The sequence below is a fragment of the Anastrepha ludens genome, chromosome 3, assembly GCF_028408465.1.
Source record: "Anastrepha ludens isolate Willacy chromosome 3, idAnaLude1.1, whole genome shotgun sequence".
In the NCBI taxonomy this organism is placed as follows: domain Eukaryota; kingdom Metazoa; phylum Arthropoda; class Insecta; order Diptera; family Tephritidae; genus Anastrepha; species Anastrepha ludens.
Window position 1 is genome coordinate 3,730,234 of NC_071499.1, and position 72,089 is coordinate 3,802,322.

Genomic DNA, 72,089 nt, shown 5'->3' on the forward strand with positions numbered 1-72,089 from the left:
ATCATTGCTATTAAAAGAAATACTTCGTTGAGTTAGTACGCTCTTTACATGGTCTTTAGCTTGATGACACATGCGTTCATGCCAAAGTTGCAGCGACTCAGATTTCGCACTAAAATTCGCCTGAGCTTCCACGCCGCTAACCTTCAATAAGAGCTTAAACAGTTTCGAATTTTCTCGTAGACCTTGTAAGCACACTTTGCCTTGTTTTTTAAAATAATTAAAATGCCAGCAATCGTTGCCCTCCGCTATCAACGAGTAACCTTTGTCTAAACATGCGTTGGATGAAAATAAGTTCATTTTAATACCAGGTACATATAACACATCAGCCAAGTACTTTCCGTTCCAGACGTTGCCATTATAAGCTTCAACGTGAATATCCCCCCTACCATATGCTTGCACTATGGAACCATCCGCAATGAGAACATCTTTTGGCGTATTAAACTTGACATAATCATGGAACCACTCTTTGCGATAAGACATGTGATCGCTAGCACCAGAGTCCATGTACCAACTGCTCTCACGTGATATGTTCGATTGCACAAACATAACCTCACTTACAAAAGCATTACCATGTGCTAATTTTTTAACACTTTCTCTATTTGGACAGTCTCGTTTCCAATGACCAAACTTTTTGCAAATGAAACATTTTCCTTTCTTCTTATTGTCGCCTTTACCTTTAACTTGATTAGCTACGAACGCTCCTTGTGTATTTGGCTGCACACCCAATCTAGATTCTTCCATACACAAGCGTGCCGTTAGCATTTTCAATGTACGGTCCTTTTTCTCTGTTGCTTCCCACGCCGCAAAGAAATGATTATATTGCTCCGGCAATGTCATTAGAATTTTCGTTACCACCATATTCTCGGAGATTTTTTCACCCAGATCTTCTAATTGCCTTGCAATCTTCTGCAACTTCGCTATATGCATTGCAATGCTGTCTTCGGCGCTTTTTACGTATTGAAAAAATTGTTGTTGTAGCAAATGAATCGATGTATCCGACTTTTGCTCGTAAACGCTCTCCAGCGTAGCAAACATAGCAGCAGCAGTATCACAATCTTTTATCCATTGCTTTCTAGGTTCACCGTCAGCTTCAGGTTTCGTTACAGCTCCACTTACAAGTTCCCATAGGCCACCAGCTCTAAGCATCACCTTTATCTGGAACTTCCATAAGGTCCAACCGTCCTCAACTTCAAGCTTGTTGATTTTAATTTCTTCCATCTTAAATGCCGCAATATTCCAGGAAAATTTCAATTTTATTTCTCACGCGTTAGACAGGCGCTGGGCCCATAACCTGTAGTCTTATTCTTGGAAATAAAAAGTCGTGTGTTTATGCTTACAGATGAGAAAAGAGAATGAACGAGTTTATTTTACGCATGTACATATGAGTATAAGAATAAGATGATGCAATGAACTGCTGTTTGTTTGCTTTAACCTTTGTGTTTTTGTGTAACAATAAGAATATTTCTCATATGAATTTTCTTAAACTACGTTTTTCAAACTGAATAAAAATAGATATATTTCATATAAAATATTATAAAGTGTAATTAATTTACGAAAACTAAAAATGGTTTGTTGAGGCTTAGATATTCATTCTTTGTAACCAAATATACCTCAATTTAAAGTAACGAAGTATAACTAAAAATAATCAAAATTAATAACCAGTAAATTTTTTATAGCCTACCATCAAATGTGAGTTGCAAGTTTATTGCTTTAATTTTTTGTTTATGTAGTTGGAATTGAAGTATCTGGACGTTCGTTCTCACAATCTTACGAGATGAAAGAAATCCATGGGTTGTTACCCAGGCCTGATGCTCATAGTGTCAAGTTCAGCCACTTATGCTTGCAGATCTTTTTTTATCTGCCATTTTACCACTGCACAGCAGTGTGGGCTCAGTGAGCTCTGAAATCGCTTAACGGCGACGCTCTACAATTTGGGCAGCGTATTGGCTTATCTCACGTCTTCCTGGAATTGGCCTTCATACCCATGTGCCGACCGTTTGACTTGTGGTCGGCGGTAATTGTCCCTCCCTAAGCGCATCTACACGCCTGCACACACAGTCAAGGCAAGCCGCCCACCGCCTACTGATGGCTCAACTGAGGGTCGTGCATTCTATTTGCGGCATCGATTGTTACTGAACTGAACAGCACAACGGGTGAGAAATCGTGCACAGCCTTCGCTGCATATGCGCGTTATGTGCACGAAATGACCGACAATAACAGGGAACAAAAAGAAAAACAACAACTGCCAATGCTGCGTAATACTCGAACAATGCGATCCATTTCTGCCTTTAAAAGCCATAATTAAGCGCACTAATTGGCAACCGAGATACAATAAAAGCATAATAAATGTTTTCGCTAGCTGTATGCCCAGGCAAATACATGCATACATACATACTGGTACATACTCGCACATACATACATAAACACACACAAATATGAGTACTTTCAAGCATACAAACTTTATTGCCTGTCTATTTGCTGCGCTATTTTGTTAGTTTGCCGCCTCGTAGCTAAGATATGGGCTCGAGAGTTATTTGTGCCCATAAAATGGTAATGCGCACCTACATACAAACTTTCACTTTTACATGCAGCAGTCAAACAAAGGCGCATAAAGGTTATCAACTCATGGTTTTCTTGTATTCTGCGGACGATTTGTAGGTTTCGAGTGCCTTCAGTGTGGCCCACATTTAACTTCATTTCCTTTGGTGTATTTTAATATGCTTTGCCTATTTGTTTTTGTATTTATAAATGCGCCTCCCAATGCTGCCACAGCATTGGCACCAGTAGCAGCATCAATAATTGCATTAATTGCCTGTGGCGTAGCCGTGGCACACTTCTGCCGCTTCGTTTGCTCCACTTGTTCCGATTATTCCGCTGGACGGTTGCCATTGACGGCTGACAGCGGCCAGCGTTGCCAGTGCGCTCGCAGCAAAGGACGAATATTTGCATTTTTTGCTCACTCTTTCATACTGCTTCCAGAATTTTCATGTCAAGGGTAGAATAATTTAAAATTGTCAGCGCTTTATTAATTTTGCGTCGCCGTACAGTGAGCGGGTTTTGCGTTCTTGGGATGTTAAGAAAAATATATAAATAAAGTTTAACTATTTCACCTTCTGCTTTCACGCACATTCAAACTCATGGATAGCTCACAAAAGGCTGCATAAAAATTTTTTTGTAAAGCAGTTCCGTAATTTACCAAACTATTTTAAAATCATGCATTAGAATAACAAATTAACGAATGCTAAATCAAATTTATCGTTACACTCCTAAAATGAGCTTGACTACCGTTCAGTAGCGCCAGGGCTCGACACCCACTGTGGACATGAAATATCAAATGATAGAACATGTTTTTTCTATTAGTGGTCGCTTAGCAGCAGGCAGTGGCAGGCAATCGAGTGTTTTTCTGCCATGAAAAAGTTCCTCATGAAAGTTCATCTGCCGCTCGGAGGCTTTATCAAACTGTAGGTGCCTCCTTGGAGAGGAGCTCCTCTGAAAAATAATATGCAATGGAGACTTTTGCCTCAAACTACCTAGAGCATCCCAAATTAAAGGGTTTGCTGATGAAATCGCAATTGTGGTCGTTGCTAAATTCCTTTACCAAGCTGAAGAAATCTGCAATCAACCGGTTGAAACCCAAAAGATTGGCTGCGCAATAGTGGTTCATATCAGTAGCAGTAAAATAGTTGAGACGACAAATCTTTCAGTAGGTGACCACGCCATGGAGTCTAAGTTGTACATCAAATATCTTGGAGTAATTATTGACCACGGGCTGAGTATCAAACAGTACCTCATATACGTCAGTGAAAAAGCTGCGAGGGCTATAACAGCATTCACCCAGATTATGATGAATACGAGAGATCCTAAGCAGGTTTCTAGGAAGCTACTTAGTAGTGTGGTATTATCTATGTTGCTATATGCTGTACCGTCCTGGGTCGAAGCAATAAACTGCAGGTCATACATGAAAGGCATTAAACTGGTATACCGGTTATTGTGCCCGAGGATATGTTGCGCATTCCGCATAGTATCGGAGGATGATATATTAGTTCTCGTGCGTATGATACCGGTAAAATTTACCACTTTCAATTGACCTGAAATAAAAAAAAACGGGGGTATGCAGCACAGCTGACCAACCGAAAGACGGAGGGGGCGAAGCATCTGTACGTGGCAGGAGGAATGAAAGAACTAAATGAACGGACCAAGAACATATCTCCAAATGGATTAATCGAAATCATGGACAGATATACTTCTACCTGACCTAAGTACTTAGTGGATGTAACCATGAAGACGATCCGTACTGCACTTTTTCTGACAACCTAGTTGAAGATGCTCAGCATGTTTTCTTCGTTTGCCCACGTTTTGAGTTCGAAAGGGAAGAATTGAGTGTTAGGGTTGGGAAGTCAATAATGGTTAGTAACCTAGTAGATATTATGTTTGACTCAGAAGAACATTCCTCCGTTGTTAGCAATATGGCAAGAATAGTAATGTCGCTTGTCCCGCGGGAGGGAAATGGGTCTGGGGTGGGTTTTTAGGGTGAGTCGAATGACAAGTCTCACACTTTTCGGGGTGAGCCTCTTATCAAAAGACATTATTTTCGTAATAAATCAAACAAAACAACTGTTGAGCGGACACGAACTCCCTTATATACAAGATGTGAGGGAGCAGTTACTTACTAAGTGGAAAACAGGGACTTCCGGAAAAAGTGTGATGTTTTTCATTCACAAATTTACATTCAGTTTTATTTGCGAGTTGCTTTTATTTTATTGCTAGGAAAACAACTTGTCTGTCTGGGCATTAGCCAGTAGGTAAGTTTTACTAATCAAATCTTGCAAGCATAGTAAAAGTAAAAAATAAAGCAAACATAAAAAATAATTCATTCAGTTCATTTGGTGGATGAAATTTTTCTTTTAAAATAAGTCCGCTTTTCTTTACTAAGTTCAAAATTGGAAAAACACAGGCTGCACTCATCGCAAAAATAAAGGGATTAGAGACTGTTCGGTCAAAATGGAGGTGTGGGGCATTGACTTTACTGCTTTCGAATTTCCAAAAATATTGGAATATTCTATGCGAAATAGTTTCCTGTTGAAAACAAAGAAAAAATAAAAAAATTACTTCAATCGGTAGTTTCCCAGTTTTCCATATAATGAAAAGGGCCTATCCAGGAAAATGGGTTAATCAGCTTTATTCCTTAACGTACTCAATACCACTTTTCTATAACGATTTATCTTTTGCCTCAAAAAATAAAATAAAATAAGCCTCAGTTTCAGATATAACCCCTTCATTCGAGCGAAATTTCTTACCGGCGAGCATTGTTTTTAGGTCTGCGGACAGCCAGTAGTCGCTGGGAGCCAAATCTGGGGAACGGTGGATGCGGAAGCAATTCACAGTTCAGTTCTTGTAGTTTCGCCATTGTTTTGATTGACTTGTTGTTGACGTCCACGACGTGTTTTATTGTTCACAATTTTAATTTACAATTTTTCTTAAATATAAATTAATTTAATATTTCTTTCTAATCGTCTGCTTTTTTTACCACCTTTTAGCTGCTTGCTTGATAAACACAGTTCAGTTCAGCCTTTAGAGTTGTTTTCTGGCTATATAATACTATTGTAAAGCCTATCTTGTTATATGGAGTCATAGTCTGGTGGAACTCACTAGAGAAGGCGACAATGGTGAAGCAGCTGGAGAGAGTTCAGAGGTCGGCACTCATTGGAATCAGTGGGGCGCTTCGAACGACTCCTACTCTGGTGCTCACCGCAATGTTAAATGTGGTACCCGTAGACATCGCTGGCAGAAATGCCGCTACACGTACCGCAATCAGACTGAGGGGCTGGAGCTATAAGCTCAACCTCACTTATGGGCACTCAAGCATCCTTAGAAACTTCGAGTTCATCCCTCTGTCAACAGACCAGTGTATACCCTCGTTTAGTCCAACCGGAACATTCTCCACTCACATCCCGTCAAGGGAAGAGTGGACGGAGACTACACTTGGGGGCAGGGCCTGGTGAACTTGTTCACGGATGGATCGAAGTTGGAAGGAAAGGTTGGCGGAGTCTTTTGCGAGGGGTTCCCCATCAGACTCAAATTCAGGTTACCGGATCACTGCAGTGTGTTCCAGGCAGAGGTAGCCGCAATCAAGGAGGCAGCTGATGGGCTGCTCAAATGCGTACTAACAGTCAAGAAAGTATTGTAAATATTTACTCCGACAGCCAAGCGGCAATAAGGGCCCTCGAGTCTATGTCGGTGCATTCGGAATTGGTCAAGGAATGCTTGACTTCGCTTTCGACTGCGTCCGAATTCTTTGACATCAGCCTCATCTGGGTTCCCGGTCACAGCGACATTGTGGGAAATTGTGAGGCGGATGAGCTGGCCAGACAAGGGACATGTGAGGTGATTTACCCGCGAAGGAAGAGAATTGGGATCCCCCTGACTACCAGCGGTCTGCTCCTGGAAAGATGGGCATCGCGCCAACTCAGCGAACGCTGGGCAAATACACAAACGTGTAAGGTCGTCATCGTCATAGTCATCGTTCGTAATCAGCACGCTCCTAACCATCCCATCACCACCTCTCCCCGCCCTCTCCCTGCATCCCATCGGTCTTTCCCTTTCACCTCACCTCCTTCACAATGGTATCACAAAGGACGAATCTTTCTTCGTCCAAGTGTGCTCACTCCGTGGGCATCCATACCAACCTTACCAAACCCTTGTTAGTTTTGCTGTTCGTAGCCTCTTAGTTTTCTGACTGGTAACGATCAGCGCGCAAGGAGAGTCCCGTTGCCCTTTTGGCTGCCAGGTAGGGTTGTATTTAGAGTGGTGAGTAGAGAATATTTAATTGATTGATTCCTCGACAGGAGTTTTATGTAGTTTGTAGACTGACGTGTAACGAAATGACTGAAATACAATACATAAATGAAGTATGCACTTTGGAAAAAATACTTCATATTTTTTTTTAATGATATATCCATTTCTTTTATTTAAATAGGAAATAATATTCAATTAATTCAAAAATTAAAAGGTTCTAAAACTCTGTAGCTACCCTCCACTTGAGCGTACACCTCTCTTCGGCGGACAAAAGTTAACTGGCGATGAGTGTCCGCACAAGAGAGGTTTCACTGTGTAGAGTAAAAATATAAAGAGTAATATTCAACTTTTATACAAAGCCGATTTAGAACCTCATCGACTCGTTCAAAAGTTTCGTAACTTCATAAGAATATTTAAAATTAGCAGCGAGCTGCCTTCGCTGCGCTCGCAAACCCAATCGCAAATAACAATAGCTCACGCTAATCGATTTTCATAGGAAAATACAAACACACACACAAATTACCCGTGGAAGATTAGGAAGCCCAAACGGATTTTAATGGTTTTTGCTTGTAATCACGTCTTAATTATTCGTCGAATCCTGTCTGTGTTGAAATTAAGCTGAAAAGCTTCCACGTCAGCAGAAAACAGAGTAAGGTCGTTGGCAGAATACTAAGCTGGTATTTAATCAAATGTCAGCATGACTTAAGACAACGGATCGAGAGCGTAAGGGGTGGGGAAACGAGAATTTGGTATCATACTTTCAAAAAGCAGCGCAAAAAGTCCTTTTCCAGGGAAAATTGATGACACTTCAAAACTAAATTCTTACGCAATCGATCTTCTACAACAATATGCGTATTACAAAAGCACTAAGTTGCCTGTAATAGCGTTAACATTTTTATTAATGTCAAGGCAAATTTTTTTAATAGCTCGCATGAGTTGCACAAACCGTTTTCGAGATTTTGATTAGCTGATATTAGTTGATATCAAAAGGCACAACGGCAAGACGCTTAACTCGCTCAATATTTTTACACCGAAAAGCCAAGAAAATATTAACATTACCGTTTTAAAGGCTGAAAATAAATACAAGAGCAAATGTTATGTAAATATTGATGACAAAGTGTTTATAGACCATTTTCGGATGCCTCTTGCACAAACAGCCACTGACGCCCTGACCCGAGAAATGAAGTGTGCGCTAACCAGTTGAACGGCTTTAATGCAATTTAGCCGAAACAATTTCAAAAATATTTGTGAGCAGTTTGAGTGGATGAAGAATAAACAAATTTCTCCTGGCAACTATGAAAGTCAAAGCGGGACACGCGCCAGACGGTGAGTGAGGCCTGGCATACAAAGCCATGTAATCGCGGGGCTACCGGGAGCAGCTGGCTGGCTTGTTTGCTCATTATGGCTGCCGAAATGTGCGCAATTAGGCAATATTCAAATTTGTTACCATATTACGGTGAAAATAGGCAAAATTAAATATTTACACACCTTTTTCGGCACACAAAAGCAAATACACAAGCAAATGCGCACAAACGTACACATACGCATCCATTGCCGGCGACAAACATTAATATTCGCTCGCATTTGCGTAACCTGCCTACAACCCAAAGCCTGTTTCGGTCCGTCCCTGTTGACAATGCCTTGCTCGGAGTGTTTGGGTTAGGTGGCTTTGCCACACTTGAGCTGCCAGTTTCGAGTCGCACACCTCTCAAGTGAAAATGAAAATCAATAATAATAAAATATATAGCAAAATTCAAAATTTTCTATCAATTAATTATATTTTTACTAGATTATCAAATTTACTACGTACGAGGGAGGGGAGGACGACTTCAATTCCAACGCGCGCCATATTCTTTTAACTACTTACCGAAGGCTGCAAGGATAACAGCAAAACAAACAACTTCTGCATTCATAAAGTCCAAACCCATGAAAATGGGAAACTTATACAGCACAGTGTGGCCGAGCAAGAAGGAGTCCAAGTTGTATGTGACAGCCACAGCGAAGAAGCACACAGTGCTGACGGCGGTGGACGATATTCAAAAGCTGTAAGTGCATGCGTTTCTCATTTAAGCGCCTTAATTTTAATTCTATTCTTCGCTTCTCCTCCACAGTACACCCGAGCAAATGGTGGAGCAGTTTGAAAACGTTTGCCGCGCCTCACAAAGGGTGCTGCGCAGCTTGACGCACAATCCGTGCGGCCAATTATCGTTGTGCATCAAGCAATGCCTAGATGAAAACTTCCAACAAATGTCCAAATGTTTCGCTGTCATGGACGACTATAGGGCCTGTGTGAACAAAATGATGTCAGAAAAGTTGGCGGATGTGGTGATTGATTTCGAGAAATATGCAGAAGATGAAAGAAATGGCAGCAGTTACGATATACTGCCAGAAGATGGTTTGCTAAATGAGGAAGACTGTTTAAGAGGCAGCCTGGAAAAGGAGTTGAAGCGGCGAGTGGAAGAGTTGAATCCCAAAACTGATACGGAGTTGCGAACTGAACAAGAAGAGTGCAAGCAGAAACAGGAACGGTTGGATGAAAATGAAAATGAAGACATAAACACATGCGCATAAAGAGAGGGGATACGCTCGTTCATATATGTATGTACGTATGCACGTAAAGATATATTTTTTGTAAATTTTGCTTTGTCAATTAAAATCAATAAAAATCTGTAAGTGAAAACTATGCACGTCTGTTGCTAGAATCCTTCAGCTCGCAGTTCCGGATTTAGTGCAAACGATCTTTCAGCCTCACTATTTAAAGCCGTATGTGCTTCATTGAAGTATGCACTCTGAAGAAGCTTGGCGTCGAGAAGGGAGCATTATGTGGCGATATATTTCCTGTAAGCCAAGTTGTCTCACCTGCCAGGCAGAAAATCGGGAAAGCTGCCGCGGAAAATAAAAGTTTTCTGTGCAATTTGAAAGTGTGGCATGAACACATATTAAACTTGATATGCACTCCAACGCTTTCATTCAGAAGGCTTCTTCAGCAGAGCAATCACAGATCTTGTCGATGAATTTATTTTACTTATTTAATTATTTTTAATTATACAAGGTGGCGCAAAATTAGTCACCCCCTCGGAAGGTTTGTCATTTTTGCAAATGACGTCGTACGTGGATCATATTTGACGCTTGTGAACTAGACAGCTTCGGTATACAAACAAGCTCGGGGCGCGTAGTCAAAATAAAAATTGCCATCACAAATCATCAAAATCAGTAAAATATTTGTTTTTACTTAGTCAAAAAGTTATTCAAAAACAAAATTTATGATTAACTTTGCGCCACCTTGATCACTTACTTAGTCATGCCATGAGTTCTGTTACAAGTAAAGTCCGTTATAGTTATGAAATTATAATTCGAGTACTTGTTTTTAATGAAGTTAGTTTCATTTAATCCTGTAAATATTAAAATTCTTTTTTTTTTTTAATTTTCATTCGGATTTGCTTTCACACAAGCCTTCAAACGATTAGGCCATTCAGCTATTGCAGCACACACGCTGCATTGATATCACGTCGCTGCTCGAAGCAAAGATTATTTGAGAATTTCTGCAAGGCCTTCAACAGGGCATGCCCAATTCTGACCACAAACTGTAGTACAATGAATTCATATCTAGACTTCCAAACGACCATTCTTTTGCGGCTATGAACCCAGGAATGGATGGTGTTTGCCCTATTGGCTGGAGCGGTATCTTGCTGGAAGATCCAACGCTCTCCATTGAAGAGAGTACTGCTCAACTGCTTCACCTTCTAAGACATCCTCCAGGTACACTTTTGCCCTGGTCTTAACCCCTTTTTCGCAGAAATGAGGAGGTGTAACGCCTTTACAAGGCACTCCCCACCAAACCATTACGGAGGCTAGATGGTGGCCACGCTGAAACCTTGGAACAATATTTTTGCGTCCTTAGAAGTTTTAGCATAGGTTTTGTTGTTTTTCTTATTAAATATCCTCTTCAGTATTGAACATTTTTATCAAACAAACGAATGCAAAATAACGAGACTTTTTTCTGCACATTTGTTCTCGCCGTACGCATGGCAAGACTAAGTATATATGTACTTACAAGTATCTGTTGGTGGTCGATCAATCAATCAAATCAGCGGTAAAGGGAATTCCAATAATTAGATCAAGAGTTCTTTTGCAGCCTTATGACCGCTAGCTGATTTGTTCTGTTTTGCTAGAAAGGTCCTCTCTGGCATTTTCTTCCAAAATAATCCGGATTCACCAGCATTAAATATCTGGTCTGGGCTGTGTGACTTTGCGCCAATAATTTCAGCAAACTTCTGTGGATATTGTTGTGCTTCTTCTAAATTAGCAGATGCTTGTTCACCTTTTAATTTTAGACTGTGCAAAGAATGTCTTTCCAATCGTAAAGCAATTTTTGACAGTTGCTTCATTAGTTTTCTTCTTTTGTGAGAGAAAGTTCTGAGCCATGATTCAATTATTCAAGGTTTGCTCACTTGTGACATTAGAATTCTGACACTCCCTTACAAAAGGTCGCATTTAAGAAGGGCGAAGAAAAAGGAAAAATTAAATACCTTTTTGGTAAAAATTATTTTAATTTTAAATAAATATAGTCCCAGAATTACATTTTATGAATTAATTTTTTAGTCAAAACTAACCGCGAAGTTTCGCCAATATGGCGCTATTGTGTTACTTAAGCATTATGACCCTAAGTAATACTTTCATAGAGGAAATGGATTTATCATAAATTTAGTAGACTAAAAACAAACTTTGAAGATACTCATGTCTTATTTTACTATGCTCTGCCCACGTAAGTTTGGTGTCTTGACCGCCAAGTCATGATTATTCTTATATTTTAAGTATCTACTCTTATATTCCTAATCGTTCTTACTCAAATGAATTATTACATCGGCGGTGGTCGCAGTAGCCGAATGGGTTGGTGCGTGACTACCATTCGGAAGTGCACGGACTCGAAACCCCGGGCACGAAATGCCAAATGATAGAAAACATTGTTAGCGATCGTCCCTCGACAAACAATGGTAAGCCTCCGAGTGTATTTCTGCCATGAAAAAGCTCTTCATAATAAACCATATGCCGTTCAGAGGCTGCGAGTAATTATATATTACAAAATGAATTCTTGTTAATAAGTTATATATTTTTAAAACAATCTAGTGAGTACTTCCGCAACCTATATTTGAAAGGCATCGGGCTCAGATTGTGAAAATGACCATCTTTCACGTTCATTGCCCCATCTATGATATCCTGATATGTCCGGATGTACTCCATATCATGGTCCATATTGGTCCTGGACGTACCGAGCAAGTTCTTGCTCATAAGCACATTCTTCTGAAAGCGAAATTTTTTTCCTACATATTTTACTTTTCCTCCACTTTTACTCTAAATTTCTAGAGTTAGCAACCCAGTGTCTTGCTAAGGGAGCCGATTTGTCAAGAGGAAAGGAGAAAGCTGCTTACTGAGCAAACCTTTTATTATTGAATCATGGTTCTGAGCTATGTGTTGGGTTTCAATCAAACGGAAGATAACAAGTATGACAAACATCCGAACGCTGCTTGGGAAATTCACGATTGTTTTTGCTAGTAAAGTAGGTCTAATTTAAAATAGTAATGGGTCATGTGTATGTTGAATTCTAATTTTTCCCCGCATTTCTAGATACTCAAGTTAATTTTAAGTTAATTATTTATATATGAAGTATTTTTAATTTAATTTTTTTTATTCAAGTGCACCAATTTATAAATATATTTAAATAAAAAAAAACTAATTATTTATTATTTAACCAGTTTACATTTTTCATTGATATTATGGAAATTGTTGAAGAACGTTTTCCGCTTTAAATGTTAGCGGGTTTTAAAATATACTCATACTCGTATGCATTCCAGCTGCTACACTTTTTCTAATTTAGTCTTCGTTTTTCTTTATTGATCTTATTGTTGCTTCGTTCAGTGAACAAAATTAAGCAATATCCACTCTTCTTTCTTTATTTCTTTAGCGGCCCAAAATTTCAATTTTAATTTCTAAAGAAATAATTTTTCTCTTCATGCCGGTTTCGTTAATTTTTGGTTTTCCCATAGTAAAACTTTTTTTGCTTTTGCATTTACAGGTAAATTCCTTCTTTGTTTTTGTTTTGATTAAAGTAATATACATTATCAAAGTATTATGACAGAATAGCATGTACTATTGCCAGATTTAAAATAATGTTAAAATAAATTAAATACAAATAGGTAACAAAAATTTGTTTTGATTTTGAGTAGGTATATTTCATCTCGCAACTAAAAACCAACATACATACATATGTGTGCATTTAAAAAATATCATTTCAGTTTAATATAAATAAATAGAATTTTAAATTACTCAAATTGGTTCTGCCTGTAAATCTAGTGCTAAGATGATTTGTTTTTGTTAGATAAGTTACTAATAGACTTACAACACTTAGTTGCTAATCACTAATTTCAGAAGGTACGCAATTAATTCATCTGTAATGCGAATAAGTTTTCCATGACCAAGCATATTTGACCCTCTCATGACTACCGAACATACCGTTTCCCATTGTCCTGTTGATATCATAGTTTTGTCATGGCATTGTTTTTCATGCAGGACCCCATTATTCACACTCATTATTCATAACTCACTAGCAATGCCTTATTACATTTAATGAATTCTTTATTTCCTCAGTCATGCGAGCAACACATACATACATACACACACTCGTACAGTTGAGCTAAGTGTAGTTTTCTGGGGAGCACTTAATCCACGCCCTCCACTCTTGCACTCGTACACACTTTACTCATTACCTATTCATCTCTCAGGTTTACGCTACAGAAGAAATCATCAAAAATTCTTGCTTGTGCGAGTAGTTTTTCCTACGGTTTTTCTGGTTTTTGCTTGTTTTTTTGCTTGTTTTTTGCTTTTTTTCCCTCGTTTTTTTGCTTGTTGTTTTTGCTTCCTCGGCCCTTAACATTGTGAACAGCTGCGCATGAGTTGCATGCATGTGTGTGTATGAGTGCGCTCGCATTTCGTACGTATGCATACAAATGCTTGTTGTTGTTGGTGGTTGAGCTCGTATGTAAATATTTGCATACATATGCGTATTTTATGGAAATTAATTATGTCGCCTTTATTTGGCAACATTTCTAAACATGAAAATGTAGGGACTTGTAGTGCGGGGAGCTCGTTTCTTTTTGCTGGCGTGACATTGCAGACATTAGACATTACTGCAAAAATAGAGTTGCTGCTGTTGCTGCTATTGTTTTTGTAACTATTCGCATAAGCTGGCCCTGACAGCCAAGCTAGCACCATGAAATTATAATAGTGAGTGTGTGTAAATATGCTGTTATTTCATACTCGTACTTTTCGGGCGCTTATTTTCCGGCCATTCAGCGCCAATAGCCCAGCAGGAAAGCATTGAACCAGTAAACGAGTTTTTTCAAAGTTGCGACCTATTGATTTTACCTTATAGATTATAATTTATTAATATTACAGAACATAACGAACCCTTGGTTTTGGAAAACCTAAATATAAAAATTCGTGTCGCCAATTTTACGAAGAAGTGCCAACTAGAGTTAAAGGTGTAGCAATATAAGACGGGCCATTGCCATTACACATCCGCGTCCAGAGGCGTAAGCAAGTATTGGACAAATAAAAAAAAAAGGTGAGACGATAGATAAAGAATTCCATATGGGTGTAATGCAGAGTTTAATTTTTAATAATTTGTCTCAGAAGGCTATCATTGTGAACAAATACACCCAAATTCTACAAATACCTTCGGAGAACCAACATATTCACATTGTTAGGCATTATGATGACTTGTTTCTCTGTCAAAAACCCTAACTATCCCTTTATGTGCGGTATTTGTTTGTGAGAACGCATAACACTAATTTTTAATACCACAAACAACACGACATTCCCATTGAGATCATTCTACTTCGGAGATGGCGAGCCGTATTAGCTGTGATTCACATATTACAGCCTGTGTATGCACACACATACATATACTATTTATACAATAGTATAATTTTCTCTAAATCTACCCGATCTCCGAAGAAATCTGAGTAGATCTTGTGGTGCCAAGGAGCCAAGGTGGTCGCTTCTTAACACAACAGTGCCAAAGACCTCAAACCTGATTCGTGCGAAGGTGGGGCAAACGCACAGAAAATGGTCCGCCGTCTGAGATGCCCACCTTTTCCATGTGCCTTGCCCATGGAAAGTCGCCCATCAACAGTCCAACCAGCCTCTTGCAGTCCCCTCTGCTTAGTGGCAGGAGGAACTGCGACAGTCGGTCGGACATGACAGGTAACATCAGTTTTGTACATCTGCAGCCTCTCGCAGTCTGCCAAGGTCGCTTAGCTTAGCACAATAAGCTTAGTCGAACATCTAACAGATTCCATATATCCTTTATACTATAATTTTTCGTAACAAAATGGATAACTACCAGGCTTATTGCAATTTATCTTTCATGTTTGAAGAAGGAAACTGTACATTTAAATAATACATCTGCCTGCTTAACCAGTGAATATCACTACAGGGATATTTATATGTTTTTTATATGTATATATGCATTTAATTTGTACGGGCACTCACTCTGCCTCTCTAATTCTCTATTTTTTGCCCTCAAGCTTTGGTTCTTTCTTGTTCGTGCGAATGTTGCGTATACGCCCAGCAAGCCCAGTTGTCAACTGAAATTAATTGCTTTGAGCAAAATACATGTACATGTACTTCTACATATACATACATATGCACTGACAGTAGGTGCTTACAAGCCAACAACTTGATAACTCGAGCTGTTTAGCATTTGGCCATGCAGATTTTATAAAGGATACTTTATTTTCTTTGTTTATTAATTGCCTTGACCGTTCCAATGAATTGACATAAAATTATCAAAGCACTTATCGTCATAAAAAAGTAGAATACACACAACACTATAACTACTAACAACAAATAAGACCTCGTGCGAGGCTCCGCGCGCTCTTAGCAAGAAAAGATGGATGAGCTGACAGCTGTGGCGTCGCTGCCACTCAGCTGTATGCGTGATATTACAATAATTTCAGCAAATATTTAGAGTATACTTTTTTGCGCCACATCTTTACTTACGATAACGACGATGGTGACGAGGACGACAGTAAGTAAGCAAGAGAATGAAATAAAGAAGCAATTCAAACAGCGAAAAGATACATTAATGCAAAAAAAAATACATTCTGATGCTTTATTACTTTCAGCTGATATTCTATAGTGCTGGAAAGAGGCATCCATCTCGCTTTGGTTATTCTTCATTATTGACACTGTGCACACTGCCACTTCCACAGACTCTGCGCTTCATTCTTCATTCACTTCTGCCACTTTTAATGGCGCCGCCCAGATTTATCTATTAACTTCGCTGTCAATGGACACGCTGTTTTGCCATATCGTCCGGTATAAGTCAGCGCGATGGCAGCGGTTGAGTAGTTTCCGCTCTGCGCATTAGGAACGCCAATCACATAAACGCAATAAACTCCTGTCTCTATCGAGCGAATATTGATAGTCTGCCAAATTTCGTAAGCAATTTCAAACACTCCATACAATGGCGCCATCTTTTTGCGCCGTTATTCAATCGATACACGACTATTGTATCAATGTTTGGCAGTTAAGGTATTGTTGTTATTATTGCTCAAGGTTCATGGTTGGGGCAAAGGGTGGGGGCAGTAGCGGAAGCTGATTAAAATCCTTCCCTTTGATAATGACGGGGAGACTTTGGCAATACTATGCTGATGGTACATTTATAACGAGGTGACTGCATGCGCCGCACAGTGGGCCAGTCTATGAAATTTTATTCTTTGCTTTTATAAACGTCCTATTCATGCTTTTTAAAGCTTCTATATTCTATTTCTTTTGAATAATTCCTAGACAGCATCTTTTTCTCTGTCATCTTTGAAATTTGTCAACTAGACAGACGTGCATTTTTACACGATAGAGCAACGCGCTAAAATTATTCAAACTTTTTATGAAAACAGTCGATCTTTAAGAAAAGCATATCGCAAATTCGCAATTTTTTGTTGGAAATTATCGCCCGAATCAGTTAAAAATTCAGACGTTGGTGAAAAAATTTCAAGAGGTATAACTCCAAACTTCACCTGATGTTCACCGGTTTTGAAAAAACGGCCGATATCGTAAATAGGGAGAGAATCTGGGCTGCTTTGCGGAGCGGAGGAGTACCAGCTAAACTTGGAGCTCCTTTCAATGAAAGCTACAGAAGACGCTTGTTTTCACGTCCTCCATAAAGGAAAATTATCGGAGCTCTTTCTCCAGCTGTCTGGCATCCGTTTGGTTTGCATTATGTCCCCAATCCTTTTTCTGTTGGTAACTGAAGACGTTCGTAACGCTTCTTTTGTTACGAAAACCATAAAAGAGGTATTCAGTGGCAGATCAACAACACATACTTAGACTATTAAGCATTTGTTGACGACATTTGTCTGCTTTCGTATATGATGTCCGATCTAAACTCGATGACTCAGTCAATGCTGGAATGGTTGCAAACAAAGTGGAGCTTCAAATCAACGTAGGAAAGACAAAAGCATTTAACCTAATCAAATTATTGAGAAGTGTGTGCGCAGGTTTTTGAAAACGTGGATGGTTTTTGCTACTTGCGATGCCTGATCGCCGCAGATGGAGAAAGGTAGACTGACGTCGAAAGCAGAACTATCACTGTTCGGCACTCTTTTCCTCGCTGGAAAAATAATGTCCAACGCCGTCTCAAGTCCCTCCTGCTATATAGCTGTACAACGTTGAAGGTCACCGCAATGATCGCGCGGCGTCTCCAAACGTTCATTAATCACTGCTCGCGACGCATAACGCGAATTTTTTGACCTCGAACTGTATATAACAGCGAATTACTGAGGTACGGTAATCACTCCGATGTGGCGACTGAAATCCGCAGAAAGAAATGGCAATGGATCGGACACACCCTGAGTAAAAGTGACGACAATATCGTCAAAGAGGCGCTGTCAATGGACATCACTATAGAAAAATGATTGAGGTTTCTTTGTGGCCTGAGGTTGAAGGAATTCACATAGACGATTTTTATTTTGAACAAGGGTGGATCCAGGAGTCACACCGATTAATTCTTACTAAACTGGGGATCATGCGATCTAACTCAACTAGACTACTTGTGGAGGTCTTCTTTCAAAGGAAAGCCTATATGAATAAGCCGACAACGATTACAGAGCTGAAACATAACACTCAGAACGAGATTGTTGAACTCAATGCGAAAATGTGAGAGTGAGTCCTTGAAAATTTAATTCTCGAAGAGTCGGATTTTGAATCAAAATAAAATAGTGAAACTTAAAAGAATCTAAATTCTTACATATTTCATTTTAAACCAATATCCAGGCGCATCTTTTGCATGACCCTTTATTTGTATTTTGAAATCGAAGTAAAAATATTTGACATTTACATAGTGCAGCATCATTTTTGGGGGCAAAATGATTCCAACTCAGGACGAAAGTCCTAGATCCATATAGTAAAACCTCCTAATCTTTTTACATTCTTAAGCAAATTTTTTTGGCCATATAAAGCTTGCAATTTATTGCCCGAATGCTTTTAGGATAATTGGAAACATGTAGTTTCGGTTTGGAAAGAATAATTTGGAGAACACTTTAACTCAGCTCTCTCACGAAAGTTTGTGCTATCCCTTTTTCGAAAAGTCTACATAAAATGGCATTTCGGTGGTTTCCAGAAATTAATTATCCAGAAAATTCAGTTAAGGGTGTTCTGAGATAAAATCTTTATACAAAGAATGTAAAGGTAATCTTGATGGTTTCTAACCCCTAATTTTGGTAACGAGAGGCGAACTTCATGTGTTATCTTTATTTTTAATTAGGAAATGTAGGAAATTCTGTCTCTGTGCACCTTAAATCGTGTTTTCAATGCTGCTCTCTCTGAAAGCCATTTGAAAGTTGCTTCTATTGCACGCTTCCTTTATTTGGGTAATGCTTACAATAAGTAAGGAAATAAGTATTCGATAAATTTCTAAACACTTTTCCTGTCAAACGATGGTCAAAAGACAAGTGTACTGCTTGATTTATCACTAAACGTTTCCTCTTCGCATCGTAAATTTAATATTTATGTATATGAATAGCTCTCTCAAATTTTATTACCTGTGTCAAATGTTGCTATAATATTTTGAGTAAAGCTCATGGTAACTTGTCGCACTGTGCATTTCGTCTCATTGTATATTGAGGAGTTTTATGTTGGTCGGTTAAACGGTCGCACTAATGCATAGAATGGACATAATGGATGGGAACGAGAGTAATTATGCTCAGCGGTCCATTTGCAAAATGAGACAATATCGAACTCATTGTTATGTTTTTTAGTACAATGTGGCTGCTGGATATTTTTTTCTTTTTCTTTTGTCCATTTTCTTTGTGATTCTAATGGCCGTTTTGCTCTTTGGTGTGACTTGTGGTCAGCTTTTCAATGTGCGATGGTCTTTCACAATCACGTCCACTCAAACCGGATGGCAACGTGTCCTTAAGCGCGCCCATATCTCAGCAGTTAAAAACACTCTTTGACAGCTAACAAGCTGTTCCCCTCCCAAGCAGCATCCCTTGATGAGGGACATTGACATAAAACACATGCATATATTTACATAGTATATCACTTATGCATATCCGCATGCGAAATAGTGGCTCCGGGAAAGTGGAAGTGAAACTTATTACGAGTTATTTGCTGTTTATGTTTGTCGGCATTAATGAGCAATTGCCGCGCCCAAGTAGCAGAAGTACAAACAACTACGAGTAGGTATCTGGCGTGCATTGTCTGTTGTTATGATTGATGTGGTTCTTGAGGCTGGGAACGCCTTAGCTTTGATGGTGTCGGTTTGTAGGCAACGGACTAGAGCGGACTGTAAATTGCGGATTGTGGATTATGCTAATATCTCATTTGTGCTCAAGTGTTGCTTCATTATGCCGCTGAAGTGCTTGTTGTCAGGAGTGAAGGCATACGCCTGGGCACGGCGAAGAACAATGACTGTTTGGTCATGCCACCAAAACGGAATATTTCATGAAGCGTAGAGTCTATGCGACCGAAGAGATAAGATATTTAATGAAAATGGAAAAGTTTTGCTGAACTCAAATATTAATGTAAAATATTATTGAGATTAACCATAAATTGCTGCTCAAACCATTTGATTTATAAAAGTTTACTTGTAAAAGTGCTATTACTAAGAAACTTATGCATGAAGGAACCTTTAGAAGCATTAATTGCAATAAACAATCATTGGTAGAAAATCTTTGTGAAACATTATCTGAGAAATAGGAAGTATATGAGAATTGTGGGGTTTCTCTTCGAATTTAAGTGCGGAATCAAAGAAAATAATCTTGTTTTATGAACTAAGAAATAAAAAAAAGTTTCTTTTTCAAGCTGTGAAAATGAGAAAGATTAGAAAAACAGAAGGGCTTTGCAGTATTTGATAAAGAGTGGGATGTGGTATGTGTGTTTGTGTTACTTCTATAGACTGAGCTGATTGAACTTACATTCGTAGATACAGTAATTTTACTTTGGATGAAAAATATCTTCGGGAAGTGGCATTGAAATCAAGATATTTCTATAATACATTTTTGTTTTTTTTTTTTTATTTTATTTTGACTCAAAGTTTTTATTCGTAAGTCATATTAATTGTACCATTGCCAAATCTTGTGCTATGCTAGCTTTCATTTGCCATTTTAGCTCGATATTAGGGATCCGTTTACCCTGAAGTCTTTATATACATCCCTACCTCGATCCAAACTTGAAAAAAAAAAATAATTGACTCGTACACTTCTCTTAGCTGTTTGGGCGAGCTCCTTGTGACGTGCGTCCTCCACAAATGGAGGGACCTACAGTTTTAAGCCGACTCCGAACGGCAGATATTTTTTTATGAGGAGCTGTTTTAGCTGGCAGAAATGCACTTGAAGGCTTGCGATTGCTTGCCGGGGGGCGATCGCTATTAAAAAAACAAATGTCTATCATTTTGCTGTTTCTTGAATATGCGATCTCCATTTAGAGACCTTATTTTGACTGCCGCATTAAAATCTTGAGTGTGTCCAAGAGGTATTTGTTCGCTCTGTGCAGCCTTTAGTTTTGTGAACCCAATCCCATCGTATAGTGCCAGATGTAAGCTAATCAACTTAAGAGGGGCGCCTGCTTTAGAGGCTTCAAAAAATCGATTTTTTCGTGGATTTTTTTGGGAAGGAATATTTATTCGATTGAAACGAAACTTTCAGGTGTTATTGTATTGAGTTTCAGCAGTCTTCTTAAATTTTTTCATTAAAAGATATGTCATATTATGCCTGGTGAAAGCATTTTGCCGAGGCGCCTCGAGTGTGCATGTGCCGTGCGGCGGGAAAGATGCAGGTCGCAATTTTCATCTGAAACCAAAAACCCAAAAAAATTTTTATTTAAGTATAGTATAGCTTCTAGTTAAACCGAAAAAAGTAAACAAAAAGTGAGAAATTCAACAACTAAATTAAAAAAAAAAATCATTTTTTTTCGAAACACAAATTCACTTTAGACTGTTTAAAAAGTAGGTTAATCTTAATTTTCTTAAAGCTTTTTTGGGTTCAACTACAATGAGAATTTAATTTCGAATACAATAAATGTTATCTAGTTTAACTTTTTCCCTATCTTTCCCGCCAATTAGGAAAAATCGTAAAAAAACGGAGAAATCGCGCGTCAAAGTTTTTGTATATAAAAAATCCGCTCGTGCTCACAATTTCTTCTGTAACTGCGCAAGTATTTTGAATTTGCTTCTGAAATTTTGAGGACACATTCTTGGATAGTTTGGGAAGACATTTATGCAAAAAAAAAAAAATCGATTTTTTGAAGCCTCTGAAGCCTGTAAGCAAACTATTATCTCCCTCTCATTTGTCTTTGGTATTGACTTTGGTTTTGTTAATTGGGTACTTGTTTGCCACTTTCTTTTAGATTGCATTAATTTTCACATCTCTCAACGCTGGCTCTGCAATATGAACTCTTTTTCTTCAAGTTGGAAGTATCATAGCTATGCTAGGAAGGCTCCAATTTATAAGAACACCGAACTTAGTCTTTGATTTATTTTTGCCTAAGTCATATTTTATAATATTTTTACATGAATTTTATAATTAATAAAATCAGATGCGTTCGAACTGTAAAAATGCATTTAAAATGTGGAAGCATAATTTTGGTGTTACATTAATTTTCGTAGCTTAAGCACTGAATTGTCAATGTTTGCAAGTGAACAGTTGTTGCATAAGACTTAAGTAAATAAATAATGAAATAAAGAAGTTAATAAATAATTCGCGAATCCTGTGAAATTATTTGCTACCATGTTGAAGTATTGTTTCCCACATTTCTGTGCTTTTTGGTGAACTTGGTCTCTATTAAATGTTGCTCAATGCAACAGATAATACTCTTTATTTACCGTCTCACTCGTTTTATGAAATTTCGTAAAGCCTTTAAACTGAATAGAAGTATTTTTTCAAAAATGTTAATACTTTGCTTCTTCTTAAGTCGCTTTTTTATGAATTTTAAATGAAATTAGTTTCAGAAAAAATCATCATGCTGTTTTTGGGAATAGAAGTTGGGTCGTGCTTTAAAAAGCAATACAACTACTAAAATATTTTTGACGCATCAGTCGTTCGAGGGTTAAGCCTCAAATAAACAGAAGATTTCCATTGCTGCTCTTTGTATAAGGAAAGACAAAATTTCTTAAATAAACGATAGCTGAATTTAAAGGCCAGGCGAGCACAGAGGAGGAGCGGGAAGTTAACTGGAAAAACTTCGAAGATCAAGACAAACTGGTCTACCAGCTTTCTGCCGCTTAGTAATCTATAAACAAAAAAAAAAAAAAAACGGTGAAAAGCGTTAAAGTTTAAGATTTTGTTGTTGAAGTGCTTCAGATCTTGTTTATAGTAAATATGCATACAAACTTTTGTGAAATATTTTTAACTTCATGCAAATTAAGCCGTCTGGATTTGTACTACAAACAATTACCAAAAAAAAAATTAAATGATTTTTACTTTTCGAGAAAGGATAATAACCTTGTACGCATACACTTGCAGAAAGGAATATTTGTTAGTATCATATGCTGTTAATATTTAGCACTCACATGAAAGCGCTGGGCAGTTAATGGCTTCTCATTGCTCGCATACAATTTTCAAATTTCGTACAAATGCAGACACACACGAATTGAGGTCATAGAGACCATTTGAATGGCTTGAGTATAGGCAGCTTTTGGTGGTACAGTTTTCCTTTTGTCGAAATTCTCCAAAAGAAGAGTTTAATATATTACATTTGCTTAGCTGTAAGTTGTTGAAAGTGGTGCTTCAACATTTAGAAAAAAAGTTTGTTTTGCTATAATAGTGTTTATATGGGTTATCTAATAAGAGATATTATTTTGATATTCAAAGAAAAATGCTATTTTTTAATATAAATGATCGGATGTTTGTTTTTTTATAAAAAGGAAGGTATGGCGTTAATAGTGGAAAATATATTAACAACAGGCAAATGATCACCACGACCACGCTTAAAGGACAATATCCTTTTCATGAATTGCAAAGGGGCTGGTGGCGTACACCTTCTCTTTCACGGGGTCCCAAGATTTCTTTGGCCAATTGTGATCACCTCTTCGACAAATAACACGGTCCGGAAACTTTTCCCGTAAAATACCAATGGTTTCGTTGCTTTTGTGGCACGTAGCGCCGTCTTGTTGACAATAAACGTTGTCGAGATCAATACCATCCAATTCCGGCCATAAAAAATCATTAATCATCTCTCCTGTTTAACACCTAACACCTGTTATTGAAAAACCTTTTATAGCCATATAAAGGGTGCTTTTTTAATATAAATCTTAAATTTGTATCAATCTCCTTTTAGGGATGGTAGTAAAGTTCGGTGAGTTAAATAAAGTAGCTTAAGGGCCCTCCTCAAAAGCCAAGACACATTATACATTCATAGCCCGCTCTAAAACTATGTATAAAAGGTCTTTTGCAAAAGGTTAAAAAAATCAGATCAATATGAGTTTTGAGGCTGAGTTCTGTGCGTCTGATTTTGATTTCTTATAACTAACAATTGAAAGAAAAAAAAATATTTGTATCGAGAATAGTTTACTCTTTTAACTACCAGAACGAAACTTCAAATTTTACGGAAAATCTCTATTTATAAAACTCAATTGCATATACAAGGGAAACACATTTGGAACTACACATTTATTATTATTAACTTTCCATAAATCCATAAATAACTATGGATTTTGCAATTGCCATTACTTGTCTATTTATATGTATACTACAACTGTCAAGTTCTTCTTCTTCTTGATTGGCACTATAACCGTTTACGCGATTTTGGCCGAGTTTAACAAAGCGCGCCAGTCTTTTCTTTCTCGTGTTCTCGCCAGTTGGATACACTAAAACTCTAAGTGAAGTCAAGCCCTTCTCCATCTAATTTTTCCAACGCAGAGGAGACCTTTCTCTTCCTCTGCTACCATCAGCTGGTACCGCATCGAATACTTTCAGAGCCAGAGCATTAGTGTCCATTCGAACGACATGACCCAGCCAACGTAGCCGTTGGATCTTTATTCTCTCCGCTATGTCAATGCCGTCGTAAAGCTCATACAGCTAATTTTTTTTCGCCTACTATACTCGCAGTCACCAACGCGGAAAGATCCAAAGAATATTTCTCTCAAACACTTCAAGTGATGCCTTATCGGATATTGTCCTCGTCTAAGCTTCTACGCCATACAATAGGACGAGCTCTCATCATGAGCCTTATAAGTGTTAGATTTGTTCGTCGAGAGAGGACTTCACTTCTCAGTTGCCTACTTAGTCCAAGCAGCACTTGTTGGCAAGAAATATTCTTCGTTGGATTTCAAGGCTGAGATTGTTATCGATGTCAATGCTGGTTCCTAAATAAATGAAGTCTCTTACAGCCTCGAAGTCATAGCTGTCAAGAGTGCCGTGGGTGCCGATACGGGAGTGCGTCGACTATGTGCCTGATGTCTTTATTCAGTTTGGGAAAGGCAGAACTAAAAGTTGTCTAGTTCACAAGTGTCAGATATGATTGACGTAAGGTGTTATGTGCAAAAGTTATAAGTCTTCCATTAGGATGAACAATTTTTCCTCACCTTATGGAAACATCAAAAGAAACTCAGTGAATATTTCAAAATAAAGATGTAAAATTTTATTTTGGGTATAGTTTTTCCATTTCCTAAGCAATGCCTTTATTTTTATAAAAATTATTCAACCAAAGAAAAGGCTATTAAGCTAACCTGTTCGGCATTTATTGAAACCCCTCTGTATACCTGCAGCCCATTTACTAAAATTTGTAACGCATTTTGCCTTTCGTAAAGTCATTTGTTTTATTTAAGAAAACTCAATCAACTTATTTTTTTACTGAATTTTTTCACTTTGGATGGGAGTGTCAGTTTTTTCCCAGCAAAGGTACACAAATCAAAAAAAAAACAGTCAATATTTTGGTCTTTTTGGCTTTCAAATTTTAAGACATTAAGTGTTAATATTACACGTAATTTCGAGTACATCCACGTTCGGATTATCCAATTTTGTGCTGCTTTTCCCTGCACAGACTACAATATTATCTTTCTAATACGTAATGCGCAAAATAATCGAGGAGGATTTATCAATAACGGCCTAATAGGGCTATGCACCCAATTATTACCAGAGGGATATTCGGTTACCAAAGTTTTGTCTTATTATCGCAATTATTGCATTGAACCATTCAAAGCTTAGGCGATTAATGCAGGAAGTAACAACATAAAATATTTATCTGTAGAGTTCCCATTGTCGTTAAGCATCGATGGTCGATGGGTCCTTTGCGGATTAATACCACTTCGCAACTACTTGTCTCTTTTTTTAATGAAAACTGAATTGTAGGACTCTGCACCTACTGAATACCAGTCGAAACTTCTATATATTCAAAAACACAGCCTTTGCAAGTGAGTACGAAGGGTAACCAGAGTCTTACACTTCAAGATTTGCCCAACAAAACATCAGAAAATCGAGAAGAAAATTGTAGATGCAGATTCTTACTGATGGAAGTTTCAAAAACAAAAAATCGGCCGGTTATTCAAAAGCTGTGTGTAATCTTTTCGCAAGCGCTTGCGAAAAAGGCAGAACACCAGAAACTTACATTGAATCTTAAATTTACATCTCTTACACTCATACACACACATACGCGAAGATGTGTGCAAAAAATGGCACTGTGATGTGGGGTGCGTACCCTTTTGTCCCGATGGACCCTTCCGTGAATGCAAGTAAGTAAGCCGGAAAGTGAAAAGCTTCAACTAATGCCTGTTGATGAAAGCCCAATGAGCAATGCGATAGCAATAGCTCAATATCACACAGTCATACACTCACAAAAGTACAAGCGAAAGCGCACAAATTTGAGTAGGAAGAATAAACCGGATGGGAAACAAAGTAAAGTGGAGCATTGAAGGGTCTGGCTTTGAACGTCGAGGCATCGTGGCAACGTTGCATGGCCGAATGAAAGAATGACAGGAAACCTCTTCTATTTGACTTTTATCCTCCGGCGCCGGAAGCCAACTTAAACATTTGCACTGGCCCGTGCGCTTGCAAAACTCAATGCGAAAGTTGCGCCTACCAACTAGCCAAGGGTGGGGTAGTCCGCCAAGGAGAGGTGTGTGCGGGCGAGCAGTCAGTCATTTGTTTCTGTATGCAAGTCTTCTGTTAAGTGGCGGCATGAGCTATGTGCGAGGGAGTAGAGCAGAAAAAAGGGGCAGCGTCAGTAAAATTGTTGAAAAGCATAAATGTCAGACAAACAGAGAGATGCGGGTGTGGCAAAGCGAAGAAACGGGCACTGAAGCAGCAACAAAGTTGTAAGCTACGGGCGCGGCTATGTCAGTAAGTCAGTCAAAGTAAAAAGTAGACGGCTGTAGTCAAACCTCAAAAGTGTGGGAAAATGTTTGCTCTGCACTCAATGAACCGAACTCAAAGCGTCTGCATGCCTCCTCCAGATTGAAGTGTGTTATCTTTGATTTTCACTGTTTTGTGTGGTTCTTTCATTCTGTGTTGTTTGCTGCTAACTACTTTCTTCTTTGTGTAACTATAGCTGCGCCTTGTACGCGCTCAAAAGCAACAGCTGCGGAAATTCCCAAGATGTTAGCAGTAAGGGGTTCCTTCCTAGGTGTTAGACTAAGTGACACGGGCTTTTAAGTTGGAATGTTGCTGAAATATTGACAAAATTTTGCAGAGGGCAGTGATAGTAGATATGCATTTTTATTTTTTGCGTAGAAATTCTCTACTTGAGGATGGACTGAGTAGCTTTTGTGCAATTTTATTAAATTCCTTTTTAATGGGTGTGCGAGTGCGTTCATAGTGATGTCCTTGGTGTTATTACCGTCGTTGACTCTTTTACAATATTAAATATAGAGATTTGGTTATATCTTTTTGAAGGAATTACTTTAGGAGGATAATTCTAGGTATGGGCGAAAAACTTAAGTTTTGGTGTACTGATTGGCAAAGATTTTGTATCTAAATTGGCTATGAGTCAAAAGCCACATGATGTGACAGCGTCCATCTTTGTAGAAAAGTAAAATGTATGAAAATGAATATTTATCATGTGGATTCGTCAGAGAGCGTTACAAATTTATTGTTTGGCTCATAGAGCAGCTTTTGGCAGCGAAAAAGTCGGGGAAGGATTTGATACAGTGTATACATACTGTCAAATCTAATGCTATAGGGACCGACGGCATTTGCCTTAAATTTCTTAAAATTATTCTACCATTTGTAATACCATCACTTACGCACATAATTAACTTTTCAATCACCTCATCTACATTTCCATATCTTTGGAAGACAGCAAATATAATACCTGTGCCAAAAACAAAATGCTCTACCGCTCCTCAGCACTTCAGACCAATAAGCATTTTACCTGCCCTATCGAAAGTATTTGAAAAATTTTTGGCGCGACAAATTACCTGCTACTTGGACAAGAATAATCTGCTGAGTAATTTCCAGTCGGGTTTCAGAAGTCTGCATAGTTGCACCACAGCTATGCTTAAAATTTTTGAAGATGTTCGCTCTGCTTATGATAAAAACTACCTAACAGTGCTAGTATTACTCGATTTTTCAAAAGCATTTGATACTATTGATCACAACATTTTACTGAGAAAATTGTGCTATCACTATAAGTTTGGAGCATTTTCTCTGCAACTAATAAAAAGTTACCTCTCGAATCGGCTACAACAAGTTAAGTGTGGCGATAACTACTCAAGTCTAAAACCAATTACGTCAGGTGTGCCGCAGGGCTCTATTTTAGGTCCAATTTTATTTTGCATTTTCATTAATGATATTGTTGAGTGTTGCCAAAATTCGTCGATTCACCTCTATGCTGATGACACCCAGATCTACCTGTCAAGGCCAATAGGTCTTATTGAAGATTTGATAGCAAGGCTTAATGAAGACCTCACACGTATTTCTAACTGGTCCAAATCTAACAACTTAAAATTAAATGAGTCAAAGACGAAGGCGATTGCTATTTCTCATTCAAAGTATGAACTTAGCTCTTTGCCGCGAATATTACTTAATGAAGTAAATATTAACTTTGATGACATAGTAACCTGGGTTTCAGAATAAATTCAAGACTATCATGCGTTGACCATGTAAACTTTGTTGTAAACAAGGTATATAATATTCTTAGAAAGCTATATTGTACTGCCTACTTACTGCCACGGCAAACTAAATTAAAACTTGTTAGATCACTCATTGTTCCTCATTGTATCATACGCTGAATTAGTATATTGCAGGCTTGATAATAATTCGAAACAAAAATTGCAAATCGCTTTAAATAATGCAGCGCGTTTCGTGTTTGAAAAAAGGAAATATGACCATATATCTGTCTACTCAAAACAGATTCTCGATCATAACCTCGACTCGTATCTCAAAATACGCTCTGTTTTGTTCCTGCATAAACTAATATACACACAAAAACCATTGTACCTGTATAAAAACATTAAACAATGCCAGTGCACCCGAACATTGAATCTAATTGTTCCGACTTACACTTACTTGGAATCAGAACGCATGTTCTTTGTCAGTGCCATTAAACTATGGAATTCAATACCAACTACAATAAAGCTTATAAAACAAGCAAGGTGTTTTAAAACTGCAGTTTCTAATTACTTCTAACCTTTAATACCCCTTTCCTTCTCCCATTCCCACCATCTTTCTCTTCTTCTCACTTACTACTCTAAGTTTTAGTCTATAAGTTTAATAGTTAAAATATTTTTAAATCTAAGTAGAATTTCTATGTATACCATCCTCGTATTCTAGAATTATAAGAAGATGTACTACCACAAGACTCTGTCTTACTATGTACAAAACAAATCAAATAAATTGAATTGAATTGAATTGAATAACTGCAAAAAAAAAAGGATCGTGTGGGTATACAGAGATTAAGCTGCAAATTTGCGTAATCGCTGCCGTCGTTAAGTGAGTTTCGCTGGCTACTATTTTTTCCCATCTTTCTGGTAGGTCTCGTATACCGTCGCGGTAAAACTGTTCATATTTTGAGGCTATCTACGGATCAAGCCATGTTTTGATGTCTTCATATGAATGGAACTGCTGGTCAGCTAGACCATGTGTCATCGATCGAAACAGGTGATAATCGGACGGCGCAATATCTGGAAAATATGGCGAGTGGGGTAGGATTCCCCATTTCAGTGTTTGCAGGTAGGTTTTAACGGGTTTGGCAACGTGAGGCCGAGCGTTGTTATGCTCTTTTCTTTGGATTGCTGTAATGAATCCATTTTTCATCACCCGTCCCGTTGCGATGAAGAAAACCCTTTCTTTTTTGCCGAGGGAGCAGTTGTTCACAGGCGAAAAAAGACGTTCAACATCCCTTGGTTTTAACTCATAGCGAACCCAAGTCCCCTGTTTTTTAATCATTATCAAATCGTGCAATCGCTTGGAAATGGGTTGGTGGGTAACTCCTAATACTGAAGCGGGCTCTGCTTGCGTTTGACACGGATCCTCATTAAGCAATGCCTCCAATTCAGCTTCTTCGAAGGTTTTTGGCCTTCTTTCACGCGGACGGTCGTCACCTTTAAAATCACCGACTTTGAAGGGACGGAACCAATCTCGGCACGTTGTGTCACTTAAAGCAGCATCTCCACAAACTTTTTGTAGCTTTCGATGCGCTTCAGCCGCCGTTTTTTTCGAGTGAAAGAGGAAAATCAAAATTTCCCGCAAATGACGATTATTCGGCACAAAATCACACATTTTCACAAAACCAAAAGTATATGATACTCGTACCAAAACAAAATCACTAATGTGTCGAAGCAGTTTGTTTATGACGTTTAGGTTATGTTAGAATCGACTAGCACACACTGCTGGCGGCATCTATTGACAAACAGCGGGAACTTAGTTGCGCACCTAATACGAGAACTACAAATTTGTGCCAAACCTATATGTGAGGCAAAAACAGTCATTCAGTTATTGTAACTGTATTACTCATTTGGCCAGGCCAAGTCGATTTTTACGTGCCTTCTTTTCTGGTGGCCTTTCAGCTGATGTTTGTATGAATTCAGCGCATTTTTTCCCAAATGAAATCAGTATGAATGTATGAAAATGTGGTGGACTAGCGAGCTTATATGATTTTCAGCTGCCTTCAGCAAACTTCATTTGAAATACGACGTGTCGCTATTCTTTTTTTTTTGGCGGTGAGGTAGGGTTAAGAATCCTTTCGGGCCATATAGTAACCGTCGCGACCACGTGTATGATGACTCCAGTTAAAATATTCCTTCTCTTCTCTTGGATTTTTTCCTCTACCCCGGGTCTCCTTCCACATTGCTTCGAAGTAGATTGGACCTCTAAGGCCTGTTTTGAAAAACATATACTTAATGCTCTTCAGCCTAAGTTTCCATTTCTGTAGGCTCTGTTTTCGGATAACATCCCCAACGAAATTAGCGACGGAATTCCATTTTTCTTCGCCTATTATCATTCCTTCGATTATTTCTTCAGGTGTACATACACCAATGGGCCATTGCAGAGCTGATCTGTGTGTTCCACCTTTCGCATTCCGAGAAGGTGTGTTCCGCATCATCGTATTGAGAATCCGTATAAATGCAAGTTCACTTTTCCCATTCGTCTCAAATACTTGCAAAACCCGTGTACGGACAAAAACTGTTAAGTTAAGTTCCCCATGTTTCCTTGAACCAACTTTTTTAAATCGAGTTTTAGTTTACCCATCCATCTATCGTACTGTTCAGAGTTCCATCTTGATTCAATTCTAATGTTTGGGAAGCATAGTCGGAGGCGTAGCTATTAGCCATAAAATATTTAATTTTGATTTCGTACGTTTGTGTTTACTTATTATTGCCTTCATTACACCCTCTTTCTTTACCCTAAATGCTCTATGCGCCCCGTACATTATTTGAAATAGTGATGGAAGCCTTTTCTTCTATCAGCTCCTCCTGCTATCTCCTTTTAAATAAGAAGACTTCACGTTACCAGCAATGACAGCGTGACACATGGCAGCGTGTGAGTATTTTTTCTACGGTCTCGCTATTTAAGAGACACGCCTACCTTAATTAAAACAAATTTAACTAACAACCTCAGCGGTCAGGTACTTCTTCCGCAGTTCCCCATTTGTGGAAAATTGAAATTGTTTCGGAAATGGCTCATATTAAAAGCTTTAAATTTCAATCTATATTCTTGAATTTACTTGCCCTAGTATAGTCGAGAAAGTACAGAATATTGATTATATGGAGAATAATTCTCCTTATGCCTAGCGCTCTCCGCAATAATCTGCATATTGAGCAAAATTCGACGCATCATTTGTGCACATTCGTAAATACTCCCACTACCACACTTGTCGAGGCACACTGGAAGGGTTTTCAATTGTAAATCCCATTTAAATTTGCATAACAAACGTAAATTGACTTGAGTAATCCAATAACGGAGTTCATACGCGCACCGAATAAATGTTACAGTGAGCTCTGGGTGACATCTACTAACACTCACGCAAAGCGCAAAACATGCACGCATGGATATGCAAATGTGCGAGAATCGCATGTCGCACATACTTAAGCAGTCACATTCAAGGTCGCCTAGACGCCATGGTGCGAAGGTCAGCGAGCCTTTAAATGTAGCGAACACTTCAAGTCACTCTACTTGAGACACGTTGCTTGTCCCATTAAGCTGATGACAATTCAGTTACTAGCTATTCCATCTACTTCGCCTTCCCTCCTGCTCCAGGTTGCAGCACAAAGTCTATTAACATTCTACGTTTTAATGCTATAACTGTTCACACAACCTTTTTGTGTTTATTTCATTTTTGGTTTTTGTTTTGCATTCTATAAGTGCGTACTTTTGCTAGCTCCGTAGTCACCTTGCCCTATTTCTGTCAGATCGTTTGCATTCAATGCAGGGACATTTCACTTAACGCTGCTATTTTTGTTCATACGCTACGCCGCAGCCATCTTCGACAGTGACAGTGACAATGACATGACAGACGCCAGTGTTGATTGAAGCAACAGTCTCCCCCGCCTGTGAGGGACGGAGCAGGCAAGAGAGGATCAATTGAGAAATATGTAAGAAATGAAGCACATTTCAAATACTGTCGCATCCACCGGCGTCATGGTGATTCAACTCAGCTACCACCAGCAAATTCATATACATATATTTACATGCATACAAATATGCACTGACATAATAGTATGAGTAAGTGAGCGTGGTACCCATTCGTCATTGTAAATGTCAGCCTCAGTATAGATGTGAGCGCCATCGCGGACGCTGCTGTCATTAACCTCAACCACGCAAAACGCGATGGCAAAAAATTGGTTGCACATAGTCGAACAGCTGCACAAGGAGACTTCCGCTAACCGTCACCAATGTCAGAGAAACACAGAGTCGCGCATAGAACGGTGAATATTGCAGTTGAGGTTTAGTTTCGCATTCAATGCTTTCATATTTTCGCGTTCTGCATTTTGTGCTAGAGTTTTTTGCTTTGATTTCATACTTTGATTCATTTGACGTCTATTCATCGCATTGCCATAAATTTTGTGCGCTAAACTTCATCATTTCGCGATGAAATAAACATGTGCGATTTCACTTACGCATACTCAGGGTCCTTTGAGATAGAGCTTCCTTTTTTCAATTCGAATAAGATTAGTTTTCTGCTCTCAGAGTTATGCAGAAGAGGATCTATAATTTTTGAAAAAATTATGTTTTCCAAATGACCTCCAATTGTCACGCTTAAAGTATCGATTCCTTTGGTGCATTTTTCCATGACATTTAATACCAATTTGGGGCCCTCTCTGGTTGATTTTGCGTCAAATATTATCTTTCAAAACTTCACTTGATTTGGATTTGTTCTAAAAAGCTCCCTCGATGTGATATTTTCACTGAAAATAGTTCAAACGGGATAAATCGGATAGTTTGGTGCCCAAATTGCTGCAGAATAATGTGAAATTATTACTCCCACTCATTCCGAAAATTTGTGTACATTAAACTGATTTTATGGTTGACTATCTGGCATGCGTCAACGCCTTGTAGAAACCACACATCTTCAAAATTTATATCATCAGCAATAGGCAAAAAACATATATCGATAACTTAATCCGTTGGCGGCAAGCGAAACTGCAACTTAAATTTTAATGAAAAATTTCTGAATGACACCACCAGACATTTGATGTCGAACCAAATTATAACTTGAGAGAAAAGCTTTATATACTATATTACCGCAGACTTTCCAATGCCGAAATACGCTGATTGTGCTTTGTTTCTTTCTTCAAATCGGAGACGAGCTTCGTCTAAAAGACGATTTTTAAAGCAAAATCGCTCGGATTTTAATTATTTTTATATGATTTTTGGACCCAATTCAAAGAATTATAGATTTTCTACTTAACGCCTGTAAAGAGGGACGCCATATAGGTGTGACAGCAGTAAAAAATGAGCACTGCTTTAAAATAAATTCGAACTTGAAGGACCCTTTACATATGTACGTGTCCACGATTTTGGCCAAGCACATTTACTTATAAAGATTTAGCGTTTATTCAAAGATACTTTCACACATTTCCTTCCATATTTATGCAGAAGAAAGTATTCCAATAAATGATAAGAAGTGAAGAAAAGTTGAACAAATAAGTACAGCAAATAGTTCCATTTATCAAAATGTGAATATGGACTTAGTACGTATGTATGTGCAAGTACATGAATGCACGGAGATAGATATGAAAATTTATTGAAAACAGTTGTTGGCGAAGAAATTCGGAAAATTTCTCTCAGCTCATAAAATTATCTGAAAAACTTTAAACCTTAAAAAATTTGATGGTATTTTAGTCTACTCAGAGGAATCTGTCCTGTAACTGATAATTCATGAGTTATCTAACTTAAGATGGTTTTTCAGTTTATAAATCATTGTTATTAGAATATTTTATTAGAATAATAATTTTCAGAAATTTTCATTGAAATCTATATCAGATCAAAACGTAGCTTATAAGAGGTGATGAGATAAGGCGGTGATTACTTTTCACAAAAGGGGTTTTTTGACAGATCTCGCCAAACTAAATATATACTTCTTTAAGTATTCATTGAAATTTCATCAGGGAAAGACTTACACCTCAACAGCCTTTACAAATCGTACAATTCCATTACGAAAATCGACGCTCTGTGAAGAGTGTTCATCGCGCGATCAGGCCAACCTTTTAATCAAGTGGAGTTGAGTTATAATCAAATTATTAAAATGGATTGAAATTTGAAATTGTGTTTGAAAGTTCATTTGATAGTAACATTTTAAAGATTGTAGATTTGATATTGGCTCTAAATTATTTACACGTCGCCCGTCGCTCTTTCTATTAAGATAAGATATGTAAGTCGAAACATGGTAAATTCACCGGAAAGTGTCTCTAGAATGACGATTTAATACTTATTAAGTGAAGTATTTCATTTATATTGAAAAGATTTCTGTGCAAGTCAATATAAATTGAATTTTCAATATTTATTGGCTATTTTTTGACTAACTAATATTTTTTTATTAATCTCGATTTTATAAGACTTAATAATTTAATAAAGTTAATGTGTCAAAATTATTTCAAATAAGATGTTAGGAATTAAATGTTGTTCGTTTATAAAGGTATCTAGTTTTTTTTGTTTGATGACAAAAGGTACTTCGTTCTTTCAATTAGACAAAAAGACTTTAAGATTTATACAATACTTAAAAATTTTTATATTATATTAAAATATAAAGGGTGGTTAAATTTCAAGGGCCGATGTTGAATGTGAACGACACCTAAACATCAAGTTTTTTTCTGCATTTCATTTGACATTTTGCAATTTCAGACTAATTCAATTTGAATCATGGAAAGATACACAATCAAGCAACGCGTCAGAATGGTGGCAGGAAATGGCAACAGTGAATGACCAGTTTTCGAAGAAAATCATCTTCAGTGATGAGGCAATCTTCACCTCAGTGGATTCGTCAATAAGCAGAATTGCCGCATTTGGGCGAATGATAATCCAAGAGTGATTGCCGAAAAACCAATGCACCCACAAAGAGTGACTGTTTGGTGCTGTTTATGGGCCGGCGGCATCTTTGGGGCGTATTTTTTCCAAAATGAGGCCGGTCAGGCAGTTACTGTGAATAGTGTTCGCTATCGATGATATGAGATGATAATGAGCTTTTTATGGCCCGAATTGGAAGATACGGATGTGGACGATATGTGGTTTCAACAGGACGGTGCCACTTGTCACACAGGTAACGAAACAATGGCTCTTTTGCGCGAAAAAATTGATGGCCGAATAGTCTCACGTCCCGGCGATGACAATTGGCCGCCAAGATCTTGTGATTTGACGCCGTTGGACTTCTTTCTTTAGGGTTATTTGAAAGAAAAGGTGTACACCTATAATCCAGCAATAATTCAAGAGCTAAAGGATGAGATAATTCGGCACATTAACGGCATAGAACCTCAATTATGCCTCAGCGTCATCGAAAACTTGGACCATCGGATGGAGGTGTGCAACCGACGTATATATACGTTATTGAACCATACGAATATTATCATAATAAAGAGAAATGACAGTAATTTCGTAAAAAAATTGTATTTTATTCAAAATCAGCAATGGCCCTTGAAACTTAACCACCATTTATAAAGCAGCCTGTTATATAAGAATAGCTATGTTTCTTTCTGACAGCTCTTTCGGTTGATCGACAGAACAAATGTCTTTGCAGTCGAATCTCGTTTATAGTATTCCTTTAGCGCTGACTTTTTTAAAGTATATACGTACGAGGGCAGTTCAATAATACCCGTAAAAAGAAGATACCATTTTTTCAAAATTTTTTATTTTCCTTTTCCTTTTTTATTTTATTTTTTGCCCTTTTAGAGAGTCCAATAACTCACTGTAATATTTTCCAGTTATCGTTCTTCCTTTTTCTAAATCGGTGAAAATGACACTGTTCGCATCCCAAAAAACGGCACCATGACTTTTCCGCCCGATGGGACTGTCGATGGCCGATGGGATGAATCTAGGTTTCGTAAACGGTGACAACTCTACGCAAAAATTTCTTCGGATCTCGCTTAAATTGCTCCAAACCCTGCATCGAAGTTAACAGCCACATCTGCTGTTGTTTCTTGTAAGCGGCACCCATCGGGCCGACAATTTTTTCATCGCCAACTTATCATATTAATTGCCGTTCCGGTCGACACACCTATGTACCTGTTACTTCGCGCACTTTCGTTCGTCGATCAGCGAGAATCACGTCGTGGATTTTTTGAATGATTTCCTGATGATCAAAAATCGATGTTCGAATCATCCCCATAGACAGCATCTCTTCCTTTTATTTCTACGCATTTTTTCCCATCCAAAAACTAAAATCGAATTACTGGTCTTTTTCCATCTTAGCGAAAATCATGAAACACGTCTTACTCGAATAGCTGCCAAATCCAAACTAAGCTATCAATCAGTCTGAAATTTGTTTAGCCGTCGTTTGATAGATGGCAGCACAGGATCCTAACACCAACTTCCCTCAGGAACGCCCTCTGTCATCAAACACGGGTGCTCATTAAACTGCCCTCATATATATGTATACTCGTATATATGAAAAAATCAAAATTCCTTTTAGGATACCGAATTTTATTGAACAGTTAGAGTTGTGACTCAACGTTTTTTCTGCTTTTCTTACAGGACATTCTCGGGTTTAGAAAGAAAAAATTTAATTTATAAATTCAACCAGTTTCAAGTGCTATTATTCTTTTCCATCTCTTATGCCTTTTTTACGTGTGGAAGCTTAAGAGTCATCAAGCATCGGTCAAGCGTTAGTTAAACTGACCGCCAGCAATTGCCGTCTCACTGACCACAAAAACACAAGCAGAGCTGCTGCTGCTACTACTAAAAGAGCTTTAATTCCATTGTGGTTGATTCTGCTGCTGCTGCTGCCGCTGCTCTGCACGCCTAATTGATTTATAAGAAAGTATTTCACATTCCCCACATCATCATTCATGCTGTCAACGCAAGCACCACACGACACTGCGAGACATACCTCACACCTGCACACACACATGCACATATATGCCTGCATCTGTGAATGTGTAAAAGATCACTCACACACCCACTGATGAATAGCTGTTTAGCTGGGACGCGCACGTTTGCATGCGAGCACGTCCAAAGTGAAGGACCTTTTTGATTGCATGTCCTAGCGGCGACACACCCTTTGCGCTCCACTTAACTTCATGCAAAAGAATGTCGACGATAAAGAGAAAGGAAAATGTTGCTGCCATAGTTACTTCATCAGCTTGACTTTCGTCGATGGTCTGCCTGTGTGATGGCCACAATTCATTTCACATGCAACTCAGCAATTGGTTTTCCTCTTTGAGAGCTGAATGTGCCAATGCCTGTGTATGTGTATTGTTCTATGGCTGCATCCTACGATCTCACTTCCGAGAATTATGTTGCCCCGTGTCGTTGTTGCCGCCTTCATTGCTGCTTTTGATAAAACGACAAAAGCAATTGTTGAAAGCGCGTTGACGATGACGATTCATTTATTGTTGGCTGTCATCGTTTCATAGTTCACATCTCCGCTGGCTGTCAAGTGCAACATTTCAAATGAACCGTCAACAGTTTCTCTGCCACACCATTACTAAGCATAAAAGCGTACATATTAACAAATAACGAAAACATACATGCATACGTACACACATACACACATACACACAAAGCCCGAAACATCAAAATCTGAATTTTAATTGGAGCATTCGCCGAAATTTTTCGCTGTGGGTAGAGGAGTTCAAAATGAGCGTTTATTATACTTTGACGAAGCTCGTGAGTGGGGAGATAAAGGAACATTTTAAGGGCCTCATGAACTTTTAAAGACTGTATTAAGCCTGTCTCGTTCATACAATCTACAATCAGACCTCAAGAACGTCGTGCCGTGGTGTGCTAAGGATCTACTTCAACTAAATATTAAGAAATCTCCTCATGTGTCATTTTCTAAGTCTAAGCATTTAATCTCTACCTCATATTATAATATATAAAGAACTTACGTCTAAACATTCTTAATTAATTTTCTGATTTGGGAGTAGTTTTTGATTCCAATTTTAAATTTTTTAGTCTTTTGAATTTTTTCATCGCCAAATCGTATTCCACAGTTGGCTTCATTCGGTCTTTTGCTTCTGGTTTTATAGATTCATACACTTTAAAGTCACTATTTACCTGGCTGGTACTGTCTAAGCTGAAATATGCCGTCCTCATTTGAAGACCATATCATCAGTGCCGAATGCATTCAAAATAAATTTCTTCGTTTGCAGTCAACTTTGCAAGTAAACTTCACTGATCCGATTCCTTCATACAACGCAAACAGCAACGGCACGACGTTCATGTTTTTAAAAATGTCAGATGGTTAGCCGATGTATCTAAAACAATTCCTCCTCAATACTATCGGAAGATTTATATTTGTTGCAAAGGGTGTCTTACGTCAATCATATCTGACACTTGTGAACTAGACAGCTGCAGTATAGAAACAGACAAGTAACGGTACGCGTTCGGGCCAAAATAAAAATTTCCATTACTGGCTATCGAGGACCTAGGGCAGCCACTTTGGAATTCGGATATGGAAAATTTCATGAAAAGTATATCATTTATGTTAAAAAATATAATTTTTCTTTGAATATCAAAATAACACCTCTTATTGGAAAACCCTTTATTTTCGACATCGCCATTTGCGCCAAATGTTGCGTTATTTGGCGGAATTATTGCTTTGTCAGCGCTACGAAGGCGTCGACTTCGATAGAGGAGACCTGTATCAGTTGCAACAAACAAACCTGAATCTGCATTGATGGGACTCAGCAAAATATTTTCTACCGCTTGACAACATTTCGAATGATCCGAAAGCAAATAAATGTTTTTTTACTAGCAAATGGCTGCTAAAAGGAAAAACAAAACGTTATGTTTTTGAAAAACCCAAAGCGAAAAATGGCATATCCGCTTTTCACGATTGGATCATCCTCGATGGCTTAGCCGAATATTCTTGGATTGAAGCGGGTGCTGTGCATTTAGTAGAATTAGCTCTGTACTGTGTAGTTCTAGCCCCACAGCGCTCGGACATATGTTTTTCAGAGCTTTAAAACTCAATTGACAATACTGAATGAGTGAACTTCAATTCAACTGCGTATAAGCCCAGATATTACTTCTTCAGATTTCCGCCTGCTGGGCGATTATATTCTCACAAGTGGCGTGGGTATATGCGTGGATGGCTACGAAAAAGGAAGTCATGACTAGCGACGAATAATATTTTCAATAATAACCGTGTAGAATTTGTGTGATTTACAAAAAATGTTTTTTTAATCTAATATGTTTAATAGAATGTTGAGACTAAGGGAGCTCTGATTGACATGCATGGAAGGACATAGGTGGATAGATAGATGGATGAAATGGTTGAAGTACCACTCTAGGACTCCCCAGCGGCGTTTTGATACCATTATGAGACCTCCAACGGGCAGATATCTACAGCCAGCTAGAGCTGTTGATGTTACGGAGAAGATTGATGGGATTAAGGTTGGCGCACTGCAACAGGTCCCCATAGCTTCTGCAATGGGGGTTAAATTGTAGACCTATTTTTTCCGCGTGTGTATCGATCGTCCAATGACCGGTAAAGACAGCTACGAGTTTTGAAATTGAATGGCGGGAAGTCGCCAGCACTTTCGGGAGTCCTGCGTTTATTGCACTGGAGCCAAAGGGTTCTCGAAATAGCACATGAAGAATTGGAGCTGCATCTCCTCTGCGCTTAGCTAAGAAATAAGTTATGCAATTCCCCATTAACAACGGTCAGAGGGATACCCATGACTGGGCAGGAGATCTCTGAGGCCAATTCAGTCCTCACCCTGGCAAGCTCAGCAGCAATTTCATTTCCCTTTATGTTTGTATGTTCTGAAACCCAGGTCAGAGAAATGTTACCTGCACACCCAAAATAGTTGATCTCCTCCTTACAGGAATTGACTAGTGTGGATCTGCACTATGTGACCGTCAGAGCCTGAATCGTGGCTAGACTTTCAGAACAAATGTTAACATCTTCCTCGCCCCCAATATATAAAGACATTGTTACTATTAAATTAGTAAGCGGTTCTTGCTCACTTTCGGCAGTCCTTGTTTGGGAAGCAGGACACTGTTGAAATTATTATTCACCTGGAATTGCCAGAAGCATCTGACTTTCCGTGATTAATTTGCGCTCTTCAAAGGAGGTCACATGAAATGAAACACAATTGCTGGGTTGTTAGTGAAGCGATGTTGCGTACTCCATGAGAATTGTGGAGCTGAGGAATTGAATTCATTATTGCGTTTTCTTGTTTTCGCCATAGCAATCCATTTTAATATTTCTTCTCACACACATACATACGCATATAAATGGCTAGGAACGTGTCTTTCATGCATTTATCTCCTTCCTTTCTTTAGCATTCCATGTTCATGGTTGTATTATTATAACGCAGAAAATGTTTGTGTCAAATTCCAGTGCAATTAATCATTTCAGTTAAAGTAGAAATGAAAAAATTGGAATTTCGCTAACATTTTTGTTGCTGACTGTGAACAAATACGCTGGTTGGTGAGTAGTTTATATGTACAGTAGGTTCTGTTTTTATGCGGTAGATACGTTCCGCAAGAAACAGCATAAAAAAAACAGCATAAAAAAAGCTACTAGTTCTATAGTAAAACTATAGATACGTTTCAAATGCTAAAACCGCATAAATCTGAAATAATGTAATAAAATCGCATAAAAAAGGGCACTAGTCCCATATTATTACTATAGATACGTTCCATAGACCGCATGAATCTGAAATAATTAAATAAAATCGCATAAACAAAATATTGTATCTTTGAAAATTATATCCTTATATATCTTCCATACTTGTAGGGTTAGCATTTCTGATGTAATCTGTGATGAGTTTTTGCTTAGCTGGTTTAGAATCTTGTTTATATGTACAATTCCCGATAGGTCGACATGCATTTTGTAATTTAAAAAAAAACCGCACTATTTCAAAACCGCATAAAAAAAAGCCGCATAAAAACAGAACATACTGCATTAGAGAAAGCATCACACCTACTTATTTATATGTAAGTGAATTATAAGAAAGAAAAGTGAGTAAAACTTATGGACAATGTAAACTAATTTAATAAAAGGCATTAGTGAGACAGATTTAAGTTTTCGGTAGATGTCGAGCATCACCACTCATTTTTCCAATGTTCGCAGTAAAGGTTGATAAAAAGCAAGTGACGCAATTCCAGGCCTTATTGTTCGAGGCATTGTATTAACCCTCCAGAAGGCGCGCTATGAGCCATTTACTCATGCAATTTTAAAATTGTCAGATTTTCAAAGTTTATAGTTAACTTTAGAATAACGGCGATGCGTATCTTTAAGATAATGCTTTTTCTGTCTGGCAACCAACATTCGAAGCACTAAGTGTGCGAATAGATATCAAAGGAAGTGGTTTTCTTATCTATGCGACATTTCGCTCATTGCGCGCCTAACTGCGTTAGTATTTGGTGTGTGTGTTTTTTGTTTGTTTTTGTAATTAACGCGTGAAACGTATCCTTACAATTATTTTCGTATAGGTTTTTTGGCGCTATAATGGAAATCGATAGCAAGCGACGTCGTATGGCAACTGATACTTCACAAATTGCATCTTGGTTTGATGAAATTTTGATGATGAGCGCGAGGTGGGAGAAGATTTTGACGCAAGCGATTGTGAAAGCATATATTGTACATACTGGAGTAGTCATCAAAGTGACATTGAATCAAAGTGAATCTTGTGATATCGAGACGGGTGGTAATAAAGATTAAAATATCGAAATGGTGCGAGGAATCGCAAGAGGGAAGAGATAAGTGTACAAATGTGTACAAAAAAGATATAGGGGGAATGTTTACTTATGCTATCCTCTTTCCATACAGACGACGGAATAGGTGATGAAATGGGCGCGAAAGTCAAGCCCGAAGCGAAACATTTTATAATCAATCGAAGGCGATGGAGTAGATGCTGTCGATCAAATGAAGGAAACATACTCGGTCTCTAGAACCACTCGCAGGTGACCCAAGTGGCTTTTTTAGAATTCTTAATATAACTGAGGAAAACGCGCAGATTATACAATATATTAATGCAAAACCCAAAATTTTACACAAAGGAGGTTATTTTTGAAATAAATTGCAATGAAGGTCATAAAACCGCATATTTTACGGTGTCAGACTAGTAAAAGTTTGTTAAATCCATTAAAAAAAATAATTGCGTAACAAAGAGTCCCCAGAACCCTCTGAACATATGAACATATTTTGCGCTTGTGTGCGAGACGGAAAAATAAACGCATTAGAGAAGCAATCAATTAATTACTTTGTTCTGATCATATATTAGATATGTCCAACTTGCTTCGTCCAATACTGAGATTTTATTTAATTATTAGGTACTCCTATTAATTTTGCACAGTTTGTTTTTAGTGAAAAAAATGCATTACTTTTGTTATTAATTTTGATATGTTTTGCTAAAAGTTTGAAAGTCCTAAATAATTTAATTTTTTTAGAAAATAAACCATTAAATTATCAAAATAACTTTAACTTACTACAAACCCAAGCTACCTAAAAATACCAAACCCTTCGTTAAAAATATCGAATTAAATGTAGTATAGTAAAGGCGAAAAATGTAAGAGGCAGCCCTCGTATTGTTCTTTTTCTAAGGTAATATAGTTGGTACTGAAAAAGCGCTAAATCGATCAATCAACATCCCACTTCCCGTACATAGCAGTCATTTTCAAAAAAGAAAAAAACAAAAACTTGATATCTCTGCTATGCTTATAAGTAAACCAAAAGTACAACGAAAATATCTAAAAAAAATAAATAATATGCTTACCCACTTTTGGGTAATCGCTGAATCTCGATAAGAACTTAATAAAGCTCGCCCGAACTTGGTACATATTTTCTATTATTTTCTAAGGGTCTTGCTCTTAGTGATCCCATTGTTTGGTCAAAATAGTACTAAGTGATTTTTTATTTATTTCCGAATTTGTTGATTTAGTTAACTAACTATATTGGTGTTTCATCGAAAAGATAACGATTTTCCGATTTTTTCTTTACGAGCGTTATGGCGCTATCAATTAATGGCATTAGGAAACGTTTAGGTACATGCAAAACAACACCCTTTCACACCCAAATGATTACACTCGACAAAAAACAAATCAAATGCTAACGTCAAATAACAACAGCTTTTCTAGCCATCAACAGCCAAAGAATAATTTAGATGAATATCCGCTATCATTTTATTTAGATTATTCTGCAAGTTTTTATTTTTGGTGCTTTATGTTTGGAGTTGGTGTCAAAATTTTGCTCAATATATTTATTAAAAATTTGAAAGTAATTTAAAAATGTCGGTATTCACTATATCGATTGTTATTCACCATAACGCACGTTCACTATTTCTAGAGACGGTAAATTTATTGAGATCGGCTAAAATCCACGCACACTTTTTATATTTAAAATACATTTTCGCCTATTTCTCTGCTGTTACAAGCCAAAGTCTCTCTCATTGTCTATGATTTCTTTTATTCCAAAAACTAACAACCAGACCAAATTGAATATTATTAAGATGTGCGCGCGTATATATAAAATGTTTAGTGCGGACCGTATTTAGCCTTCCTTATTTGTTTTAAAATATAAATAAAATAAGAAAAATTCAATTTCTTTTGGCAAATAATAGTCTCAGTATAAATACTTTTGTGGCTGAGTCCACTTGGTTCGCAGTAACGAACTCAATTGTAAACACAATTTCCGCAGACATTTGGCTTTATTTTTTAACAAGCAATGAATATAAATTTATCTGTTAGTCGAACAACGGGAAGCTAATCGTTATCTGTAACATTGGGTCGCTAATAATAATTCGTGAATATTTTACTACAGTTAGTCTGAGCTGTACACCTAAGCCATTCAATCTAAAAGAGGAATCATTCAGATTAAAGCCCTCTCATATAGCGAGTATTCAATTTATAAATTTTATTGCTGTGTCAAATTTTATAGATTTTTTATGACTTAACGAGAAAATACTTAAGTCATACATAGAAGCATTTAGGCAAATCAACCAAACCATAGTGTGTTATGAACCTTTCCTCACCAGTCTTGCTTCAGATTTGAGGTCTTCAGATGTTCCAGGATGGCTTCAGTGTTCTTACTATTCGGTTAATCGAATATTCTAGTGATTCGCGTACCATTTTAGTTTAATAAAACCATTCGCTAGGTGAGGTTCGAATAGAGAAAAACTGTCGCTTGCTCGCATAATCGGCTATTTTATAAGGGGAAGATGTGAGACAGGGCGAGTACATTCATGTATACACAAATGGCTCAAAGCTCGAGGGCAGGGTGGGCGGAGGTGTATATTTCGAACATCTGGGGATCTCCTTCAGTTTTCGGCTCCCCGACTACTGTAATGTCTTTCAGGCTGAACTGATGGCAATAAGAAAAGCCGCGACACTAATACAGTGTGATGCGCTTTCCGGAAATGATATCTACATTTTCACTGATAGCCAAGTGGCGATAAAATCCCTCACAAAACAGTCGACAACCTCCAAGGTAGCCATGAAATGCCGCACATCCTCGTTAAGATGATGGCTGAGTTATTTCACCTAAAGGTAACATTGGTTCCTAGCCATCGCGACATTGAGGGTAACTGTAGAGCTAATGAACCAGCGAGACTCGGCAATAAATTGTCTGATGAGTACATAGATAATAACATAGGGATACCCTTACAAACATGTAAGCTACTCATTCTTGAAGAAATTGTAAAAAAAGCAAACGAAAGATGGCGTAATGAAACCACCTGCAAAATCGCTCGTCAACTGTGGCCGACTCTAAATGCTAAACGCAAAGAATCTCTGCTGAACCAAAATAAACACAGTCTTAGCACATTGATCTCAGTCATAACGGGCACTGTCTAATAGGTAGACACGCCCAAAGGGTGGGTGTGCAAACACATGACTTCTGTAGAAGTTGTCTAGATGAGGACGAGGAAGAGACAATCTCGCACCTACTGTGCCACTGCACTGCTCTATCCAGACGCAGGTTTACTATGTATTCTGGGTAAACAATTTTTTAATGAGTTGGAAGATCTCAGTTCTACAGAAATCAGAGGCATTTTAAAATTTTTGAAAAGCACACACTGGTTTTAGGAGAGATATGGACAAGCTCCCCACGCGGCATCACAATGGGCTATGAGCCTGAGGGTGTCCCACAGCACAACCGCTTCAACCTAACCTAACTTAACCTAGATACTACAACTTTAATGTGAAATAGACCGCCATTTTGCTTGACTTTTTCCTGATTTACTATAATCGGAAACTCTAGATATTCCGTAAACATTTTTCAAAAATGCTTCCTAACAGTTAATCGGAAAATTCTATAATGAATACATACATCAATATAAAAGTTCTCTACAATATTTGAAACAAGAGGCTTAGCGACTTTCTAAACACCTGAGTCCTAGTATTGGGGTGCCTGCAGATTTCTTAACAATAAGTTTTTAGTTGCCAACTAAACGTGTTTTAATCCATATGTATTCTAAATTTTAACGTAGTTCAAATCCAGTTTAATCTTACGTTTTCGAATTTGGCTGTATGAAAATTTCCAACAGATATCGCCGCGGTCAGCTCATTCTTCATGAAAGATTTGGGTACACCACGAATCTTATCAAGTTCATTTTGAAGGCTTTTTGAATCTACACACTTTAGAAACATGACTAGTAAACGCAGCGCCATCATTTGGGTGTTGAAATCGCCAACGAAGGGAATTGGAAACCAAATACAAGCTCTAAAAAATGTGTTTATGAGTACATATGTACATATATATAATATGTAAGGAATGGCAAATTAGAAAAGGTTTATTGTATACTTACATAATGCCAGTTTCGGTTGTCGTTATTTTCTCAAGAACTCCTGGTCGAACGTTGCTCAACAGTTTATGTATCATTTCCAATAAATGGTAATGATAAGAGTCTATTCCTAGAAGGGAACATTTTTTCGAATTTTTCACGACCACCTTCTTTTTGAGTAATAATATTTGACTGAATATTCTAATGTGATATAAAGAATAATTAATTACAATCTTTTTTATATAAAAACATTAGTATTTAGTTTTACCAAAAACAAGTTCAGCCATGTTAAAATCAAATTACATATACGCTTCCGATTGCTTGCGTTGCAAAGATTGTCCTAATACTTGGAATCCCAAAAGCATATCGGAAATCAATTTCATTTTCTTTAAACAAAAATTATGTTAATATGCATCAGTTACATAATAGAATTAAGACGAATACATACCAGCATTTTTGCTGCAATCGCTGCGTGTATTTTTTGAATCGCTCCCTTTATGTCCGCTAGAGAAGGCGTTAAATTAAAAATGCTTTCGAGGTGTGCCATTTTGAAATTAAGATGTTAAAAAGTAAATATATTCGTGTCTTCAAACAAATTCTCTTGCAAACGTTTATGTCATAGATGACTAGCCTTCTATAATTGAATCATGGTATAGTTCATTTACTCAAACAAGAGGAAAGCAAAATCTTACTTTTCGGAAAATTTTAATTTGTCAAATCAAAACCTAATTCTGTCAAGAATAAAGTTTTGCCCGTATTTTTTTTTCTCATTTAATATAATTTATAAATTATATCGAATCGGTAGATTGGTATTGTCTTATTTGATTTGTATTACCATCAGCAGAAGGGATCTGAAAAGTCTAAACACATTGCACCTACTTATATACATTCATACCATATATATGTAAAGCGTTTTTCAGTAAGAGCGCTTCAACTTTTGAACTTTTTTGAATAAAACACAAACGGTTTGACTTTTTTAACTAATATAATTTTTTTTATTATCGAGTTTGAACATATACATTTAAGTATGAAATTCGATTTCTTTTGCATGACCACCGCGTGCACGTTTTACGAAGTCCAATCATTGAACCCAATTTTCGACCACTCTTTCGCATAAATCGGCCGAAATTCCAGCAATTTCGCGTTCAATATTGGCTCTGAGCTGACAAATCGTCGCCGGCTTGTTACTGTAGACCAATGACTTCACATAACACAAACGGGACGGCTTGTTAAATGGACCGTAAAATGGCCGTAATGCTCTTAAAGTAGCAGCAACAGAACGATTATTTTCATAAAAAATTTGCACGATTTGCAATCGTTGCTCAAGTGTGTGCGTTCCATGATGAAATGTATACTAATGAAGTTTACAAATGATAAGCGAAAAATAAAAAATATTGCGTCGTCTGCCCTCCCTATCGGAAAAAAGTTGAAGCGCACCTATTGAATAACCCTGTATATATAATATATCGAAGATATATGTGGAGGAGGCGTCACTTAGCACCGTCCCACAGATGGGGCACGTTACCTAATTCTCTTCTTAGGACTTTTCGATAAAATCCCAGATCCCAGATCAAATTAAAAACAAATTTGTTTGTAAGTGCATATATATGCAAATACTCGTTTACTTTAATTTCGATTAATCGATTCCATTAATAATATTTAAGAGCCCTAGCTGGTTTACAATCTAAGGTCATTATTTTCGAAGTAAGCGAAATTCTTTTATACGGATGCGAAATATGGCCAGTTTCGCTAAGGGTGCAATGCCGACGAAAAACTCTGCAATCTGTGCAATGCACTTGCGCTCAGAACAGAAGAGTATCTGAAGCAGCGATTTTAGTTATCAGCGGAACCATCCCTATAGATTTTCTAGCACAAGAGCGTAAATAGAGATGGGAGGCAAAAATATCAGGAATCCCAGTACCACGCTTCTCCACATTAGAGTTCAAACGCTCACACTGGCAGGTAAGATGGAACTCTGAACGGTACAGTAGATGGACAGCGAGACTAATACCCGACCTAAAAAAGTGGGTAGAAAGAAAGCACGGTGAGGTTAACTATTACCTCACACAGTTTTTGTCCGGACATGGGTCCTTTCGCAAGTATCTGTGGCGAATGGGAAAAGTGAGCCTATCAAACTGCATATATGGAGATACTGATGCGGCGCACACCTTCTTTAAATGCGAGAGGTGGAACATAGAGAGAACAGGTCTGCAACAAGCTATAGGTGTATTTACATCTGAAGAAATTATCGAGAAAATGATGATAGACGAAGAAAAATGGAATTCCTTCGCAAATGTCGTGGAGGATGTTAATCGAAAAAAGAGTCGTGAAATGGAAATTTATGCTGAAGAGCACTGAGCATTGGTTTCTCAAAACAGGCGACCCTGGACGTAGGGTGAGTAAGAAAGTGTCCACCTTAGGATCCCGTCTTGGCACTCTACCTCGAAGCAAAGCGGCAGCAGTCCCGGGGTGCAGGGGAAAAATCCAAGAGAAGAGCAGGGATTTTTTTAGTGGAATCACCACACTCGTAGTAGCGACGGTTACTACTTATATGGTGCGAAGGCATTTTTAACCTAACCTCACTGCCAAAAAAAAAAAAAAAAAAATCTAAGGCCATAATCTTCGATCCGAAAAGGTTTTCGACATCACTTTACTTACACTGCCAAAGTCCTTTCCTTTCATCTCTCTATTTATATAGACCAGGCAGCGTTCATTCTTTCCGGTATTTGTGCATGACCTACTTCACGCCTTCAAGCTGATGGATATTTAAAAAGTATGTAACGAAAATGTCTTACTTCATGCTTGTGATCGTCCTCGGGTGGATATCAAGAAATTTTAAGTTGGAAACTTAAATTGACACGGCTAATAGAAATTCCCTCTCGGCTACTTGAAAACAGCAATAACGCAAATAATTACAAATATGCAATACACGAAGAGAAAGAAACTTTGTCCTCCCTTCCCACTATGTCGCTGCTACTGTTGTGATAAGAAATTAGTTGGACTTCTTCAGAACTAATCCGTCAGCGTTGCGCAAGTTGAATCCACTAGCGCACAAATTAGTTAGTAAATATATTTCAACATACACACACATGTACAATATATATATATTTTTATGCAGTTATAGCAACTATTTTATATGAATACACCACCGTATCATAAAACAAAGTAAACATTTTATGATACATTGCGTTTATGAAGCACCAGGCGCCTCCCGAGCATCCGCTATGTCCACCCCGTTAGCGCTCTGCGCGTACGACATCCAAATAAATCGATAGGCATCAACGCCATGAAAGGATGTGCCAGGATATGCCAGGCAACGAGGAGGAGGGAAAATTTTTCGAATGCTTAACGAAGCGCGGCGAGGAAATCGAGGTTGGTTGATGTGCACCAGCCGTAAAAGCAGTAAAAACAACCAACTTATCGCAAACTTATGCGCAACTATAATTTGTTGATTTTGTTGCTACTTGCCACGTTTTTCTTTTCGTGTTCGGGGACGCGACTCAGCTGAAATGCTGCGACGAAAAATGGAACGAAGCCAAAATTTGATATTTGTTGTACGATGTCAAAATCATAAATCGACTAAAAGAGAATGCGCGGGGAGGTAGCAGGAGAGGGTGAGCGGAAGTTACGGCGCCACTGCGATTCGATGTGGAAGTGGATAAAGCAGTGAGTTTCGGAAACTAACAACTGACAGCTTAAACGCGATGCACTCAAGCAAAATGGGAGAAAGCTCTACGGCTTTTTAGTTCATTTTATATTTTTTTAGTTTATTTGCCTTTGCAAAGAAGTTTTTGTACCAGTTTTTAGTCTTTGAATTTGTATCTTTAAGCTGAGCTGATTTGCGGTTCGGTGCTACGCGAGCTGCAAGTTTTCGTTGAAATTCAGTTGAAAAAAAAAAAAATATATTGCAGGACTCCCGTGTGTGGGTATAATCCACCTGGGGATTTGTTAGTGTGAGTCGATAAAAAAAGTTCTTCTTAAATTCATTTCTACGCCACCTATGTTGACGATAACTTAGTACGGATGATAAGTGTTTTACTATTGCATTCTGAAAATGCCTCTTTGGAAGGCTTAGTATTCAATTTAAACCACAGTTTCTGATAGAAAATGGTTCATATTAGACATACATCGTACAAATACTTGCGATGCAACTTGTATGCGTATTCTAAAAGAATGCGGAAGATCGCTCTTCCTTATCCAACAACACAACACACACTTTGTTGGGTCCTCGGCCAGTCTGGACTGGCGGGAAATGATAAGGCGGATGACTGTGCAAGGACATGCTCTGAGTTTGACCTTCAATAAGTGGCAGACGACATAATCATTTCCCGAAACGAACTGTACACGGCGTTTGACTTGAGCGTAATCGCGGAAAACAATAGAAGTTGGCGTCTGACTACTAACTGCAATTTTTCCAATGCGCTCTGGCCAAAACTCAATCTTAAAAGTAAAAAATGCCTAATTCTATTCCACAGATCGACTACCAGCGTCGTCATAGGTGTTATATCGGGTCGCTGCACTATTGGAACCCTAACGAGTAGAATGGGTGTATTTCACAATGGCTTCTGCAGGAGTTGTGGAGATGGAGAAGAAATTGAGCCGTGCCAAATTTATTCACAATTATTTCCGCAAAAACCTGGGAAATTTGCAAAATTTCTCACTGGAGCGACTAGTTACCTTCTTAAAAATATCAAAATGGTTAAGCAACTTAGTTAGGGCCACCGAGTGTCTTGTCTTAGACAAGCAATCTGGCCACTTTTCCTTATACCCAACTGAATATTCGGAATCGCAAATTGTGGCCTCATAAAATAATTCCTTTTTCCTCTTGTGAGTGTTCAACCGTTGGCCGTTTCGAAACTGCAGCTACAAGTTTTTCTGTCAATATTTGTACGATAGAAGTGAATAACTTTTTAGGCATTTTCCATTATATTTCAAACTCATTTTTGCAGCTCTTTCCGCTCGAATATTATTCTACTTCCATCACCAACGCATAAAAAATGTTGTTTTTCAAAACCTGGACAAAACAAGCTCTAGCCGGGTATCATATCTTTCTAAAACTACACCACCCTAAGATTATAGGCCTTCAAAAGTCCATTCCGGAAGTCGAATCATGCAGTTATGTTTCGCGAATTATGTGAGGATTATCGACAATCGGCCGCCGTAGCCGAGGCTTGGTGCGTAACTACTATTCCGAAGTGCATAGGTTCGAGTCTCCGTGCATGAAACACCAAAATGATGTAAAAGGGTTTTTCTAATAGAGGCCGCTCCTCGGCAGGCAATGGCAAACCTCCGAGTGTAAAAAAACTTCTCATAAAAACCATTTGCCTTTGGGAGTCGGCTTATAACTGTAAGTCCATTCATTTGTGGGACAACATCAAAGTGGAGGAGGAGAAGGGGCAAATACCTATTAAATGGTATAGGAGCCAATTACGGGGTCCGACACTCGAAGCGCAACCAATTAAAAACGCCATAAATTTAGAGTGGAAAATTACTTGTATTCTATTCAAAGTAAAAATTGTGTGAAAATAATATAAAATTAAGAATTTATTTACTTTTGCTTGAAATCATCACCTTTTTTGCCTTGACTATGACCTTGAAATGGTCCAGAAACGAATCAGAAGCTGCCCGAATGTATCTGCAGGTATTTTGGCCCACTCGCGGGCAATGGCTTTTTTCAGCGCCTCAAGACTGGTGAATATTTTAGTTTGGACCTTGCTCTCCAAAACGGTTCAGAGAGAATAATCCATCGGATTCACGTCTGGTGAATTTGAGAGTCATTGTGTGGGCGTTATGAAGTTCGGAACGTCACCGCGGACGCCTTCTAAGCAACCTTCAGAATACTTTCCCTATAATATTTCGGATTTACCTTGAGAGCGCCCATCTACGATTACAGCGGCTCAACCCATTACCTGTCGCGGGTGGTGCCTCTTGAAGAATTGTGTGATCTCTGCATGCAATTTGGCTACGATATTTTCGTTGATAGAAGCTCTTAGTTGGGTCAATGTAATGCGCCGCTATTTCGCTATATTTTCGCTGTAATGGACTTTAAATATGTTAATATAATTGATGATGCCAATCCGTTAACAAATACTTAAGGTATTTAACAAAAGAAATATCTATAAAAATTTAAATAAAGCAAAACATTCAAAGCACTCAAAGAGACTTTTGTAAGTTGTCTATTTCCACATTAATTTAGTTAGTCTCAGTTATCAGAAGGTACAGTGCTAACGATTTTTTAATACCTACCTCTTAGTAAGTGCTGCAAATTGACATTTTTTCTTTAAATGAATTTGACTTCTTCATTTTAGTTGCTGACTAACTAAAGGGTATTTCAAAAGTGACGCCTAGATGGCAGCCGTGAATAATTCCTAGAGAGCATCTTTTTTAGGCCATCTTTGACATTTGAGTTTACTGATGTACAATTTTACTCGATAGAACAACGCGAAAAATTATTCAAAACTTAGTATGAAAATGAGGGATTGTTTAGAACAACATATCGCAAAATTTGTGATTTTTGTTTGGTGGAAATAATCATCCGAGCGAAGCAACAATTTAAAAGTTAGGGAACAAATTTGAAGAAACTGGTTCTGTTGAGGATGGAAAAAGAGCTGATAGGCCAAAAACTGGACGTTCTATTGAGTATAGTGCTGCTGTAGTGCAAAATGTTGCTGAACAACCTTGAAGATCGACATCCCAATACTCTCAACAGTTAGGCATTCATGAATCGACGGGCTGGCGGATGGGCGGAGACCTAATGGGGGACATTTAAAAGATGTCATTCTTCGCATAAAATTGTTACGAGTCGTATTTTAAATAAAAATATTAAAACTGACAGAATATAAATTTTTACATATTTCATTTTCAAGACACGCTTGGTCTTCTGAAATACCCTTTATTACGAATTTTATGAGGACTTTATGAAATATCACTCATTCCAGAGGAATCGTCCTTTGACCTTCAATAAATTTGTGTAAAAAAATTTGTTTATTGGTTGACTTTAAACGATTATCCAACTCCGCACCGACTTAACTCGGTTAATCTTTGTGGAACATAGGAGTTTGTTCATCCCATAACTTTTGAGAAATTCCGCACAACATCCACCTCTAATATTCTGTGTTTTTACACCGAAATAAAATTCCATTTAGCTTCTCCGAACTTCAGAGCTGTTCACTTCCAGTTTAAAGTTGGTTATATCTTTTAATCGAAGAAAATCCTTAATTTTTATTTTGTTTTTTATTTTTTTGCTTCCTCACTGTTTTTGTTGCCAAATAAGCTGACTCCTGAAAATCGCCTGGATTGTACAACATAAATTTCGCTGCCACATGAATGATGCATTCTATTTGTTATTCTCTCAGTTTTAGTGCAGAGAAAAAATATGAAAAATTTTCAATAAATTTCATAACGACGCCATAGCCAACAATAGTCTCTTACGGCAACAGCCACTTACACTCGTACGAAGTTAATTTAACATGCCACAAATCACTATGGTGGCGTTCAAACCTTATGGAGCGCCAACTTGGCGTGGTAATTCGAGCATCATCATGGACGAATGCGAAGTGCAGCAGAGAAACAATTATGTGCGTGCAACCAACTTAACTCATGCACAAGCGGCCCTTCGCACATGCGAGGCAAATTGGTTTGGGGAAGAGGTGCCAGTGTAGCGAAACTTTTCCTATTTATTGCAACGATTTACAATTTCCCAGAGCTGTCGTTAAGCTTATGAAACCGCAAAGATACCATTAAATTTCTCGAGCACAAAAACATGCGCCTTCACACACATTCTTGCATTCATAAACACACACATATGTACATAAGACAATTGCACAACCGAAAGGCGTTTAAATTTTGTTAGTTATACTGCGATTGGAAAAAGACAAACTGGCAAATTTGGCTTTGTGGTTGTGTGGTTGTGTGACGAACTACCGATGTGGCGTTGTGCTGTTAACTCTGCAGCCCGTCAATGCTGAATAATGTCAATGCATTGTGGCAATTGCCACCATATTCAGCTGCTGCCGTTTCTCATCATCATCCGTATGGGACCTGCCGTACCGTCGAGCATTCTCCGAAAATGGTTATAACTTCCGTTAATGCACAGCGCCGTAGTCACCGAAACACTATCTGCCATGCAACCGGGTTACCCACAAATCATAATTCAATAATCAAATTCACATAAAAGCGGTTTGTGTCACAACAACAACAACTGAGTGTTTTATTGCCCAGCTATCGCAATGCACGCCATATCACACCACTCCATTATCCCAGCTTCACTCTCTGAACTCCTAACTAATTCGGGCGGTGGCCGAATGGCTGGCTGGGGCTGCAAACCGCAAGGGTCCGTTGTGAGTGAGCGATAATCCTTAAGAACCTATGTAATATGTAGATGTAAGATGTGATTTCTCAGACTACATAGATTCATCAGCGAATGAAACTCACAAATGTGTTTGGAGAGTGAGGGAGAGAGAGAACAGAGGGAAATCACTGAGTGTCCGTTTTGTGATGAGTTGTAGGGCAAAAGGAAAAAGTTCGTTTCAGGCGTAGGCGAGGCATAGATTTTGGTGTTGGAAATATCAAAGCAATGCAAGAGAATATGTAAGTGTGCGCGTGTAGATGTAGTGTTTAAGCGTTGAGACCCGATGGCATACACAAAATAACCACAGCATCAAGAAATAGATTAAAATGAAATAACAAGGCAGAAGAACAGCATCAGTGTCGGTCAAGGGTCGTTTAAGTCCGATGACGACTCCACACAGACTCATTTCCGTAAACGCCCAAAAAGCTGTCGTGACGCTGATTGCATGGTGGCTGCATCAAAGAGGTGACCCCAGTAGTCACTAGAGTATCAGTGATAACAACAGCAGCAACCGTAACAGCAATATCAGTTGTGTGCCATTAAAGTAAATGATACTTTGGGTGGATAGGGTTGTGGATGTGGTCATCGCAATGAAAACCGAAATTCAGTGTTGCCAATGCAATCACATGGCAGCGGCAGGCAGGCAGCCAGCTGCAAAACTTTACGTTAACACAAATACATACATGCCTGCGTGTGTGATGGTTTGGACGAGTGGATGATATCTTCAGAAGGGTACGAAACTCAGTTGGCAGATATATTGCATTAGTAGCAATTTGAATGCAAAATGCCAGGTATGCCTTCAGGTCTGCATGTTTATGGACACGTCGTCCTTGTTGCGGATTAAGATGCCCTTTATTTATTTACTTCAGCTAATCGAATTCGAAATGAATATACAGCCATTGATTGCTTTGAGGAATTGTATTTGTGATAAAATGTTTGTTGTTGTTAGTAGTTACCACAGCACACGCAAAAAGTCCGTATTGACAAAGAAAATAAATGAAATAAATGAGAAAGCGAACTGTAATCCGTTGCCTAATACTTCTTTATAGAAATTCCTGATCGGAAATAACAAGAAATCGATGCAGAAAGCCATTAAATCGATTCATGTTTTTATGACATATAAGACAAGTACTGTTGTCGCCGTAGCCGACCCGGTCCAGCCGTGGGTTGTAGCGTGACTACCATTCAGAGTACGTAGATTCGAATCTCGGTTCATGAAACACCAAAATGAATGAAACACCGGTTTTTCTAATAGTGCTCGTCCTTCGGCAGGCAATGGCAAACCTGCGAGTGTATTTCTACCATAAAACAGTTCCTCATAAAAAAATATCTATCATTCGGAGTCGGCTTGAAGCTATAGGCCGCTCCATTTATGGAACTTCAGGGCACGCCCCAAATAGGAGGAGGAGCTCGGCGAAACATCTAACAGAAGAGTATGCGTCAATTATTTATTTTATTTTTTAAGGTACTATAATTTAGTATTAAAAAATCTTGTTCTAAATTAACAACGATAAAAGAAAAAACCCTGTTGTTGGTGAACAGAATTTTGTTGAGCACTGAATAGAAGATTTGTGTACTAATCAAAATGGGCAGACCTCTATTATATTTGGAGGTATCCCACTACGAATCCCGTACTGACTTTTCTAAATCTGTACCGAAGACTAAAATCCTATTAATCTAACTCGAATGAGTGAACTCTTCTTTTACATATTATGATAATTTCAAAACCTCAGGGTGCCCGGTGACATAATAAGGTTTGAAATTTAAAGTTTCTTTCCAACCACTGAGCGCATGAGCCAGTAGCAGATCGCGTTAACTTCGATATTCATGTGGTTTATTTAGTCGCAGTGGGCGGGTGAACAACGACGTTCGCTATCGAAGCGTATTTCTAGGTCAATGATTCAGGCACAACTGCTCGTCGTAGATTTTGTTCACGTAATAATGTTCGACGTGTAAGTGATGCCCTAGAGTTCTTCATTACTTATTATGGTGGGTCAGAATATTCTGTCTATTGTCCCGGCATTTGTGGGTGATTTGTTGATGTTTCTGCGTGATCGTTTCAGCCGCAGCGTCGGCTTAACACATGCGTTAAATACCCTGTATTTCTGGATATTTGCGAGTTTGCCCAAATTTTCCATAAACGCCCGAGTGTAGCCTTGGCCTTGCTCAATCTGTTGTTGACGTCTTTCTCTGCCCCGCCGTTCGCTGCTATAGTGCAGCCCAGGTAGTATAACCTATCAACGAACTCCACTTCTTTGCCATTTATCATTACGTGGTTATTATTGATGTGGATAATTCTCAATGCCTTGGTTGACAAGGAGAAGGAGCTCTTGGCAATAGCTCATGACCGGAGCCCAGCCGTGCGTCGAAAACAAATAATAGTATTGAATTCGTCGTTACAAGTTTGCAAGATAGTCCCTGTAAGTCAGTGCGGCTGCCAAGGGACCTCCAAAAACAATTACGTATGAACTATTGGGAACCCTAGACTTCACCCCTTCTAAATTCAAATCGTGCCTTTAAGCCTAGCGATTACAATTTGCATAGAAATTTCTGCAAGTGAGTAAGCCCATCTTTCGTGGTGATGAAGTTCATTGTAAATAAGCAAAATTGCCGTCATTGGTCACCTAAAGGACATAGCTCATAATTAGAACATCAACCGCCACTTCGCGGTGCCAAAGTGACGGTTTGGTGTGCATTGTCAAGCAATAGAACAGTTGGCCTATATTTTTGTTGGAAAATTGATGGGGGAAGCAATTTTTGTGAACGGTGATTCTTATCGGCGCATAATGAGAGACCATCTTTCCTTCAGTACACACACTAAACTGTCAATCGTTTCGCTGACACATCCTGGCCTTTCAGGTAGCCCAATCCTTCCCCTGTGGACTTAGACCATGAAACAAACCCAGCAACCATCTCACCACTGAAGGAAAATATCGTTCGCGAGGTTAATGACATATCAACACCACCTCTCCAGTGAAATACAGAGGTCAGATTCCTTTTAAAAATATTAAGCAAAGGCTATACAATTTTGGTAGGAATGTCAACTACAGATGTAGCAACTTAACAAAAGAAAAGAAGAAATCAAATCAGTGGGTTTATAGCGTCACCGGGCGTTTGTTTCAGGAACTTTTTGAACAAGGTGGTGTTAAGAGAAATTGCTTTTTTGTACTTCTGTTAGTTAGAACAATTTTTGTCGATCTTAAGCTCCTGGGAGATGGTATGACAATTAACATTCCAGTCAACTTCGATTCGATTTCAACGACGTTTTCGGTCTTATTGATATTTTCTTAAATATCAAAAAAGCCTGAGCGAAATCGACGAAACCAAAATTGCAGGTAATTAGCTGGTTTCGGCATCTTAAACTCCATTCACGATTTCACCGGCCTGGTTAGCATTTTCGCCTTTATCAAAGATAAGCTGTAAAATATACCGAATTTTCTTCTTTTTGACTTCCATTGTTAACACCCTGTAACTCACAACTGAATGGAATAAACAAACAAAAGCAAAACAAATTTCTTTTGTGTCAGATGTCACCTTGACTACCAGCATAAACTTAATGGTTTGATCCGTACTTTACGAGATATCGATCACTACAGATATCTACTGAGGAATTCTTCTTCCCCCCAACTAATATTTTGGTGGCGCTGGAAAAAATCTGCTAAAAATTATATTTATTTGAGAAAATAGTGAGTTATACAAGTTTTGTGAAGTATAACCATACTCACTAGCGCCGAATCTTGCTGGATAATTTTTTGTTGCTTTAACGTGCAAATTTTTTTTAAGTAACGGATCGAAGGCGCAAAAATAGAATCACAAAAAAATATGTTCCTTATAATTATTCTTTTTTACTCGATGCTTGAATATAAGCGATACTTTTTACGTAGATTTATTCAGTACTCCTTACATTGTTCCGATACAAGCAGCAAGCAAAAGTATCGATACCAAAGTGGTATCGAAGAATCACCAGCCATATCCGCCGTGTGTTGCTTCATCTAAAATTTATAATAGTTTTGTTTTTATAGTTCAAAATTGCTTTTTGCATTTATAATTTATCTTGATTTTAGTAAAAATAGAAGCTGCGCAGCAATGCTTCACTTCTTTGCGAATAAATGGAGTAAAGTAATTGTAATATTTGTATGTGTGTGAGTAACATTTCTAGTATAAACACTTGCTTGTATTGGTACTTTCCTTGTTCACAAAGCACTCAGTGCACACACGCCTTGGTGTTCTTTAGTTTGTACAACCGCAGAGATCAACATGTCCGAGTTGGCTATATTGATATTGAAGGCTTATATGACTTTGTAGGAATGTGCATTTATTTGCAAAAGTCCGAACATTTTCTTTTATTTACGAACTCACAATAGCAAATTGGCAAATACTTCAAATATTGCAGCTCAATTTCATAAGAAAAGTTAATTAAAAAATATTTTTGTGTACGCTTACGGAGCAACACAGCTTGAATTTTTGTTGACTTTGTACATGAAAATAAATTTCACCACAAAAAGTTGCAACAATTTCCTTACTTTTCATAAAACAGAAGGCTTGAGTTCGCCATCCATTTGCAGAAAATTATTGTGTCAAGTAAGTGAAAATTACGTTTAGCCACATTTTCTGTCATGCACATTTTTATTAGAAGTTTTCATTTGCGATAAGTCACTCCAATAGTAGAGAAATGTCAATGAGTGTGTTCCATGTGTTTACATATCCACACATGCATGGTTTGGTTAAGAAAAGGGAGGGACTGGCTGTAGAGAGCGGTTGAGAGGATTAAGCACCAGAGGGTTTGCCGTTAAGCGCTGAGATTCCAACAATAATAATGCATATAGACTGCTCGGTTGGGCTCTAACTGCCACGGAGCAGCTAGTCTATATTACCTTAAAGAGGATTAAAACCAGTGCTAATCACCCACTCATTTCGAAAGCTGCATGTGAATGGAAGCGGATTCGGACATTCGGAGCCATTAATTGAAAGTGCGCGAGGTGGTTAATTGGCATTTATAAGTAAAAATTTGAGTTCAGCGGCTTAAGAGCTCTTGCAGTGAGGCATTGCATGCTAATGATATGAGTCTGATTGCGATAAGCAGAATACGTGTGATTTGAAGTGATTACTTTATACGCTTGTTGATAATTGATAATATGTACGATTATGCTAGACGAATGAAATAAAAGTAATTATCGCGACCCATGGAAAGATTTCTGACTCAATTGCATGCATGCATACAAATAGTACGTCTCACACCCGACAAACGTACACATACACTTTTCGTATATATTTCGATAGTATCCTTCAAACAATCCAAATTCAGGAACCATGGGCATACCCCGGGCGCATCGGTGGACTTGAACGGATTTTATGGAGCTATGTCCTTCAATGTAGAGATACAGAAGGACCTCGCGCTTGAAGAAGGGTGTTTGGGTATTTATAGATTACGAAAGATAACGTCGTTTTATAAACTTATGTACTTTTATTTCTAATCTCTGTGATATTCTGCCACCGGAGTATGTTAAGGTGATCTCAACAGAAATATCTGGTGGGCTTATGCCATGACTGCCCTCATCCCGTTAAAACCCTCGCAAGCAAGTACGTTTCGAACCCGTCGACATTGGGTTGGTGGTTCAGATGACGCCCGCCTTTGCGTTTGGTCTGGCTTTGAGAGCATGCCTCATAAGGGCTAAATGCAGAGCCTTTTGGCCCTCTCACAGAAACAAAAGAGATCATCACCATGGTTTAGAGAGAGTACTATTTAAGGTTTACCAAAGCTGACACCAGCTAGTACGCGAGATACTGGAAAACCTGCGTTATCGTGGGTACTGCTGCGAATTCCCACCACTCCTGCTGGGGAAGTTTTAATATTAAGACGAGATGCGAGTAATTTTTTTATTTCATTTTCACCGAAGACAGCAGAACCCCACTTTTATTACTGAAGAGGTGTTTGTGCTTACTCTGATCTTTCTTTGATTGTTTTACCGAATCTCCGATGCTCACTTCTTTATGGATCATAAGTTTATCCAGTTCTCTTTCACTGAAACAGGTGCAAGAACTACAGAACGCGAGGAGAACGAGCTGCGATACTACTGCAGAAATCTTCTGGACATACTCCTCGAAGCGCCGGAAGAAAATCTACATCTCTTCGAGGGCGTGATCGATGAGCTGGTGGAGATTTTAAACTCAGGATGTTATAGTGCTTTTGAAAGCTCTTGTCTACTCAGAACGATCTCTAAGAAAGAAAACCCGCCTCTGTGGATAACTGAGCTCTCTCAGGTTAAGGCTTATCGTTGGGTCGTCATTCATAAGTTTCTCCCTCTTCCAGCTGTCTTATTAGTTCCCTCCTCCTTATTTCCTCTGCAATGCAATCACAAAGGACTAATGCACTATGGCGAATCATATCAAAAGAATGGGAATCTGATCCCTTATTCATTAAATATTGAGAAAAGTTTTGCATGCTTTTTGAAACATGAATATAACATCTCTCTTTAACTCAGAAATGTCAAAACAATTGAAGACGAGACCCGTAAGGTAACGAGTGCTTTGACTGGCTGTTTTGAAGAATTATATCTGCTAAGAGGAAGTAGGCATGAAAAAAATGGTCTTATGGGGGAGTTCAGAACTTACGAGACTTCGTAAAACGACCCGGAGACTTCTGAATACGGCATTAAAAAACCAAAAAAGGAGAACTGATTAGAATATCATTTCATGCAGAGAGAAACAAATTTGTTCATCAAAACTAAGCTCATATGTAAGTAGAAACTTCTAAAAGAGTCTGCCAGACTGTACAAGGCACTTCAACAGGACCTAACGGTTCGAATAGTTCCTCTTAGAAAACCTGATAGATAGAAGTATCTTGAGTATGCTTGATTAAGAGTCGGATTGCAAAGGGCAACTGTTTACGTACATATATACATACATACATACATACGTATTTGTGTGTCTACTTACGAGATAATCAACTCAAAATGCATGACACAGCAAGCAGCAAAGTTTTCACCTACCAAAATGTGCATGACTTATATCTACATACATACACAAATATCCATAAACATATATGTGTAATGTATATAAATATAATATATTCGCAGATGAATTATACGAACATTAAAGGCACTTATGTATGCATGGAAACGAGAGTCCCTTTGATGAATCTATCAGCACGAAAAGTACATAAAATAAAATTCTGTTTACATTTATTGGAATCGCTGAGGCTTCTAATAGTTCAGAAACATTTTACTTTATCGCATTTTGAGTGAGAACAAACACGAACTAAAGCAATATGTGGAAGAGGCGCATGTGTGTACACTTTTGGACTCATATTGCCGAGTGAGTATCAGCAAACAAACATTAGAAGTGGCATACGAAATGGGATATAAACAGAAAATCGAAAAGAATGGCATCAATTTCAAAGCATCGATAGGAGGGAAGGACAATATTTGAAGAGTAAGCTAATGTTTGGCCATTGACACACACAAACGCACTTATAAAAATACAAAATTATGCCAGAGTAACAAAGCAGCAGCAATAATAATAAACTTCTTGCTCGTGCATACACCTATAAACAAATACACACAGATATACATGTGTAGAGATATAGTACACACCCGCATATGGAGACCTGAACAACCACACAGTAGCCATGAGCGAATTCCATGCAAAATGGACGAAGTGCGTGCCTCTTGCAATATGTATATCTACACTTATCGGTATACTAGGTTGTTCAATAAGTTTTGCGGCTCGATAAGTTGATACACTCTTCATATGAACGTACGTGCAGTTTCGTTTCAATCTGCCAATTCATTCCTCGGTTATATGCCATTTAATATCGACGTGTCACAGTATTTTCTACAATGTAAAAAACCAAGTAACGCGCAGTGATTGGCTTTTAATTTTTGGAAAGTTTAAAAGCAAAGGAAATATGTGAACGAATGTTCAAAGTGTATAAGGACATTTCGCGATCAATTGAATTTAAACGTGGTCCTACAAGCCTTGAAGACGATCCACGTCAAGGACGTACAAAACAGCAGCAGCACCAAAAATCGTAGAAAAAATATGGGATATCGTATAGGAAAATCGTCGAGTGACTGGAAAAGATTTAGGAGAAGCCCTAAGATTCTCATTGGGCAGTGTAAGCAATATTTTGACTAAAGTATTGGGTTTCAGAAAGATGGTTACAAAATGGGTACCGCATTCGTTAACAATGGAACAAAACCACATTCGAATGCGATTTTTTCAGCAATATTTTGTGGGATTCATCACTAAGGTCTATCACCATGATCTTAAATCAAAACAAGAGGCTAAAGAGTGGTGTGAAACTGGTTCCTGGGCTCCGAAAGGAGTTCGTGTCCAGAAGCCAAGGACATGAAGGTGTTACAAGTTTTATGTGATGCGGAAGGAATTTTGCTTGTGGATTACTTGAAAACAAATGAGTTCTGAATATTATTTTAACCTTTTAGACCAGCTTAAGGAAAAAATCGTAATAAAAGACCCAGTTTGCAATAGATCAACATTCTGTTTCACCAAGACAATGCACCGCGTCAGAAGAGCATTTGTCAAGCTAAAATCCGTAAATTAAAGTTCGCACTCAAGACTTTGTCAGCCTGTGAGATTAGATCTTCACTGGTCTGTATCGAGAAACTGAATCTGTTACGAGCGCACAATCACATCCGTTCCGGTCCAGAACACAGGAGTAACTGGGAGCGAAGTAGCGGATGCATTGGCGAGAGAGGCTGCAGCCTCGCCATTAATAGGACACGAGCCCTTCCTTGCTGTGGGACAACACTCCATCGAGGAGAAGCTTAGGAGTGAATAGCTAATACTAAGGGAGATTAGCAGGTACCAAACTATGGCTCTACGCCAGGCGAAATCCTTACTAAGGCATTTATATTCTCTTTGAATGCAGCGTTAAAGCACGGAGAAGGTTGAGACATCTCGGGTAACTGCAGCCAGAAGAAGGCACAAACGCTCAGTCAAACCCAGCGCTATGTGAGAGAACTGGTCTGGATAATGTACATAGTAACATAATCTAATCGAATGCCTTATTCAGATATTTATTAAGTTTGCAATTCTAGAAATTCGCGTGGAATACCCCTAAATGTTTCTCTACAATCATAAACTTATACATATGAATATACAGGGTCCGCCATATAACTTTACGGAATTAAAAATGCTATAAAAAAGAAACTAAAAATTTTTCCAAACTGTTTTTTTTATTTTGAAGTACAATCCTTCCGGTTAATGATGGAACACAACTTCATTCATATGGCTGCCTCGGGTAGCCTTGCACCATCCAATACGATCGGTCCAATTTTTCAACACATTTTCGATTGTATGCGGCTGTATTTCAGCTATGACATCGCGTATGTTGGTCTACAGTGCATCAATTGTTGCTGGTTTGTTGGCATAACACTGGTCTGTGACGGCACCCCAAAGATAATAATCCAACGGCGTCAAATCGCAGCTCCGAGGCGGCCAAACAATATCAGAATTTCGGCTGATAATGCGATCTTCGAAGACAGTGCGCAAAAGATTGATCGTAGCATTCGCTGTGTGGCAAGTAGCGCCAACTTGTTGGAACCAAATGCAATGTAATGTCGCAATATTTCCCAGCGTTCTTTGAGCGTATACACAACCATTTTCGTTCAGCGGAAGAATAAAACTAATTTTCTGTCAAATCAGATGACAGCTAAGTGTTACCATTCTTCAAATAATACCTAGTTCAAATCCGTAACGATAGATGGCGGGCCCTGTATTTGCAAGTATGTGCATGTTGTGCATGTTTGTAAATATATATGTATGTATTTGCCAGCTATTAATGTATCCTTGACAACAATCAGCTGTACTCCACTTCATGTACTCGTAAAGGCAAGTCAACTGCATCTGCTGATCAACTTGGCGACCTACAACAACTACGCAGCTGCTGTGTAGCCGTATTGGTATTCTTCAGTTGATTGCTTAAACTGAAAGCAATGAGTTTGTCGGTCCATAGAATTATCATACACGCACACATACATAAATACAGGCACTATAGTAAAAAATTTTATAGCGCAACACTATAAACTTGTGTGCGTACGTATTTTTGCTTTGTGTTAGTGTTTAGTTAGAGTTTGGTTGATGTAGGGAAAACAATAACAAATATTGTAGGCAATTGGTTATAAACTTTGCTGTGCTGCATACTCGCAGCTGTTATTGCCGCCTAGACTGCGGTCACACCTACACATGCGCACACACTTGCATACACGCATTCTCGCTTTCTTGGTTATGGGCAGACGAGTTGCCTCTTTGTTGTGTGCTAACTAACTATTAAAGATATAACCGACAAACTAAACGACCTTTGAGATAAAAAGAACTTAAATTTAAGCATCAGCAGCAACAACTATCGCAGTTACAACTTAAGCAGTGGCACTGGAACTGATGCATGCGTGCATGTCCTTTGCTGTATAATGGTATAATGGGTGTTAAAAAAGAATGTACGATATTTGAGGCGGTAAGTTTGGACACGAAGAAGCAAAAAGTCTTAATAAACGTGAGTCTGCAAACTAACTACCTTGGGAATATGACAAATTATTATTTCTTATTTCAACACTGGAACACCACTCGAAAAGTTGCGGCGATCTCACTATGAAATTTGCTGGAATTATTGAGAACAGTCTCAACCGTTAATAAACAAATAGGAAAGAAAAAACATAATAATAATACAATAATAAAGTTGTTTCCAAAAATTATGAACAAAAAAATATCTTTTTAAGTAAAAACTGGAAAAAAAATCTTAAAATTGTTAAAAAAAAACCCTAGAGTTCGCTTTAAAAAGCTCTATACTAAAGGTTTTAGTATTAAATAAATCTCAAAAAATTTTTAATTTTTTTTTTTAATTTTCTCGGCTCATTGCAGTTCACTGACATTCTGAAGTCGTGTATATCAAATATATCAGAGTAGGTTAGGTTAGGTTATGGTGGTAGTCGGTCCGTATGACACGGAAACCTTGTTTATTTACTTTCATGAAACCATTTTGAGGCTCTTATGAGGCACATGATTGGTTTTATCCCCGCACCAGATAGTTCTGTAAGATGATTGAAAACGTATTTACCTAGACAACCTGCTCTGATTTTAGCTAAGGCTGGACAATTGCAAAGGAAGAGCTCTACTGTTTCTTCCTCCTCCTCATCTCTACAGCTTCTACAATATTCTTGGGAGAATACTCATAGTCTCAGGGAATGCCTTCCAAATAGCAAGTGGCCGGTGACCCAAGCCACGACCTTCGCGATGTCTTCTCTTGAGAGGCTAAGCTTTGTCCTTTTCTTGTTTATTTGCGGCCATAATAGCCTGGCTGTTACGCATGTATCTTCATCTTCCCATGACCTATTGGCCTCTTGGGTAATCTTGTTTTTTATTATTAATTTACTCGTGGCCAAAGGTATTTCAATGGTACTTTTATCACGGAACATTTGAAGAGCATTACCTTTGCTGGCTAGCTCATCAGCTCTACAGTTTCCCTCAATTACTTCAGGGTAAGGCAAAAACATACGAATTACCGGATGTACTGTACTTACTCTAGATCTCAGACCTGCCAATACCGAAAACATGCAAAGTAGCTGCATTTGTTGACGATCAACCAAAATCAATCGAAAGCGAATCCATCGTGGAGCTGCAGAAATCCACTGCCGAAGCTTTTACATTGAACGAATATTGGAATGGATTTCATTAACCAGAAAAATTCCATACAAACCTGCATACTAGGTAGCTCAATAAGTTTTGCGGTTCGGTGAGAAAAAATCAATTTTATGGTTTTAAATACACTTTATTATTCAGTGTAGTCTCCCTGAACGTCCTTCACTTGTTTCAATGAGATTCCAATTTATGAATTCCATCCTTAAAGTAAGAATCTGGAAGGGCTGTCTGGAAACAGATGAAAGTCACTAGGGACCAAATCTGGGGAATACGGTGGATGCTCCATTAATTCGAACTTTAATTTATAGATTTTAGTCATTGTCGAAATTCTCTTGTGACACGATGCATTGTCCTGACGAAAAGTATTTTTTCCTTTTGCAAACTGGCCCTATTTTCACGAACTGGAAATTTTTTTCCCCTCATTTGGTCCAAATATGTTATATACAATAATAATCAGAATATATTGTTTCACCAGTTTGCTAGTAATCCACAAACAAAATTCTTTAGCATTCCAAAAAGCTGATGCAAAAAGCTACTGGGCCAATTTCTGGACACGAATTCGTTTCGTAGCCGAACAACCAAGATCGCATCACTCTTAAACCCTACCTTTTGTTTTGATTTAGTATTATGGTGATAGATCCAAGTCTCATCTTTAGTGATGAATCGACACACAAAATCGACTTTACCCGTTCCAAAACGCTCTAAGAGTTGCTGAGAAAGTCACTAGTAGTTAGATAGGCTAGTAGCGATACCCTCTCTTATCGAACCGCAAAACTTATTGAACAACCTTGTATAACCTGTCAAGGATAGTGTCGTATTCCAATAGTGCCAAATATCTAGACATGACTTTGGACGCAAAGCTCGAGTGGAAAGAGCACCACAAACCTCTTAAAAAGCTTTAATCGTTAATTGACAGAAATTCTGAGCTGTCAACTCAAAACAAGCTTACAACCAAGTGCTAAAAACGGTGTGGCCTTCAATTATGCGGATGTACAGCAGATACCAACATCGATTTTATGCGGCGTTTGAAAAATGAAGATTGGCACAAGGATTTTGCTATAAAAACTGCATCAGATTCAGTCAATCTCTCTAACTCCTAGTTTGAGCTTGGCGTGCCTTATACGTTTGGCATTTCAATAAAAATGGAACAAAGAAGACGACTTCGAAATGAGGTTGTAACATCGATAAATCGGCGATACGGTGAAACATTTGATTCCGAATTCGAATTGACGGTCGAATGAACGACGAAGACTACGCAGATGTTGATCAGATTCGAGAACGTACTCTTGCTTTTCTTACTGCTATTTCATCAGTTGCAGCCAAAGAAGGGCCGCTCTCTATTATGTTATTACTCATAAGTTCAAGAGGAAAGGCAATTAAATCGCTCTGGCGCCACGACAAGGCGGACTCCATTGTCTCCATTTATTATATAAAGAGTTTCATACGTTTCTCGACATTTTGTAACTGTTAATTGGTTTTCGGTGCAACTCTACCTGATTTTTGTTAACGTCTTTTCAGTTGGTGAAAATCTGACAACCCGGTGACATCTGCCGAAATAGCACTAGTTCTGGACCAGACATTTTGAAATGGTTCATACGTCCTGTCATATCAGAATGAGCTGTTATGCTGGCTGAGTAAGTTTTAATAAATTCTTGTTTGCACAGCACAACAAAAGCTCTCAGCACGACCAAACCGCACATTTACATTATCGCAACGTCGTAACACAACACCAGAACCCCATCAACTACTGTCACTCGTACATATCCAAACGGCATGGCTGGCGTTTATGCGACCGTTGATGTGAGAGTAGCTGGAAATGGCCGGTTGTTGGGGAGACAGGAAAATTCAATGCAGCAGACACCGAGAATAAATCGTGCGTAGCTCGTAGCTGGACAGCTGCAATAACAATATTGAATGCATGTTGCAAAAGCTGTTTTGATTTCAGTTGTTGCTGTAGTCTTTAGTGCAGTGCAGTCAAAGTGTACGCACTGCAAGGGCCGCATGACCAGCTGGGCGAACAATCAAATAAATGACTCAGAGTGGTGGAGTGGTGTGAATATTTTACAAAATATGATAGCTTGGTATGAGTGCGACTGGACTGGAGAGCAAAAGCTGCATGCAAGGCATTGGTTAGATATCAATAAGATATGAACCATAGAAAAGTTTGCCACTAATTTAATGTCAATGAAAGACTTGTCATGCAGAAGTGTTTGAAATATTGGTCTAGTTAAAAGCTGTGAGAAATTCTTGACTTCGACAATGACTATTAAATAAAATATACGGCGTTTTTTCCAAAATGTTTGTACATTTTGAATGTAGTTTCCTTATTCTCTGTTGATAGAAAATGTTATCAAGCCATTCACATCAACCACCCTCAATACCCATTTAGTACTATACTCTTCTGTTCGCCATTTCCCCGCTCGCTATCTCTATGCTCGATTAACTTGACGAAAAATTTGCATGCGAAAGCAATAACAAAGTTATTGAGTAAGATTCGCCGCTAGCGAGCAGAGGTATAGCTCATTAGATGCACTGCTCTCTTCCCGCGTTGCCGACATGCGGTCATTTGTACCAGTTACGTCATCTATTAGCCACTTGCTAAGTTTTGGCAAAAAGAAGAGGCCTTACACCATTTTTTAGGCCTATTTGTGGCGTGCGTCTTGATGTTGCTCCACAAATGGAGGCACCTACAGTTTCAAGCCCACTTTGAACGACATATATTTTTTATGAAGCTTTTAGCTTTTTCATTGCAGAAATACAACCGGAGGTTTGCCATTGCTTGCCGAGGGGCGACCGCCATTAGAAAAACAACTTTTTCTTCATTTTGGTCTTTTGTCTTTTGGGCTATCTCTAAATTCCGAATGGTAGTCGCGCACCAACCCATTCGGCTACGGCGGCCGCCTATAAATAAAATTTTGTAAAATATTGAAAAGGACTAGCATAGGACATATCAGCACTTCAAGTTTGCTAACGAAACTTCTGAAACTTAATCTACCTTTAGCATTATACCATCTATTCAGCTCTATTCTGGTTCTATCCGAGAATTGTCCTCGTAGAATCTGGACAGCCTTGTTTTCCCAGTAATTCTATTCTTGGGCTAGGAACAAGATCGTTGACGTTATGCGCCACCATTTCGATATGATCAAAGTACCTGGTGTAGCCCTTAGTGCCTATCCTAACCTCGACTTCAATTATGTTAAAGACGTTTATGTAGAGTAGGAAAAAAGAAAGCTGACCCTCATCCGCCTCCAACTATTTGCCTCTGAGCTAACGCTAGCTTCGCCGTTGAGTTCAGCAACATGGTCACAGAGATCATGCATCTCTCTTTTCAGCTCCAACTTTAGTTTACTACACACTGCTGCCCTGCTCTCACAGAATACAATATCGGTCATAGCCCGCTGCATTGCCCAGCGTAGCTCGCCCTATTTCCGTAAGTGCTGCCTGTAGGCAAATAGTAGAATTTATACCTTATTCTAGCAGGCAGAGAGTAAGATTTTCGCCTCCGACCTATGTCCCACGAGGGCCTGAGGACCGAAAGAATCCATGTTATTCCTATCCATTAATCTGATTTGGGTTGTTTACATCCGTGTGCTTACTTTGCGTTGTGTACTTTGATTTATAGTTGGTTTTCAAATAATATTGTATCTACAATGAAATATAAGAAATACCACGAAAAGTGCGTGTTGTGTTGGAAAAAGGTTAAGTGGCGTAAAGGACCCTTTTTTCGTATTCCCATTGGGGAATCGAAACGGCATGTATGGAGCAGAGCATCCTGATACTGACGTGATAGAATTCAAAAAGAAAAACAAAATTCACGCATATTTTATCTTACATACAGAGGCCACTGAAATAAATTCACCTGATGTAAATTCGCCTTCAAGCAAAGCTTAATAATTAAATTACGCTCAAGAATAATAGTATAAGCCTTCCGAATTTGCTTTGACGTCAGGCTCTAAGAAAATACAAGCAAAAGGAAGGGGAAATACTTGCTTGTGAAGATGAAGAGTAGTCAATAGAAACTGCGAAACACAAGAAATTATATAAGTACACACTCAAACACATTTTCTTGGCATGGTGTCATCCGAACAAAAACGCAAAAAACTGCATTTAGAGGTATTTTTATAATTCGTGCTTTCACAACTTGATACGCGACACTTCGTTTTCATTACTTTGTTTAGGCTAAATGTCACAAATCACAATTTTACAAGTCATTCACTGAATTTTCACAAACATGTTATTTCTCCCCCTTTAGCTTGTTTTGTATTATTATGGGGCATGACGTCAGCGTAGTCAAAATCGCCAGAAATAGAGTAACTGTTTTATAAAAGTGCCACGTTCCGTATTCAATTTTCCTTGAATTAGGGTAATATACCATCCATTGTACATATAAACCTTAACTTCGTATTACAAAAAAAAAAAAACTACTTTAGCAACAACGTATCGATGAACTAAATCTGTCATAATTACCTTTGCTGTTCATCGCTGTAAACTTTATAGTATTTGCACTGACTTGGTCGGCAAACTCTACTTATTCTGATTGAAATCTTGACAAATCCGCTCCTTTAGCAAGACACTGGGTTGCTAGCCCTAGAAATTTTGAGTAAAAGTGGAGGAAAAGTAAAATTTGTGAGAATTTACAAAGCTTTATTTCTTATGAAGGGGGGGATTTAGACGGAATTCATGTTTTGCAAACAGCTATAATATCATTTCCCGAAAATAAAATCTTGGATTAAGTAAAATAATTTTTTGTTTTAATATTTGACTTGGCCATTTCCGTTAATAAATTCTATTTCTGCCACTCTTTACTTTCAAATATTTATCAAAACATATTATTTAAACTGTTCGCAGTTTCTTTACATTTAAGTAAGAAAATACTTTTTTGCTACCATTTTTACCAAAAAGGATTTAATATTTTCCACTTTATTCACCTTCTTAAATACAACTTTTTGTAAGGGAGTGTCAAAAATTGAATGTCACAAGTGAGCAAACCTTTAATAATTGAATCATGGTTGTAGACTTTATTGAAATAAAAGTTATTAAAATGTTTCTAAAATATATTATGTGACATTAAATTATTTAAAATAAAGTGTGAAAAGTGCGATATCTAACAAATTCAGTGCAACAGATACAAAGCTTGATTGCGGTAAAGTTACTGGAGAGCTGCACGTAAGTAAATTAATAAAACTGCGTAGAGCATCCTGAGGTTACCACCTGTGCAACGAACAAAGACACTAAGTGAAGTGAAGAGGGCGAAATAGGTAAGAAGCTTTCGCAGGTCTTAGTGAATGCCTGCATTTGTCAGTATGTAACGCCCAGTATGCTGCGGTAGCACAACAGAAGGGGAAGGAAATACGCTTGGTATCTGTTAATTGAGATTCATGAGTGTGTATGCCTACATGCGTCCGCTAGAGCGTGTGCCCAGATACATATGTGTGTGTAGGTGTTTCTATGTATCACCTACAAAAGACATCTGCTGTGCGGTAAATGATATTAATCCTTTGAATATTCTAATTGTTTATATGTGTGCGTACACTAATTTGCTTCATTTGCGTGAAAGCGTCTGTGTATGCGTGCAGATGAAATTATACTCGTATCTCAGCAGACATCTCAGGTTGTCACGCGCAAGCATTGCAAAAATTCCCTCAAAGGAAATCACAGCAAAATATCTCGATAACTCACCGTGACTGAAACGCTTTGACCGAATACTTTATATTCTAGCAAATTAATTGAAGTCACAGGGGCCACGTTTCATCTTCGGTTAATTTTGTGTGCGCTGGTGCTTTGCTGATTAAGGTGAGCTGAATAAATGGGTGTGCAAAGTATACTTGGATATAATCAAATACAACATTTGGGAATAGAAATGAGCAACAACCAACAGACGGTGCGTACTTTCGCATATCTTTGAACTGACTTGAATTTGAGCAAAAGTTCTATGCAGCCAAATTAAAGAAATTTCCGCTACACAGTAAATAAAGT

At 38.2% G+C, this 72,089-nt stretch overlaps 2 protein-coding genes across 2 annotated transcripts; one reads left to right on the plus strand and one right to left on the minus strand.

Annotated features, from left to right (window-relative positions):
- Positions 1-8,486: 8,486 nt before the first annotated feature.
- On the plus strand, positions 8,487-9,478 carry LOC128859399 (uncharacterized). The gene is made up of 2 exons (XM_054096430.1): positions 8,487-8,840; positions 8,907-9,478. The coding sequence occupies exons 1-2, from the start codon at positions 8,722-8,724 to the stop codon at positions 9,364-9,366; spliced, it is 579 nt and encodes a 192-aa protein (XP_053952405.1). The 5' UTR covers positions 8,487-8,721; the 3' UTR covers positions 9,367-9,478.
- Positions 9,479-19,483: 10,005 nt separating this feature from the next.
- LOC128856409 (uncharacterized) lies at positions 19,484-46,257 on the minus strand. The gene is made up of 3 exons (XM_054091707.1): positions 46,133-46,257; positions 45,837-46,047; positions 19,484-19,639 (listed from the first exon to the last, which is right to left on the minus strand). The coding sequence occupies exons 1-3, from the start codon at positions 46,204-46,206 to the stop codon at positions 19,484-19,486; spliced, it is 441 nt and encodes a 146-aa protein (XP_053947682.1). The 5' UTR covers positions 46,207-46,257.
- Between the last annotated feature and the right edge of the window lie 25,832 nt (positions 46,258-72,089).

Excerpts from the sequence above, each read along its gene's own strand:
- LOC128859399 (XM_054096430.1), top strand. The coding sequence starts at position 8,722 with ATGAAAATGGGAAACTTATACAGCACAGTGTGGCCGAGCAAGAAGGAG. Across the intron at positions 8,841-8,906 it reads GTGGACGATATTCAAAAGCT|TACACCCGAGCAAATGGTGG; the intron begins GTAAGTGCATGC and ends TCTCCTCCACAG.
- LOC128856409 (XM_054091707.1), bottom strand. The coding sequence starts at position 46,206 with ATGATACATAAACTGTTGAGCAACGTTCGACCAGGAGTTCTTGAGAAA. Across the intron at positions 46,048-46,132 it reads ACAACCGAAACTGGCATTAT|AGCTTGTATTTGGTTTCCAA; the intron begins GTAAGTATACAA and ends CACATTTTTTAG. Across the intron at positions 19,640-45,836 it reads ATACAGCCAAATTCGAAAAC|TCCGCTCTAGTCCGTTGCCT; the intron begins GTAAGATTAAAC and ends CGCAATTTACAG.